This window comes from Haliaeetus leucocephalus, unplaced genomic scaffold (assembly GCF_000737465.1).
Source record: "Haliaeetus leucocephalus isolate CR32 unplaced genomic scaffold, Haliaeetus_leucocephalus-4.0 Scaffold173, whole genome shotgun sequence".
NCBI classification, from domain to species: domain Eukaryota; kingdom Metazoa; phylum Chordata; class Aves; order Accipitriformes; family Accipitridae; genus Haliaeetus; species Haliaeetus leucocephalus.
Window position 1 is genome coordinate 15,371,059 of NW_010972609.1, and position 66,783 is coordinate 15,437,841.

Consider the following 66,783-nt stretch of genomic DNA (forward strand, 5'->3'; position numbering starts at 1 on the left):
GACTGACTTCATAAAAAGACTAATCAGTGTCAAAAAAACCACACTTTTAAAACATGTTGATGCAGTCTGCTCTTCTGTCCATCTCTTTCAAGACAAATGGAGCAGACAGAAAACAGCAGGTAACTTCCTATTCAGAAAGTTTAAACTGGCTTTTAATTCTACCCCCCACCCCCACCTTTGTTGTTGGGTCGTTTTTAACTGTGGATGCAGTAAGTTTAGGAATATGGTCAGTAGACAGAAGTAACCTTGCAGAAGATAGTAGCATGCACCAGATCTCTGGAGTTTGGAGGCTATCCAGTCCAGCAGCTGACAATCCTGATTAACATTATCTGTTTGAATGCTATTTTACTGCATGGTTACATCTACATTTATAATCTCTTTTTACATTGTTTTATAGGTTTTTAAAGCATATTGGTGCTGTTCTGAGAAAGAATGTTATTGTCTGCCAATGCTCAGGTTTTAAGTCCTAAAGCAAAGTTCCAAGAAGGTTCTGAGCATTTATTTAGACTTACAGCACACAAACCATTTTTTTGTTTTGTTTTCATGTGTTCAAAGTTACGCATATGTATAAATGCTTAACTGCTCTGCAACCTATATTTGAACCTGGCGGGGGCGGGGGGGGGGGGCAGGTATTTGCTATTTGTCCATAGGATTAGTCCTGCTATTTACAACAATATTTCTATTCTTTGTCTTCAACAAAAAAGTAAATAAAAGTAAAAACCCTTCCAAGTAAGACTTAACAAGCATATATCTGCAACAATACTTAGTAGACTCTTAATTTTTTTGTTAATGAACATGAACATTCATTTATATGAAAGGCCAGTGCCAGCCAACTGGAACTTTGGTTTATGTCAATAAAGATCCAAATTTTTTCTACAACATTAGCCCGTTCTATTTGCTATTATCGCGGGTTGACCAAAAAGCTTCCAGGTATAAGTGATTCTGATAGATTCAGATCCTAAATGTTTACTTGTTTAGGAGCAGGACTTCACGGCAGAGCCCCTGAAGGGCTCACTGGCAGTAAGAAGAAAATAGCAGAGCTAAAAACGTAGCTGAACTTTGGTGCATTACCTCTTGTAAACGTCCCTCTCAACACTTTTTTCCTGCTCCCAACCTCCTTGCACATCTTGAATAAAGTGTCAGTAGGAAAAATAAAAAACTAAAACTTGTGAAAGCCTGATAAGAGGGGATACCTTTAGGAAATCTCAGTTATGATGTCTGACAGCCAGACACTTGTGCACACATGCATATGTATTCTCTCCAGTCTGTTTCAGCAGTTGCCCATGTTCTCCAGTCCTCCCCAGTTCTTTCATGTGGTTAATCATTCAGCAGCTTTCATAATTGAAAGAGGATTCTTCTGAGTATCACACCAAAAGAGAAAACTAAAGAGGCTGACAAAATGCTGCAACATTCATTTTCAGCATTACGGCAGATGTGGTATATTTTAATCTCAGAAGCATGTGAGACAACAGGCATTTGATTACTCACATAACACCCTACAGGATACCGTATGCATATTCTTACACATGCAAAGGTATCTGAGGGCAGAGTGACTAATGACATTCTTCAAATGAAGAGATCATTATATCATCTTCTTTCATCAAAAGAAAATTCTCCTCCTTGTATTAGTCACAAACCCTCTCTTAGACTAAAATCAGTATCAAATGACAGTGCTGAATAAGCTCCAAATAAATTAACTGAACTTTTGAAATTCTAAAATCCCCTCAAATTTTTACTCCATAGGTATTTATGGAGGGGACTGTGCTTAATAAAAAGGTGTTCTGGTATTTCAGGAAGGGTTTCACTCTCAGCAGCTGAGAAAGAAATCACTAGTTATCACTAAATCTCTTCCTGGTCAAGGAACACTTCCGGCCTGTGACCGTGTTAATCTGTAACATATAATATCCTACTTCACACTTATGGAATGACATGGGATAGGTAATCATTCTTCCTCAGCAGGGCCCACTTGGCAACCCACTTTTGATGTCAGGAGTCATCAATCTGCCAGTTAAGCGTAACTGTGGTTGAATGTGTGTTTTAATTGCAGGTAATTCACTAGAAAACTTCAGTGGGAGGTTATACACGTGCAAGGCAAGGAATATAATGCTAACTCTGTGGCAGAAGCAAAGATTTTTCAAACAATAATTCATCAAAGAGCTTTCTAATGCCCCAAACAAAAAGCAACAAAGAATAATAGAAAAGATACTAGCAATGTCTCCTCCCCTGCCACTACACCTTTTCTTAGCAAGTAGCCTCTCAGTGCAAACAAAATAGAAACTATAAAACTCAGTGGATAGACCACAGGAGACCTGTGCAACAATCAGCTCTGCCAAACTGGAATTTCAGGTTGCTTTCATCTCACAAAGTAACAGTTTTCATTTTGTTAGTACCATTCTAACAGGTAAAGCTAAACAATACAATGTAATTTATGGTCTTGCAAAAATTCTTTTAACCTGTTCCATAATTGTGATTTAATGCCAAATTCTAGTCCCATCCCTGACCTTTTGCTAATTGGGTTAATTGCAGTTCTTGTCTTTGTGTCCCCATCTTCAGTGTCTCAGAAGCACAGTCACTTATATTAGCAAGATTTCATGTTTTACAGTAGCTGTGCTAAAGCTAAAGCTTGCTGAATTTGTGCTCTGCAGAGCCCCAAAACTTTGTGTGTGAAGAATACCACAACTTCTACAATATTGCATAAGTATAAAACGGAACATTAAAGCACTCTTGTCATCTCCCTGATTGATTGCTAATTACAAATCCAGTGATCCAAGTGGTAGCATAGCTACTTTTTAGAAAGCACTTGCATACATGGTGAGGCACTAACATTTGTTAGTTGAGCTGTTAAAATTTGACATAAGTTGAGGGCTCTGCTAAAGTACCATTCAGTGAGAAACTAAGTTTATTGATTTCAGACTGTCTGCACCACAACAAAATCCTATTCTTCTCAGAAACTCTGAAAGAGAATAACTGTATTTGCTTTGTACTCCTCAATAGAGTAACACATAACCTTACCGCTCAATTACAAGTCTCTTGAAAGTGGCTATGCTAACCTCACTAATTCAGTGAGGAGGAAACAACCTTCCAAACTCACATCCTACCAAGAGAAAATAAGTTGCTTTTTCTTGACAAGATCTATGAGATAATTAGTTAATTCTTATTTCCTATTGTTTCAGAGCTCATTATAAACAAATGACAATTCCTTTGACCTGCAAAGCTTTTTTTGTTTTTCTTTAAAGACACCTAATACTTCAAAATAGCCTTTGCAAATGTTTTTGTATATTCTATTCCTGGAGGTCCCTCTAGTGGCGAAAGTATCAAGTTTATCTGGTCTGGCTTAGGCTACAGGTGCTTTGTCTCTTTTTTTTGTAGATATTTCTCATAATAGACATAAATACTTTCTTAACATTGCTAATTCCTCCTTCTAAATAAACTGAAAGTGAAAGAAAAAGATTTGTCACATTAAAAAAAAGAAAAATAATTGGCACTTTAAGAATAAGGAATCTATTTCATACAGTTAGAAAATTATGTGTTACTGCTTGCAAGCCTGCTCAACTTTGCCATTCAACCACAGTCACAGTTGTGTTTGTTTCTTTCTTTTACAGGTATATTTTAAGACAAGGAGACATCTTAACATATTATCAGAATGTCCTCTGATACAGTAAGTCTTATACTTAAGAAGTCTGTCTTGTTCAGGTGTGACAATTAAATAATCTGATGAGTAAACCTCTTTTTAGGGTACATATCTTTTTAAAGAGAAGTTGATACTCTCCGAGGAGTAAGCTTGCATTTAAAATTCAGAGTTTTTTATAACCCAACAACTGTGGTTCTAAATTATAGGCTATGGAAAGACAAAGTTTGTAGACAACAGTCATTTGTTGCTACTTCTTTAAACTGTAGATACCTATGTGACTAACAGGCAAATTTCCATGTGAGCTCTAGGCTAGAATATATCATGCTAGTTAAAATGCTTAGACAGATGACTAGAAGTGTAGACATACTAAAAATACAGTTGTACAGAGATGACATCTTAAGCAACGCTGGTTCTCACTTCTCTCCCAATTCCTCTCATTCTGCTGTAATAAGAGCGAGGACTGTTTATCTCAAAAACCCAGAAGCATCAGCAAACACTGAAAACTTAGTATCATCTGCTTGCTGTTATCTTCTCTCCACCCCTGGTACAGGAACACTGTCCCTGAAGGGTACTTCCCTAGACCTCCCCTTCACTGCTCAGAGAAGTCTCTAGCTCCTTTTTCTTTTTTCCTCTTTCACCGAAGGAGCTCTGCTTACTGTTCTGTTGTCCCCACTTTCAGCTGCACGCATTTAATATTAATTGGCCACAGACATGTATGCCTGTTTCTAGTGCAGAGCTAGCTGGTCACAGCCTAACTGGTCCTCAGTGGGACAAGCTGCCTTATTACAATCACATAAATAGCAACAACAGAATTGTTCATTGAAGTGTTACATTTTAAGCTAGGGAAGAAATAAGACAAAGTGGCTTATAGAAATTATCTTATTTTTGAATACAGGAGACCTGATACTCTAAAGGGAGGGTGATTCAGTGACTTCTTTTGATGTAACAAAACCCAAAATACAACTCATTTACTTATCTGCTATAAACTGAATCATAATATGGTAATTTGATGCAGCTGGGGATCTGACCCTAACATCTTTTCAGTACTGATTTACATGGTCTTTGCAGGGTCTTTTCAATATAGAGGGCCCTCCTGTCCAGTTTTTACATGGTGTTGTAGATTATGCTTAACAGCAGATTAATCTCTTTACACTACTTGTAAAACTAGAGTCTCCCCTGCACTAGTAGTTTAGGACTCCCAAAATGCTGGTGATGGAGTAGAGAACATGAGAGTATTTTCTAAGAAAAAGGCTGATGGCTTAGCCCATGTTTCCCATTGAAAACATGTCTGTGATTTGACTTCTGTTAATAATCTACACAAATACTTGAAAGAGAATAGCATAACATTTTACATTTACCATTATAAACAATGATACATGAAAATTAAACCCTAATAAATGTAGTAGTTTGATGGGTAGCTGCCAATGCAAAAGGAAAAAAAGAAAACAAAAATAGGCTGGACTTTAACTTGATACATTACCCAGATTTGCATAATAAATAGTAAGAAGCTATCAAAAAGAGCACCAAATCCCTGTAAGTATATTGAATTTAAGAAGGTATTTTCAGTCCTCTATCAAAGAGGAAATTTCCAGTCTCTAACCTCGGACTTGAATGACCGGAGTTCAGCTCCCAGTTGTCCCACAGACTTCCTGTGTGACCTCTGGTGTGTCATTGTTCTTATTTGCGCCTCAGGTTCTTAATTTGTAAATGGGATAATAGCACTGTCCTCCTTTGTAGCTGTGATGATAAATGCAGTTGCATGTTAAGCACTCAGATTTGCTGGGGAAGAGGAGAAACAGGATTAGTCAGTATAAAGGTAGGGATGCTTTGGAACACCATACAAAGTTCTAGTGTGCAGACAGAACTAATAAACATTGGGATTTAAAATCAAGACATTGTGTTTTGAATGGAAACACAAACTTGAATGAATGCTTTAACTGCTGCTAATACTATACAGAGATTCTTCCTCTTCCTTGCATTTGCCATTGCTGTGAAACTTCACCATGTGAACAAACACAGAAATGGACATAACCTGGCTTATCAGCCACATAGTAACAGACATAGTTGTCACCAATAATGCTGATCATTTAAGTTATGGGCCAACCATTGTACAAAGAAAAAACAAACACAGCCCATCACCACATCAATGGCTGGGGTTAATTATTGAAGGAGGAGAAATGGGAATTTCTTGAAGATGCAGCAACTCAGATGTTATGTTAGAAGACACAGTTCAACTCAATGAACCTTCAAATGAAAGTTTCACCTTATAAGACAAAGGAATTAAGGAATAAGTCATTGCACGTACACTGGCAGTGTGAGCAAGACAGTAGGAAGAGCTGAATAAACAGTGTCATGAATCTGCACTATAGCAGGTGCATTCAACAGCTTACAAAACTTTTAATCTCAAACATTGGTAAGATAGTAATCAATTATGAATCTTCATACTCAAGCATTATTTCCCTCTTAGCAGGTTGATATGAAGGCTGGAAAGCTACCAGGAAGGGAGACAGATACACAGGTGTGATGACTGGTCCGAGTGGCCAGCAAGCCTTATTAGAACTCTCCAGAAAAGGTAATGAAACTATCTAGGAAATGGGTTACTAATAAACACATCTGCTTTAAGCAGAAAGGAGGAAAAAAAAAAAAGTTTACCTGACAGAATACCGCAGTTTAAATAGTACTTAGAAAAATAAAAACACACAAAATTTCAATAAAGAAGACACTTACAGAAGAATAGTCCAGGAGGGATTGAGATGGTCTTCCTCAGGGTCTGGTACATGAAGAGTTTAGCCTCAGACCCAGTATTGCTCCTTAACTGTAGATTAACCTAAGCAATCCACTCAGTTCTGCATTAGGGAAGAACTTCTGCTTGGGCTATGACCTTCACAGTCTCAGCACCTAGTGCTTTCTGACAAAACCATTAGTCAAATCTGGACAAAACTAGCCACTGGCTTCAACATCATACGTTACAATCCAGTCCAGCTTTCAGAAAACATTTCTTAATTAAGGACCTGCTTAATTTCAGGTTTTTATACTTCAAGTGACTGTAACTGTTGTAACAAAGATCAAAGATAACAGACTTTTTATGACTGTGATGTAATGGAATTTAACACAATTCTATTTCTAGAAATATAAGCACTAACAGAAACATGGTTACTTAAAAATAGTGACATATGGACATATAAGGGAAATTTTAAAGCAATCCAGAATAATTACACAGGTCATCATGAGAGAAACAAAATCCACTGTTCTCTTGAACAGTTAGAATTTGGATATCTGACTGGTTTATGTCACTTTATTTTCTAATCAAAGGGATGTGTCAGAAATACATTTTCTAAAAGTTTTAGAAACAAAGCACAAAGGAATCCAGACTTGCAGAAAAAAGGCAAATATAAAGCCTATGAAAATAGCAAATTCTGTATTGAGGACACTGAATATTTATGGCATACATGAAATTGTGCCAAAAAAAACCAAAGCCCCAGTACAAACATATAGGAATCATACCACTTATTCTGATAGTGAAGGACAAAAACATTTGAAGAAAACACATTACTATGATCATGCGAAAGTTGAAAAGCTTGGGCATATCATTGGCTGCTTCAAAGTAGCTTTGATTCACAGCAGCTAACTGAACTGAGATAATTTATACCAAATGAGGTCTGTTACATATCAAGAAAGCCCCACAGGCAAGTTACCTAAGGAAGTATGGTGATGCAACATTTGCACTCTAAATACAGAATAAATCCCTTAAATGAATTAACTTTTAGGGCTGACATGCTGTGCACCAAAATTTGAAGTTATCTGTGGAGATAAGTGGACAGTTTGTTTGGAAACCTAATCATTAAGAGAGCACTTAGAATACATGCATGTGCTCTGGAAAATTTATTAAAGATTTCTGTAGCTGGGGAAAGCATGTAACTCTTCTCAAAGGGAATGAAGGATTAGTTACTGATGCAGTTACTCAACATCCAAGTTATTGCAATAATTTGAAAAGGTAATTTAGAAAATACATTCACAGCTAAAGTCCATTCCTGCTGGTTGACTCTTTCTGATAACTCTATGCTTCACTACTGCTGCAGAGAAATGCCTATTATTTGCATCTCCATCTGTTTCACAGGGCTTATTTTCATCCCAGAGAAGAGCTATCGATACCATTATACACTAGCAATGTTTACTTTTATTGTCATAGGGACTGGCATGCCAAGTAATCTGGTAACATCTTCCTCTTCCCAAACAGGAAAAGGGAGCAGCAGCAAATAGCACTGGTAACAACAGCCACCTCAATGCAACTTCAGCCCTGCAGATGGATGGTCATGCCTGTTGCAAAGGACAGCCAGCAGGTAGGATCACTAACTATACTACGTATATTAAGAGATGATTGTGATTCAACCAAGAAGAGATCACTACTTACTCCTCATTTTATTTCCCCTTCATCATCTGTGAGTAATCAGCAGCAATGTAAAACAGTCATTGCTATTCTTTCTTCCTTTTTAATAATTAAGTATATGTAAAACTTCCAGATTTTCTGTATCAGGAATTTCACAAGCTATTTGTTGCTGTCCTTTGTCTATGTTCTAGATTGCTTTCTGTGGTGTTTCTTCTGTTCAGTACTTTGGCTTTCTTACATTAACAGTAGCTAACTTACTGTATTTGTCCCATTCTGCAATTAGACGTCAGCAATGTTCCACTATTTTGCTCTCCACTGTTTAGACAACCTTTTAGCTTGCACTAGGAATAATCCTTTGAAACTTCATAGACTCTTGTATCTAGCTGATCCTTGGCTACTGTTTTGGCCTGATATTAGCAGACTGCAGAACTATTACAGTCAGGCAGTTGCCTACTATACAGCTCTTTCTGAGACAACAAAGTACAGACGTGGACCCATGACTTATACTCTCCTGCACTGTAGGTTTCTACTCCAAGGAATTCTTCTACCAGTCCCATGAGTTAAGGACATGAGCATGCACTAACACACCTGTACACTGTGCTAGTCCATTTTCCTCTTGCATGTGTTCACTGTTGTCTCATCCTCAGGCCTTGAAGACAATTCCCAACAGTATCTTGGGGCACAGATGATGTCTTCAGCTCTATGTCTATTTTAATATTTGCTTTTCTAAACTTTTCATGTAATTTTTTATTTTACGAGATCGCATTCAGAACAGCAGATTATCTGAATGTTAGGTCACAGAGTTAAGGTAGAAAAAAACCTCTTTATTTGAAGGTTTCTGATAAAAGGCAGTCGGCTGCCTGGAAAGACTCTACATTTAGATGGGATCACGGGGAACACAGCCAGAAATTCTGACAAGCCAGAATTTGGCTAATTTGATTGTTCATTAACTTTTCATCTTCATCTGGGAAAGCATCTTCTCCTAGTGAGTTGAAAAAAATAAAATCAATAAATAATAAAGGTGAAAGTCATCCTTGTCTTTGGTAAATTCTTTGAACTTTGTATAATTCTTTTTATTCTAACGGATAGCTCAAGGGAACTGCTCATGTAAATAAAATTAGGTACATGCATTCTCAAAGCCCCAGGTCTATTATCTTCAAAACAGGCTTTTTAAGACCTTCATAGAAGTAAACTGAAGGTCTGCTAATCATTATCACCCCAGATGAGCATGTAGCCTGCTTCAGTTTTATATTTAATATTATTCAGCATTTTACGCTACCTATGTTTTTATTTCATTAATATTATAATCATAGCCAATGTGGAATAGGACACAGCATACTGATAGTAATAGTAGAAGTTATGCATTTCTGTAGCTACATTTTAACTTTGCACTTCTGTAGCCAATAATTCTATAGAGTTCTAGTTTTTAGCTGTTTTCATGAGACTTGTGGCAGGTGAGAAAGTGGCTTTTTAATCTTTTCTAGACTTGCATTGTGTAATTAGCTAGAAGTTACATGTTCATCTACATGTGGTTTATTCTTTTTTTAAACAAATGTAAATAGCACTGTTATATCCTCAATACATAGCTCCACACTCTCGTAATTGTAAAAGCTTTACCCCAGCTATGTTATGATTCAACGTTTTAACAGAAATATGAATAGGAATTCTGTTAAATTTCAAACATAAGCACCTCTGACAACGTAGTAATTACTGAAGTGCTATTCTCAGCTCTTGCCTCCTGCATAGCGCTACACCATGATATAACTTATGAGGAGATGGCTCATGAATCTAGCATCAACTGTGAAACTTTTTAACTTCCTGGAACAAAAAGCTTACTTGTCAGGGTAGCTGATTTAAGCTTCTATTTGTTCATCTGAGGAAATCTGTGACAGCACCATGAAGTGTAAGCATATTTCTAGTTTTATTTAACTACTAAGGGCATCTTGATTGTATGGGTTACTTGGAGTAATTGGGACTTTTTAAAATCTCTTTTTGTGACAGATAAAAATTCATCACCTCTTTCATATATTAAGTATTCCATTTTCTAGAGAAGAGCCTTGTCTGTGTCGCAAGTATAACAGTAAGGCATCTCATTAAAGTTGTGGTATATTAGAGCACTACAAAACTTTACCCTGCATAGCATCATGTATTCGAGACCTGTAGCTACATTGCTCCCATGATAAAACAGGACCTTGCACTTTCTTTACTGAAACTGTGCATCTATCCACCTCCCTGTAGAGTTCCATCTATAGAAACTGGATTGATATAGTGGGGTTTTGTTTGGTTTTTTTCTCTCATCACAGCACCTTGGATCTACAGGTATTGAACCCCCTCCAAAACCCCAAACCACCCAACATTGTATTACACACTGTAGAAATGAAGGGGGGGAAGCATCCCTTGCAATAGCAAGTTTGCTCTGTAATTGCTTTTTTCAGGACCAAATTATGCTGGGTGAGGCAGAAGCCAGTTTAACACAACTCAGAAAGTTCAGTTGTTGAAGAGGAAGAGGTATTTCTAGAGTAGTCAGGAGGCATATAAGGCTTAATGGTTTTGTTGGCTGGTTTGACTGTAAACTTAAAGAAGCCATGATGAAATACAAACAACAACAACAAAATCGCTGTCTAAGAGAGGAAATCTTTTGCTGCATATAGCTTCCTTACAGCCATCTGAGAAGAGTAAAATTAATCTATGATTTACAAATCAGTTTCGTCAGTTATGGAGCAAATCTTTAGAGATGACAGGGAATTATTATAAATGTTCTTGTTCATTCCTGCACCTCCAAGTTTCATCTCAATAAAAAGCAGAGGTTGCAAGCAGGAAAAAAACTGACCAGGGTAATACTTGAATGTGTATAAACATCAAGTGAAGGAAAGCATCTGTTATTCTATTTCTCTCCTACAGCATGTTAACCTCTGTCAAGCACAGAATTAATCATGTTTGAAGATTTACCTCCTGCTTATAACTGGTTATTGCCATGAGTACACCTGCCAGCAGAACTGTTAAAGATATAGGGAAAGCATGTGTCTATGGGGAAGCAACAGAGGCTTTTAGCACACAGTGAATTTGACAGACTTGGAATCCCTGTGCCAGCACATGCCTCTTGTCTATCTGCAGGTAGACATGTTCTTGAGTTTCGCAAACATATAAGAATAAGTGAGGTCCCTTTCTCCTATACACTGAAGCAGTTCTTAACAACCTTAGGTCAATCATTTCATCTATATGCCACGTTCAGACACTTTCTTCTGTGCCTTGCAGTTTTATAGTCTCCTCATTCATTTGGATCTGATCCGAACCTGTCTTATAAGTAACCTGAGGAAGACCGCCAAAGAGCAAATTGACTATGATTTGCTGCAACTGTGAGTTAAAAATCAATACTATCCAGAGGAAAAAAGAAAGGGCAGGCTTCCCTGTAGTGGGCAATAGGCATATATTTAAAATCTAGGGTTGTGTCGTGGTTTAACCCCAGCCAGCAACTAAGCACCACGCAGCCGCTCACTCACTCCCCCCCATCCAGTGGGAGGGGGGAGAAAATCAGGAAAAGAAGTAAAACTCCTGGGTTGAGATAAGAACGATTTAATAGAACAGAAAAGAAGAAACTAATAATGATAATGATAACACTAATAAAATGACAACAGTAGTAATAAAGGATTGGAATGTACAAATGATGCGCAGGGCAATTGCTCACCACCCGCCGACCGACACCCAGCCAGTCCCCGAGCGGTGATTCCCTGCCCCCCCCCTTCCCAGTTCCTAAACGAGACGGGACGTCACATGGTATGGAATACACTGTTGGCCAGTTTGGGTCAGGTGCCCTGGCTGGGCATGAGAAGCTGAAAAATCCTTGACTCTAGTCTAAACACTACTGAGCAACAACTGAAAACATCAGTGTTATCAACATTCTTCACATACCGAACTCAAAACATAGCACTGTACCAGCTACTAGGAAGACAGTTAACTACATCCCAGCTGAAACCAGGACAGGTTGTCAGGGCTTGCAATATGCAAGAGATACAAATTTCTGAAAAAAAAGATTTAAAAAATACATCATAGTGCATTTAGTGGGTCTGATTTCTAAGTGTGCAACACGGCCCAGTGAACTCGGGTGCTTAAGCCCAAGACTTGCTGAAATTCACAATCACATCCAAATGCAACTTCAGTTCTGTAGTTAATGGAAAAGACAGAGAAAAGATTCATGTCTTATCAAGGGAAAAAAACTTAGAACAGTTGATGAACAATTTTGCCGTTACCATTTCTGCACAATGCACTAAGTGCAAAATTGTGTCTGCAGTTTTGTTGTACTTAAGAAACAAAACAGACTAAATTATTGTTCTAAGGTTTGGAATTCTCAAAGTACACCTTGTATATGGTTTATGCAAAAGAGATTCTTGGTTTTGAATATACTTCCCCTTCGAGCTCACAAAATTTGCCTAAAGCACGGAACAAGCTCTTATAAATAGGAGGTGATGAAAGCAGTCCCACAACGAAACACAGTGAAGGGGTTTTTTCCCTGTAAAAATTGCTCTTGTCTATAAAAGAATGCATGGCTACAGGCATGAAATTGAACAAAAAAACCCCAAAACCAAAAAAAAACTGTACACATGACAAACTTGAAAAGAGGTAAAGATTATTTTAGCATAGCTTGTAAAGTGGAGTTTGTAAATATTTGTACTTAGCTTAATGCTAAGGGCTAACTTTGTGAAGTCAGCTGTTGGCATCAAGAAAAACATTTGTGAATTTTTGCAGATTCTACAAGTATGATATATTAAGATCTTAACAAATGAAAAATACTAGTTGACCTGGGCAAAGCCACACTAGATTATTTCAAGCCTTTCCAGTTCCCACATGGTGGTCCTTTTTATTTTCTAATACTTCTGCTTTCAGTAGTATTCATCATGCCCTTTGCTTTCAATAGTACTCATTTGCCAGCGTCCATGTACAATCCAGCTTCAACTAAAATTTTCAGGTAAGGTTTTGTCTGCCTTATCTGAACATTGCCCTTCCTGAAGCACTTGTTCTGCATTGGAACTATTCCCACATTCTTGTATTTTCTTTCAGCATGAACTATAGCTGTGGTTTTGCAATACATTATTTTCAGGAGTTTGCGTGTCATGCTGTATACCACATCAGTGAACTGATTTTGCTGAAAAATGACCTGGCAAAAATGAGTTCTTTTTAAGTGCACTCAATCTGATTCACTGTGAGGCCACACAAAGAGTTGTGTTGGCACAGCTTCAAAGTGGCATGCCATGCTGTGAGAACAGAGCAGTGAAGGTCCAGGAGTATTTGAAGCTAGTGTCAGCCTCCCCCCACACACCATGTACAATATGCTATGTAAGCACAGCCAATTTCTTTATTTTAATCGAGCAGTGTTGCTGTGTGTTTTCTCTCATCTGTTCCACCTGCTCCTTCCATTGTTTACTTCCCTGGTGTCTACATTTCCCTTTTATCACCTCTCCACCCCCTGCAGTTTTCTCCCCAGAATAAATTCACTTCTATGAAATTCACTGGCTGACATCCGTATGCAAATTTCTGCAAACTCAGTAGAAGTACATTATTCAAATAGCCTCTGCTGCTCTTTACTGTGTTAAGCAGATGAAGACAGAAACAAAAAAGACAAAGTACCTATATTTGCATTAGCATTTTGCACATTCATTTGTTAAAGGCTTGGTGCTAACCCTATCCAAACCAAAGTGTAATCCACTGTCCTAGAAACTAGTGGGAAGACTCCTGTGAATACCTGATTTGCTCTGCATCCTTGTGTCCTGGCTCCAGAGGCATACCCTGGAAACGTTAAAACAAAGCCTACAGTGGTTCAGTAACAAGGCTGTCTTCCCACGCATCTTTTTATAGCTTGCTGTTGTTGATGGGGTTTTTAAAACAATTTTTTCCTCCTCTGACATTTTTTTCTGATTATTGACTATGCACAGATACAGTAAGGAAGAATTACTTGAAAAAAACATTCTATAACATCTGCTGTTCTAGAAAGGAAACTGACAACACTGATATTTTTGAAAGCTTTGAGTGGGGCCAATTCACATACCTGGAAAAGTAACCCAAACTTCTATTTTACTAGGCCACTCCTATGCTTCACTTCTTCGCGTGATTTTGCTTCAAGTTCCTTGTTTCTATTAATGTTTGCCCCTATCTGGGTCTGTGTCTGCAAACTCATAAAATCTCTGGTTAGCAAATGCATTCCCAAGGTTGCTGTCAACCTCAACTAGCCTCTCTCTCTCTGTCCTAGTCAAAGTACGGAGAAACCTTCCCATTGGTTATTTGCTGTGTACTTGTTGCATCCCTCCAGCTCTTATCTCTGGCAGTTAATAACTTTTCTTAGCCCTCCTGTCCGAACACGAGAGAAGTGTAGTGTACTACAGTTCAAGCTGCACTTGTCGTGATGGTCAAATTTCTTTTGTCCCCTTTTTCTATTTGTGCAATTCTCAAAGATTTATTTGCTACAGCATGACAAAGCCCTATGCAGGACAGCTGGTCATAATTTCTCCTGGTGTATTTCACCACCCCTAGGTCTTTATGCTTTATTTAGCAATTCCTTGGCAATCATGGCAGATGATTCTGCTTTGTCATTAGGCTGTGATGCAGAAACATTTCATGCATCATTACCAGAATTTGAATGTGCTAATTCCTGACAAACATTTTCCAAAGCTGCAACATAAATATAAGCAAGATAACATGTATAATTGCACATAGATGTATATACATGAGTCTCTCACACAGATACATATGCATTTCTTTTCCCTAACAAATACTTGTTTTTTTCTCACATCATATATTTATATTCCCATAGCAGGTTTAGATATTTTTCCCTTCCTAGATTCTAGTTAATGCCTTTTCAGACCTCCCCTTCTCTGTTGCATTTACCCTTGATTAAAATACTGGGTTTGTTTCTTCACACTTAAACATACACACCAGTTAGAGTCCATCCAATTAATCTTTGGAACACATGCTGAAACTGAATATGAATTTTACAGTCTTTACTCTGCCCTTCACTTCTCTGGTTTTCTTTATTCTGATCCCCTGCATCTGCTTTGTTCTTCATATTTATTATGTTTTAATTCAAAATAGGAATGAAAATGTGGCTACTACTGAAAGCAAGTAATTCCATTACATTATTGCTGGCACTGGCCCAGTAAACTCACTGATGCAATTTTCCTTGAGTGAGTACTTGCACTAAAGTCAGTAGGAACATTTCCATTAGTAAAGTTACATAAGCATATGTGTATCTTGAGGATCTGAGCTGCAGATGCATCTCCAGTTCTTAGGGTTGCAATAACATGCAGGTTAAGGTCAAGTTCTTTGGGTCACGATATACAGACTCCATCACAATTAAGGACTGTAGCCTGGCTGCTTTACTTGCTCCTTAACCAGTGGCAGAAGGGTTTCATTCTTTCCAAGAAAGTATTCCTCCAAGTGTGGTTACTATTGTATCCCCAGGCAGCCTTGTTACCATTCTTTCTTTGAGCCTGTTGCTGTTCTAGCCACAAATATAAAGAACACATCTTTCCTATACTCCTTTTGCACTGGTAGGCTATTACATTCTTCCTTTTCCCTTCCTGCAGTCTTATCTGCTTTTGCTTACACAATTCTAATTTGCTCAAGCTTTCCTTCTCTTTTAGTGCAAGATCTCTGTCCTTCTTGTTTCTCCTGCTCAAACCTTCTCCAGCTGGTCTGTAATTCCCTTGAAACCTGGCACCCAAACCCAAACAGAATATTGCAGCTAAAGCTCTTCTGATGAACAGCTGAGTGACTTCACACAGGCTATCCGGTTTATACTGTCCTATATGGCATTTCTCTCTTGCAAGAACAGCATAGCATTGCTCACTTACGTTTGCCCTGTTTGTAACCCTTAGATCCTTTCCAACAGAACTGCAATTCAGCCAGTGGTATCCCATTATGTGTGTTGGAAGCCAATTGTTCCTGCTCAAGCGAAGTTCATTGTCTCCACTACAGTTTCCCCCTTACTATTCACTTCACCATTACTGTGAGCCTTCTCTTTTTCTGACCAATAGTTAAGGCTCACTTTTCGTTAGGATTGCTAGCTCACCCTGCACTAGTAAGGGCATAGTAATTGCTGTAGTTTTCTTTTGCTCCACATGAAAGCTTCCTTTGAAGTTTATAAACCAATGGATTTGCTCCATCTGCCGCTGAAGCTAAGGGGGAGCTTTGTGACCGATTTAACATCAACAATACTGGGCCTACTGTATTACTATATTTAATCATTTCACCCACATATTCAAATGTACTCCTTCAGTGGGTGGAAGAATTTGATAGTGATTAAAAGCCAGGGTGTGTCCCAGCCTGCTGATCAGCGTGCTAGTATGAAGGAGAATTCTTACTGCTGCTAAGTCCTGAGAGGTAATGACTACCATACGCCTACTCTCTTAGTCAAACCATTACCCCTGAAGACAACAATTGAGGTCAAGCCATCCCTTGACTGGGCCCATTTTCACAAGATATGTTTGAAAGGCTCAAATTTGACCTCTCTTCCTTCCATGCATACAGCCTAACCCTGGTTAAAGTGTAAAGGAAGGATGAAACAGACCCATATTCTTGTCACCCATCTGGAGGTGAACCATCTGTCATTTGTTACCACACAAGGAAGAAGAGCTGCACATCCACAGCGGGCTAAGCAGCAGTGACAATAGCTAGAAAGAACCTATGGAAAGCTGGGGGAAACAGCAAGAGAAGTTGTAAGGGAAAAGGAGGCTGAGGAGAGAAGGCATGGCAGAGGAGGGGTGAAGAAGCAGAGACAGGAGGGAGAACAGTACAGAAAGGGATGTACGTAGGTGTCAAAATGTTTCTCTGTGGCTCTGATCTCATCACTTTTTCTGGATAAATCCTTCAGGAAAGAATCTCTGCAGGCATCCCCCTTGTAGAGCTTCCCTACAGCCATCACAACTGTCCCCCTGAAATTACACCTCCCTGCCAATTTGCTACATCCTAGCAATCTAGAATGCCCAAATGAGAAGTTAGGACCACCCAAAATGAAGGACTAAACAGCATTAGGACCTGAAAACTCCAGCAGCACAAGCACTGGCTGTACAATGGTAAAATTCTAACAGCTTCCATTTATGAGGTTAAAGAAATAATGATTCATTAGACTGGCTGACACCTGGAATGATTTAATCAGGCCATCCCTAATGTAAATGACATTGACTCACATTTCCAGATGTAGGTGGAACTGGCAATTTTCTTTTCCTCATAATTGTCTTAACTTGCTTTGCTAGTTAGAAATAGTTTTCTAGGTTATATTTCAAATCTGGTAATCATTAAAGGTACATTCTTTCCATAGATGTTTGTATTTATAGTCAATGGGAACATCTAGGACAGAATTTGGCCTACAAACTCAAACATGTAGCAGCAGCCTAGATAGAAAAATCTGTACTGAAGTCTGAACCAGAACTAAGATTGCTTGATATATACATATGTACACAAAATATAAAATATGAACGCACACATTGGGGCAGGCAAGATTTCTGTGGCTTGCCCCCCCACCCCTTAAGTATTTCTGATTGCTTGCCTTTAAGCAATCTTTTCATCAAATTTAATACAATGGCATTCTCAGAGATAATGGAGGGGGAAAAACTTTAAGTATTAGGATAAAAGTGGGAATTTTCTAAAAAGTTTAACAGAAAATAGTATATGGAAAGGGAGAAAATTAAGAAGTACTGGTCATCCGCCACCAGTTTTTTATCCAGCTGTGTTTATAGCCTTTATGTCTTCTTTGCTTTCCTCCCTACCTTTCCTCTCATCCAAAAAGTGCTTAGACCATACTCCTCTTTCTGCCTATCAGCCTATTCTTTTGCAAGGCATGGACCTATTCCAGACCCTTGCAATTAAACAATACTCTGTGATGTTATAGTGATGCAAGCTGACCATAGTTAAGCTGACGGCAGTGGAATGTCATGACTTCGACCACAAAGATTTGACCCAATTACTGTGACCTGACACACTTGCAATCTAGTACAGCCTGAAGTCTCAAAGCAATAGCCCCTGAAACCACTAGAGACTTACATGAAAGCTGGAACCAAGCAGAACAAGGCTGAATTAAACCCAGGAGAAAGGCACTCCAAAAAACTGTAATTATATTACATAGTGTGTTAATACATGCTTACTTTGCCTGTTAGAGGACACTGGGTGAAATGTCCACATGCTTTTTAAGAACAGAAGCCTTAACAATCCAGGAGGAAATGACAGAGCTGACTATATCCTCTTTTGAATATATATTCAAATATTAGAGACATAATGCAGTCTGTATGCTGACTGATCAGTATGTAGTGAAGCTCCACTGCAGTGCAAAGCAGTGGTAAGGCAACGTGCAGTACTTGAAGAGATCCATTCAGTGTTCTGTGCTTCTGCCCATAACAGCAAGGGGTTACACTGCAGTAGCTGAGACAGCTATAGAGGAAGGTAAGGAAATATTTAATGTGGTCAGCCTTTCTGCTTAAGAACCACATCTGCAAATCTTATGCAGCAGGGTTTTTTCTGGTGATTTTGCAACATTCATAATATAAAGGAACTCCTGGTTTTATTTTTTCCCTCTTGTACAGTATCTATAGGGCAGCCTTTAAAATCTTCTTCCCCACACCTTTAAATATCAAAGCAACATTTCCTTGCTCCATTAGCACCATTGGGTGGAACATTGCACTGACATGGAACATTTGCACCTGTACATTACTGCAATCATACTGAAAGTCACAGTATTTATTCCTTGGAAGTCAAACAACAGGTAGAAGATAAATCAAGAAAAACTGTCAAAGTGTCAAATCTCACTAAACCCAAAACCAAACCAAACCACACAAAACAAAAAACCCAGCAAACAAAACCAAAAAGCAGCAATCTACTTGGCACTGCTCATTGGCTTTGCCTGTAAAAGCTCCTGAAAGCTGCATGCAGAAACTTAGGAAATACCACTCCATAACAGTCCAGGATCTCATCTAGTGTAGATTCTCAGCTCCATATAGGGCTACATTATATTCTTGCATTGATACTATTCAGAATCCTGCATAATTTTTGGACTTGTTTTGCCATTCTGTCACTACCACTTTTCTGCTCTTGACACTGGAAGTCTTCCTGGCTTGGAATATTGAACACAAGAACAGCTGTAGAAGATCATAACAAATTCCATTTAGCTCTGTATCCCATTACAGACAGCAGCCTGCAGGAATGCTGAAGAAGTGGTGTAAGAACAGGATGGAAAGATGGAGTAATACTTCCCCAAAACAAGCTCTGGTATCTAATGTCATGGTTCAGAGACTGATTTAAAAAAAAAAAAAAAAGGAAAAAAGTTGTGCCCTGTGCAGTGCCAGTTACCAGCTGCCTTCCTCACTTTCCAGTCTTATAAAAGCTTGTGAACAAACCTTCTGTTTCTGCATCTTATCTATTTTTGTCTCCTTCACTATTGTTCACTACCATTGAAAACCAGAATTCCTAAACTGAAAATCAAGTAACGTGCTATTTCTGGAAAAAAATAATTATCCAAATGCAAGAATATTCCTTATAAATCTCAGCAGCTCAATGTCTTTATTCCAAAAGAGAAGTCACGGATAACCACATGATCAAATTTTGCAAGCTAGGATCTAGAAATAGACAAAATTAACCACTTGGGGCCTATCTATGGAGGCCAAATTAACCATTAGATTACTCTCTAAATTGCTATCTATTCCAAGTTCATTGCTTGTGTGTAGATATAAATAAATGCGTACTATCTAGGACAGTGATGAATGGTGACTAAATGTACCCTGGAAATTCAGTCCTGAATACCTTTTTTTAATCAAATCCTTTGTTCTGTCAGCAAGTTCCAGGAAGGCATTTCTGTGCTTTAGAATAGTCAAAATGTGTTGTTATGACTCTGTATTAACTATTTTTTCCCAGAATACTGTCTTCTATGCTCTTAGGAGATAAAGCTACATCTTCAGTGGAAAAGTGGACTCAAACAAAAAGGTGGGCTTTGCTGTGACTACCATTATTGATAATCCAAAAGAAGTTCTTTTATGTAAGACTTTTAACGAAACTGGTCTGATATCCTAGTGTTCAGAATAAACAATTCTCTCCAGAAGTGACTAGCATGCAGGCAGGGAGAAGAATGAGAACTGCATCTTTAAAGCAGTGATCTCTGATAGAAGTTTAGGGGGTAGATACAGAGGTGTAGAATAGCTGTAGGGGAAACAAATCATGAGAGAGTCCATAACCACTTTTCAGACGCAGATGAGAGAAAAGGCAACTCCAAACAACGTTTCCACAGAAAACAGAAGAAAATACAGAGGCAGTAGTGGTGAAGCAGCCATGATACAGGCTCCCAAGAAACGTCCCAGCCCAAGGGAACAGCTGGAGGGCTTGCTCCCTCTACTGGAGCATCCTAATAGACACACAAGAGTCTTGCTACTTTGACCCACTTTTAAGTCCGCAGCAAATCTCTTGGACTAGGAAATAAAGGTTAATGCAGGGTTAATTACCATTGCTGGCTTACTATCACAAGGATTTTTTAAAGGACTGACTGTGTACTTGAATATGCAGATGAAGGCAGAGGGGAGAGAGTGATTTCATTGCTTTTGTTCTGAAAAGAAACAAAATAAAGCATACAAGTTGAAATCTGTATTTTTCAAATCATAGTTATATCGGTTCAGTCAAACTGGAATGTAGGAAAAGCAAGTAGACCTTGTAGTGCAGAAGAACAACTCTTGTTGTATGACCTTTACTCCAGGACAGATTACTCACCATCATTCCTGTAGCCACGTGTAGAGAAAACCACCTGCCTTTTTGAACTGTATGTTCTTGTTGAGTACAGCCTGGCCTTAAATACTTTGGCTTATGAATAAATAACCTATTCCTACAGCAAACAGAGAATAAACCTCTCCCAAAGTATCTTCAGACGAACACAATGTCATCACTTATTTAGTGTTCATGTTGGATAAGTCACAGTAGCATGATGCACAACGACATCAAGAAACCATGACTCAGACACTCACTGACACAGCTCTATTCTTGCTTGCAATAGTTTGTGGCTGAGGCTCCTCCTTCTCTCTTGCAGAATTAGGGTCACCTTTGGGCTCTGAGACACCCCACGTGACTTTGGCCAGATGGCAGGATCTTGCACCTTGCAACTCAGCTTTCTGTCTGCTAAATGAGAGTTGAGAGAACCTTACTCCTTCCTGCCTTTTTATAACTTAAGTTACATAGTTTTGGTGTGGAATCTGCCTCCTCCTGTATATAACATCTAACATTTGGTACAAACACCTGCAATTTTAGCTGAACCTTATAAGCATATAGTAAAAGGGTTAAATATTTGACTAAAAACTCAGCTAGATGTAAACTAATGGATTTTTTGCAGCCTCTCCAGTTTAAACAGCTTCTCATTTTCCAGTTTTCTGTCATCTCAGTGAACACTTTGGTCTACTGGTGATCACCTTACAAATTCAATGGAGGAAATGGAAATCAAGCTCTGCAGCACTAACAAAGAGGAAGCTTTCAAAAGAGAACTACCATACTGCATAGGAGAAATAGATTTCACAGCTTCTGGGAAGAAACGTGGAAAGGTACAGCACTGAGTTCAGCTGTTACTTCTTAGCTTTAAACGTAGAGACTGTAATAGTGAGGGTCAATGTGGCACAGTGTGAAGCACCACGTTGTACTCAAAGTAGGGACCATACCTTCCTGAACATAAATGTGATTTAAAATAAGGCCTACTAATATATAGAAATCAATTACTTGACTTGCACTGACACACTACAAGTACAGTTAATCACTTTTTCCTTTAAAAAAAAAATTTAAAAAATCATGTGCCCAGCTTCATTCAGTTTGCATCATTTCCATGTTTTAACATCTTTTTGCCAAATTAATCACGATGGATTTCAACATTTTAAACATACTTTTGAGCCATTTCAAGACTCTCCTTAAAGTTCTCTCTCTCTGTTCTGCTACTATGCAGAGTAGGATGTACGTGGACAGACCCACCTCCTCACTAGTCCCTTGCATACATTAGTGCTAGAGCAGAAGGAATTCCTAGGACCAGAAATCTGCCTTAAGATTTTGTTTCATCATAAAGTCTTAAGCACAAAGCCAAAATTTATACAGCACAGGAAGAAGCAATGGATTCATGTAACATGTCCTTAAAAAACAGACATGAAATCAGGCAAATATTTCAGCTAGTGCAGAAACAAGAAACGCCTAAGAAATTTTTTTGGCTTTGCTAGACTGTCATGAAACTGAAGGCAGTTCAAGAAGAATAGCAGCATTAAAGGAGAGAGCAATATGTCAGTCTGCAACACAGAATTAACCCATGGAACTGACACAACTAGTGAGATGACAATTATACAGAAGCCTGCTAAATTCATCCTAGTATTTAGTTCTGTCAGGTCTTGCTCAAATAAGTTTTTCATAAATAACCAAGTTGATGATAAATTTCCCTCTGCATTCACCATGAACAATTTCTCTACTGTATCCTACTGTCCCATTGTCATTCAGCGTTTTTGTTTTATTTGTTGAAGTTTATTAAGGTCCCAAGTACCACTCATCCTGGAATTATATTTGAAGTTATGCTCAACAAATGGAAGCTACCGGCTCCCAATTTGGTTGTCTCTTTAGTGGGGGAAGAAGAAAATTTCCAGATGAAGCCTTGGCTACGGGACACCTTAAAAAAAGGACTTATAAAGGCAGCTCAAAGCACAGGTTAGTGCTTTAGGCTTTAAAGAAGGAATTTATATTCCTACTGGATTCTCACACCTAGTATCCAGTGATCTTTTAATGTCAATGGGCCTGCGCACGTGATTATTTTTGGAAGTTCAAGGCTTTGCTGAATGCAACCTGTATTTAAATGGCTTTGAAAATGGAAGTTCGTGTATTTGAAATAGCAAAAATAAGTTATTTCAAACCAAATTACTCTAGGCAACCATTCCTGAAGTGTAAAATCACCTGACATTGTTCCATCAGAGATGACACTAGAAAGATAGCACAGGATAGGACCAAATACATTTCCTTCTTTGGTGCCGTAGCAAAATAATTCTTAAGAGAGCATAGCAATTTGACTTCAACAAGAGTGAATTTAGGTCAAGAATAAGAATTCTTGGTTTCTCCATTCTCACTTTTTAGCTACCAGTCAAAATCATGTTACAATAGTTTTTATGTTTTTAATATTGTTTTCTTCTAATCTAAGAGCTGAACAGACTTTGTTAGTAAAACAGCCTATGATTAGACTCAAGTTTAAACAAAAAGACTGATAACATATAACACAAAATAAGTCAGCCCACTTTCTCCCTGGCTGTTCACACAAATGACAAGAGTAGTGAAAAGCATTTAAAAACAAAACCAAATCAATCAATGTCTGGGAATATGCATGGAAGCGGCTTTCATTTAAGATGACTTTTTTTCCCTGTAACTTTATGAAAATACCTGCAAAATGAAGTGAAAATATCTGTAAGCATTTCACAGCAAGCTCTTCGTTTAGCTTCACTGGTCTAGACAAGATTGCAACAGTTTTGCTTTTTTAATGAAGCAGCCCAGTACCCAAGATCTTTTTGGTACTTCTGTACCACACAGACATTCTCTTGTCTCCAGCTGCCTTCTATACTTAAGACTGGATAGCATCATGATCTCCAGTTCCTTTATGTTACATATTTGAAAAAGGTTGATTAGCTGTTTACCTAGGGTTCTCCAAATTCTTTGTTACCAAATTCTTTGTTAGTAAATCTTACTTTCCTGAAGAATTCACTCTCCAACACACACAAGAACAAGAGAAAGAGAACACCAGATTAGGCAGGTCATGCCCAAGCTCTTCTGCTACCAGGTGATTGCATGGGACTGTTTAGTCCTCGGTTCAAGCCAACAACTTCCTCCACACCATCCCTTTGCTCTTCCTCATGCAACAATCAGACCTGCTTGGTATAGTGATGTTTCTGCTCATATTTAGACAGTGACTCTAGACTGGACACAGCATTCTTGATGAGCGTATGACATCAGAGTAAATATAGCAACATTGCATCACATGATATGTGAAGCACATTTGCTTGGGCATATAATTTCTTCTTGTTTTCCTTATTAGAGTCTTACGTACTTTGTATGTATTTTAATTCTAAAAGTTACAGTCCATCAAGACCTGTCTACAGTTTATCTATCTAAAAAACCCCTTAAATCCAGTACTGTAAGTAATGTTACTTGACACACAAACATGTTCAATTATAAAGAAATTATCTAACTATTTTTAAAAAATAATTTCAGGTGCCTGGATTTTTACCAGTGCTTTACGTGTAGGAATAACAAGACACTTAGTGCAAGCAGTCCGAGATCATGCACTGGCTAGTACTTCATCCAAAGTAAGAGTGATTGCCATAGGAATAACTTCACTCAGAAAAATCCAGCACAGAGAAATTCTGGACAACACAAAGGTATTTTTCACTTATTCTATTTGTGAGACAAGATTGTTCAGAAGCTGCACCTTTACAAAATTTGGAAGTAGTAGGCAGAACAACGTTGATCTAAGTTAAAAACAAAAGCGGAGTTTAAAGTGTGCTTTGAGGGAAAACAGAAATAAAGAGCAGGAAGAAGTATTAGACCCTAATGATTCTGTGCCCTGTGCACTCAGTATACTTGGCAGCAATTCTGCAAATATCCAGCAGGTGACAGTATTAGACATTAGCTCAGCGACCAGAGTTAGGACGAATGTCAGGGAAAAAAACCCATACATTATAAGGTCCCTTTAATATTTTTTTCCCTTGTCCACTTACTGCAGAAGCACTTACTCCAAGCTATTTCATAAATACTGTAAAAAGTATATTTTCTAGTCTGGAACACAAGCTAAAAATATTCAAGACCAAGTTTTCTTAAATAGTCATTGAATTGGTGTCTAATATACAAAAACTTGCTCAACACACCAGGCCAAAAATGCTAGCCATGTAGGATTTCGTCTAGTTATTGGGAGCTCTAGGGACTTCACAATTCAGGTCAAAGCAATCAAAGTTCTTTCGGGGGGTGGGGGGGTGGTCAGGTAAAAAAACCTCACCCAACAAAACAGTTGCTGAAAATGTCAAGACAAGTTGATGCTGAATTGACCTGGAGGTAGAGAAAAAAAAATAATGGCATGACTTTCTTGTCACTGGATATACAGTCTGTACTAAGCAGAATATTATAACAATAAGTAGGTGTGTAATGACAATGAATGACAGTTCCTCTGTGCTATCTCTATAGAAGCTAAGAAACAAATGACAAACACAGCCGTTTGAAGTCGCACCTAGTTCTTCTCTCAGACAAACTGCCAAGTACCAGCTAGTAGCTGGAAGACTGCCAGACCATATCAACAATTTATTGTCATGGGGCTTCCCTTTTTCCACCCTTTTTGCCAAGGACAGCTACCTGTGTGCTCTACCAGGTGGGACTCTTCATCTGGAAGACTTTAACCTATTTGTGTGGCTGAACTGGTCCAAAAGGACCTCAGAGGTTCATCACATTTGTGAATTTTGTTCAGGAAAGTTGCTTTGGCAAACGCAAACTATTCCACTTCCCTCCCAGGCTAAGTGATCAATATACATCTGGATCTTTCCCAACCAGCAGCTACAAAACAAGTGCGCTGGTCTTTTTGTTGCCTTACATTTTCTCCCCCTTAACTAAAGCCCAAATTCTTTGTCAAGGAATATTTTGTGTAGAGCATTCCTGACCCTATGACTTCTGGCACTGCTTCCACCCAAAGACATTCTGGATTTTAGTCAGTAACTTTAAGACAAAGGAACTATAGACAGGGATGTTGATCTAAACCCAGTTCTCTTTATACTTGGCACTAATACAAGCAGATTGTTGTATAAAAAAGAGCTAACAGTCCACACTAGCAAGGAGATAAACAAGCCCTGAAATCAGTGGATCCCTCCCACCTCTTCTGTGCTAATGGTATGCTTTAAACATCATTGAAAGATCACTTCCACATTTTCAGAGAATAAATAGGAAAATCCCCAAGGGCCTTTTTCAGTTGGTTGTTGTGCCCCTGGCTCCTAATCAAAGCTCACATCTTTGGTGAGTAGGCTTCACATTACATGGCAGCAGAATATAGGCCCACCCTCAAAACAAAATTTGAAGGCAAATTAGTTGTGTCAAGAAGCTTTCCCCAAAAAATGAGAGGCAGAGAGAAGGAGGTAGAAGAAATTTGTGGCACTTGCTCTCTGTAAAGGACATGCAAATTTACTGGTTTTCCTGGAACAGCCTCTGATGTTCCTACTCTTCCCAGAGCTGCTGACAGAGAAAGAAGCCATAGGAACATGCCTGATTATAGCCTTTTTCACCTTGCTTTGAAGGAGATTTCTCTTCTTCAGTTTGACTGTATGCAGCTTCATTTCAGAAAGCCACTTATAGGCATGCTATGCAGCATGCTCGACTCTTCTACCTGCAGCATGAAGGAGCTTGTCCTCTGGGTGACTTAATGTTTTTATGCATTAGTAGTGCTGCTATGAGCTCCAGGTGATATGTTTGCTGCCTCTCCAACATCAGCCTTAGCCTTGGCTGTGGAGAAGAACCTGGACAGCCCCAGGATTGGGCTTCCCCCAGGATTCAACTGGGCACCTGCACTTCCTAGCAGATGCTGCCAAAAGCTGAGATTAAGAAAGGCTCTACATAAGATCTGGCTCTTAAAAAACAGAACATAAATCTCTCTGGCATACCTTAATGACAACTAGGCTACTTGCATAGTTACACTGCTATGTCTAGAAAGGCTTTAACACCTGTCTGTCCACAAAATTAGTGGGAGGGAAATGCAACACACAGGCAGAATAGCCAAGCTGACAGTCTGAGTTTTGTTCATCAACTCAAAGGCTGCAGGAGTTGGAAAAGATGCACAATAGAAATAAATGCAGATTTTAAACAATTGCTTTAATCTGGTTTACTTGCAATAGGACAGCAATTATGAAGATGAAAAAGAAGAATAACCAGGCATTTATAGCCTGGCTTGCAGCTAGGAATGATATATCAAAGTGGATGTGCAACAGTGGGAAAGAAAGATTTATTAAGGAAGTAAGGGGGGCTTGAAAAAGCGTGTGTATGGAAGACCACACGTAGCACGATCCTTAGAACAAAAGTCTGTAACAGGGGTTCTGATTTACCCAGTGATTTTATGCAAAAATTAATTAATAAATAATTTCAAGATATAACACCCCTCATGCAAAATAAAAGTTAGTAAGATGGCACTTTCTAAAGTCTGCCTGTCACTTTTTTAGAATGCAGTTTCCAAACTGAGAATAACCATTAGACCTCATATAACCCTGTCAAATAAAGCTGCATTTAAATTGATATGGACATATAGCAGGCTAACTTACCTATGAGGCTAACCATGGACAAAATGCTACTGAAGTGAATAGGTTTGCCCCTGTTTACACCAGCTGAGACTTTAGCCCTCTGAGACATTACAGCTCCAACCACAATTATTGGGTCTCATGGCCCCTTTCTATTTGTCCAACAAACATTTCCAAAACCTCTGAATGAATGCCTACATTCCAGAGATGATGACTGATGTCACTGTATTTTGCAGACCCCAAGAGGGAAACCTCAGAGCCTTCAGATTTCAGTACTGTCAAATCTGGCACCTTTCAAAAGGAACACATTCTCCTTTTCTACTCTTTTCAAAGAGTCTATTCAAGTGTCTGAAAGGTGGTGTGCTGTGTCATGGTGCAGACACCACAAAAATGGAGATGAAGCACATAAAAACCATGGACTGTGTTTTGCAGAGAACACTAACATCTCTCCTTCTCTCTCTAGAATGAAAGTCTTGTACATTACCAATCAGATGATAACATCCAAGGCCCGCTGTATTCCCTGGACCACAACCATTCCCATTTTATTTTGGTGGATCACATAATGCCAGATGAGCCAGATGGAACCACTAAGCTACGTCTCACCTTGGAAAAGCATATTTCAGAACAGCGTACTGGATATGGTGGTAAGTTGACTCTATATAGGCATGCTAACTTGAATAATACTGATATTACAGTGATACTTGTGGGCCCCTGGCCTTATCAAAGGCAAGTCCAATTCTCAAATTGGACAGCCATCTACATAGGCAAGATCAAGTAAGCACATTTGTCATTATGCAAGAGCCAGAACTAAGGTGACTCCTGAAGTTGAGAAAGCTGCTCTTTGAACCAAAAATCCCGACTTTTATCATATCTCCTTAAACATAGCTCAAAGCTGATCTTCAAAGCATTGTTCAAATTGCCTTAAAATGCAATAAATGGAAAATAAATCCAGCTTTATGTGCCTTAACCAGTGGTTCTAAGAGATGGATGTTCATTGTTGTATACTTTTATCCCCTCTTGCACACAGGGTCTTGAATTGCTCCCACACTGGAAGAAAAGACTTGTTCCAAAGCCCTCTGAAATATTTTGAGCCATATTTATTTCAGGATAAAATCTTATCCTGGGTAAACAATGTAGCATCTAATGGCCATCTAAATCTATGTGACCCTTGTTTATAATGAGAACTGAGTATTGGGCAGGTCTGCTACTGCTATTTGTGGAAAGAATTCAGTTGTAGTGCTAGTACAATTACTTTTACCTTTCCTTTGTTTCTGCAATACCTGTAGTGCTAGCACAGCTGAAACAGAAGGGACAGCTCACTTATTTGCACTGGTATGCATCAATGGAATATTTTATTACGTAGCCCATAGTATTGTTGCATAGATGTACCTGAGAGCATGAAGGCACCTGAAGAATGCTTATCTGGTGACTCAAATAGGAAAGACCACAGGTGGACTGTAATGGTAGGCTGAGATTACAGTGCTGAGAATTAGAAAGTAGCCTCTTTCTGCTTGCAAACGAAATCTGATTGAACAAATCTCAGTGGAACAATTTTCTGTCAAAAAATGCTGATTCATTTGACAAATATTTCACTGGAACATACTGAATTCAGTACTATCTTCTATAAACAAAACCAATGTTCATTTAAGCTCATTTATATCCAAGCTGAGCAAAGCTATGTGACTTTACTGAAGTAAAACACTTTAATAAGGTCATGCAGAATTTCCCTGTTTTAAAAAGTACCTAGAAGTCATTCTGAGGAAATTTTTGATATGCTGAATATTCTTTGCAGTTAAGGACTTCCCACCTTCCAAGCATAAAATCAGAATCCTCCCCCCCTGCCCCTCACCCAACTAAATTTTATCTAAATCTATGGTAAATTAAGAACTTTTGAAGCCATAAACATATCTGAGGAACCTGTAGTCACAGAGGTTACTCTTCAAACTAGAGCATCACCTTATAGATGTATGGCAATGCTATGCCATCCACTAAAACAAATGAAGCTACTTGCCAATCATGTGCTCGCTACAGTTTAGTTCTACCTTATCTCTGTAGTCATCCCACAACAGATCCAACAAGTAGTAAGTGGTGATCTGTACACTGCTGTGGGAGACCTAGAAAGGGAAACAGCAAAAAATTGTTTGAACCAAATGCCTTTTATTTTCCAACTGAAAGGCATTCATCTCATGGTGCTACTGTTCTGATTGAATTGAGCTCTTACAGTATAAAAAGTGGGCCCCTGTGGGGGGATGGCTAAGGACAGGGACGCCTACATTGTTTCTTCCCCTGCTGCCATGACATGTTAAATATTTCATTAGCATTTCTTTTAAATGTATAAGATTATGTTATTAATCACCACATCAGATTGTGCTGAATGAAATTTTAAGCTGTTGAAGCACAGTAATAAAGAGTATATGGTTCCTATCAACTCATATCTGACCCCTCTCACCCTAGCTGGTCTACATAGTTGGCCTCTTCATATACTATAATCCTCCTTTTATCAAGCTTTTCTCCTGGATTCCACAACACCTTCCTGCACATGCTTAGGCATGTGCGTAACACCTGGTACAAACTGTCAGCTTTTCACTTCTAACTGTATCTTAATATAAATAATGGTAGCTGCCTCTCTGAAAACCTAACAGTCTTGTCGTGCACCCTAACGCAGCTCCATTACTCCACTATCTGATCACCTTGCAGTAAATAAATAAGTTAAAAAGTCAACAGTGCTATGACATACAAAAGTGCCAACATCCATATTTTTCAGCTGAGGTGTACTGAGGTGAGAACAGATTGGACTGCTTACCAGGATCATGCAAGATGTCTGAGGCAAAAGTGTCTTTGTCCTGAATCTTAGACTAGGACCCTTTCTCCTAGGTCACAGCGTTATTCTCTTCCTTTACCACTTGCTTCCGCAGTTGCCTGCCTTCAGCAGGCTCACATTCTGGTAGGTACCAAAACAGCACATAGCAAGAGAAGTATTTTCAAGGAGTTGGCAAAAACACAACAGTTTTGTGAAAGCTGTTAACTTCTAAAAATTAAACCATCTATTTCACAGGAACAGGTAGCATTGAGATCCCTGTGCTGTGCTTACTGGTAAATGGAGGACCAGGCACACTTGAGGTAAGAAGCTGTTTGCAACTTTACAAAAACGAATTTTAACTGGTGCCAAGTAATTAACAGAAAATTTGGCTGGATGGCAAATACATGTATTGGCACCTTACATAAAGTCAAAATTCATTTCTATACATCATTAAGAACTGAATTCTGTTAATATTAAGTTTGCCAGTATTTGTTTGGGAGAAATATTTCCTTTTGAATAGGCACCAGCTGATCATTAAAGCTTCCATTGCCAGCTTGTACAGTGAGAAGAAGAAATCCAAAACCAAAACAAACCCACAGAAGCCAGCTCCAGATCTAGCAAAATAGAAATACTGTGCTTTTACTCAAGATCACATACAAAAAAAGATTAATCCTTCAGTGCTGTCCAGCAACAGCGAGACAACTGTCTCTGTCACAGAGCTCAGAGGAAGTACAAGACCAGGTTTGCTAGATACATCATTTAAAAATATGGTGTCCTAGTTCCGCTGAGCAAAAATACATTGTAGGATATAAGACTGGAGATTTGTCTGCTAACAATGCCATATCTCTTTCAGCAAAGGATCAGTTTTGATTTTTTTCTTGAGTAGTTCTACAACTTAACCTGTTAACTAGGAGATACTCTTTGATTTCCATTTTACTTTTACTGGTATTTCATTTTGCTACTTTGTAGCAGCCTGTATGTCCACATGGCATTTTTTTTTAATAATACTCTCAGATGAAAAGGAATACTCTACAGTACCTTTAGAGACACATTTAACCATAATTTAAAGTTTCCAAGTGATGAGACTCTGCCACGCAAACTGGTAAACTCTTTCAGAATAATGACTCATTTATGGTGACATTTTCTAATTTCAGTTTCCAGTTCCTGTATCTTGTCATATCTTTGTCAACTGGACTAAAACACACACTGGTATTGGAAATCTCACTGTTTAAACTAGGATTATGTCACCTCTTGAGCTTTCCTTCTAGAAGCTAAATATGGCAGTGTTTTCTATATCTTGGGTGTTGAAAAATCACATATCACAGCCTGTAAATCCCCTTTTCAAAGTTTTAGAGAACAAAGTGACTTGGAGACCAAAGGTGACTGGCTGGAGCCTGATTATGCTTTTTTAGAATATCAATTTCTTAAATACAAATTGGATAATACACACCAAGGACTACAACAGTTGTTAAAACAAAACAAAACAAAACCATCACTAAACTAAAAACAAAACAAAAAACCAAACCCCTACACAACAAGTGAATCAATAGTTAGATTCTTAGAGTTTCATTAGCTTCTTGCGTAACTCCAGAGCAAGAAATAGATTGGCAGCAAATAGTCATTGGTGCAATTATGATGCCATGGCCTCCGCTTTCCTCTCTCAACAACCTGCCTGACTCATTCTAATTGCACAAGTAATAGAATTATTAGCCTTTAACCCTTGTAGTTGCTATGTTTCAGCAGTTTTTTTTCTGTAGCCCAATGCTGTATTCCCACAGGCAAATTCCTGATTTTCAGAACTTATCACCAGGTTTAGCAGCCAGAAGAGCCTGATAAGAATTTCTGTATAGTGCTCCTCTTGCACTTGACCATGCTAAAACACAAACTGCAGGGGAAAAAATAAAAGTCAGGGACAAAGAAGTTTTACACATTGTTTGTCCAAATCAGTTAGCTTAGCTACTCAGCAGACATGTCATGAAAAGAAGTATAGTCAGGGGTCTATACATGGAAGACCTGCTACCAAATCAGGAAAATCCTAATAGTTTAGAGGAGTCTGGACTGACTCCATAGTGAATCTGGTTTAGGTACACATTTATTCCTATAGTCTGCAAGAAATACTTCTTCTGAATAACATTTTATTTCCGTATATGAATTCTAAAATGTACTTTTTAAACTACAGAGAATTTGCAGCGGTTTGGAAAATTCTGCTCCCTGGCTTATCTTAGCAGGGTCTGGAGGTACAGCTGACATCTTAGCTGCATTCATGAATGACCCACAGCTTGTCATGCCAGAAGCTGTTGAAAAGCAATTTAAGGAGAAATTCCCTGCAGAAAGCTTCTTGTGGAAGGACATTCTCCAATGGACAGCAACAGTGAGCTCATACGTTTGATAGTTACATGTAACATGTTCACAATCTCTCTCCCACCATTTCTAGCTTCGGTAGTCCATTCAGTACAGGTTTGACAAGAAGCTGCCCAGAAGTTTGGGGTACTTCAGTGCTCCTAGTATCATAGAATACCTCTCTAACATTAAAATCAAGTGCTCAGTTGATCATACAAACTACTTTGTCCTAGTGATTCAGCTGAACACTTAGGGCTCTGTCCTTCCTGAATTACTTCCTCAAGTAACAGCCAGCACCCAGGAACCCCACCATCCTTCTGGAGTACATGAAGCATTATTTATACTCCACAGCTGTGGAGCCTGTGCAGCTGTGACAGAAGAGACCTAATTCATGATCTACAGCTGTTAAATGGAAACCTAATTGTGGGCAAGCACAAATAAATTAAAAAGAATGAAGGGTGTTTAGAAATTATCCTATCTATTGTCAGTTATGTGTGGTCTTAAAAAAGAAAGACAAAACAGATTCACAGATTTTCCTTACTCTTTGTCTTGATGCACAATTGCTGGACTTAAACCATTATGCATAAGTGTCTAAGAAACAAAAAAAACACTTTGAGATTGTCTTTATGTGAAGATTGAAGAGCACTGTGTGCCTCCGAGATAATCCAAGTCCACTCAACCTGACTCACTACTTACTCTTTGCAGCCCCTGCCGTAATCCTTAGCTTTAAAAGTTCTACATATTAATTCCATTAGGGAGAACTTTGCCAGATCACTAACACAAGGGGATGGAAGGGCATCTAGAAGCAATATTGCCAGATGGTCACAAAGTCTCGGTGCAGCTGCACTGCGAGAAAGAAAACTCAATAAATAGAGAAGCAGAAGGAAAGAGTACTGTATGTATCAATATTTGATGACTTTTACTCAAAGGAGACTTAGAGACTATGCTTTTAAGTAAACAACTGTGAGAGCAAAACTTAAATGTCAGAGCAGGAAAAGGTAAAACAAAACTAGTGGTATGCTGGCCACAGCATGACTATGAGTCAAGTAAGAACGTGAGTTAAGGAAGAATCTTTTAATTAAAGCACTGCTCTCATTCTCAGGATATCCAAGTTCTGTTCCTCCTATCCTGATGGGTTATTTTGGAAAAGGCAGTAACTCCCTCCTTGCCTTAGGACTTATTTACATATGGGAAACTAATAATGTTTGTGTTCTTGACAAACCTCAGCTTTACAATTAGAACACAAGTCTTTGGGAAATACTGTATGGGTGATCTCCACTGGGCTCTTAAGCATTAATATATAGCAGTAGGACAAGTCATAAAATTATTTTTATTTCAACTCCCAATAGATTCAGAACATTATTTCACACCAACATCTTCTAACTCTGCACAACTTTGAGCAAGATGGTTCAGAAGAACTAGACACAGTCATTTTAAAAGCTTTAGTAAAAGGTAAGAACAACAAACACAGCACAGTGTAGTATTTACCTTATTTGACGACTTCTATGCTATACATGTATTTCATTCTTATCCAGAGCAAGTTCAGTTGGCTGTTGGATCAGATTGCATTTCTGATGCAGAGTTCTCCTGTTTACTTATTGACAAATTAACTGTGGCAGTTACCATAGCTCTTGTAACCTTGCTTTAAAATAGTGTTTGCTTTTTTATCTCATGCTATCTTATAGTACTATTTTAATCGCTCCTTTATTTCAGTATTTGCTTCTCTTAGTAGTAGAGATTATAGAAGAACTGAAATATATTGAGGCAGTTATTCCGATTACAAGTCATTAAAAAAACCAAAAAAACAACAAAACCCCCACACACAAGACAACCAAAACCCACAAGTAGACCTGAACTGCCTTAGTTCCAGACACAATCCATTTCTCTTACAAGAAATCTTCGCTGTATCTTCTGAAAGAAGACATTACTTGCTCTGCCAGTTTGTGTTAACTTAATTGTTTGTGTTAGCCTAAATTTAGCATGGGGATAAAAAGGGCATTCTATTCTTAATGTGCTAATTGAAACAAGACAAAAACAATAGCCAGTCCTATCCCCCCCTTTCTGGAGGCCAGGGTCTTACAGACATTTAAACGTAATATTTTAATAGAGAATTCAACTAGCAAAAATTATTATTAATATTTCTTACGTTAGGGGAAAAAAAACGCTGTGAAGGGTTCCTGGTTAAGCAACCCATGGGTCTGTGATAGCTGAAGGAGAGCTTGAATCACTAATCAAATTACCAATACTATATTAAATTAAACATAACAAGTGTAAAGTACTGAGTTTATTTGCATTTCCTATTTTTGCCAGCCTGTAAAAGTCACAGTCAGGAGGCTCAGGAATATCTGGATGAACTGAAGCTGGCAGTGGCCTGGAATAGAGTGGACATAGCTAAAAGTGAAATATTCAATGGTGACGTGGAGTGGAAGGTACCAGGTTTTATTGCCTTAGAGGACAATCAGTGTATAATTCAATGTGTACAGGACACTGAAACATCCTGATAGAAGGCTCCAGTTTTTAACACTCCCTACATTCTCCACTAAGAGATTGGGCAGTGGTAGTATGCTTCCTTAGGCTATTTGTCTTTCTGGTCCCCTATATCATAATGGCTAAAGACAGAGGAATAATTCAGTGGTCATGGTCTCTTTCTTGAGCCCTTTGGGGGCAACAATCTCCCCCTCCCTTCTGTACAGACTTTAAAGCAAGCAAACCTGAGCTTACAAAGTGAAAGAAGCATGCAGATATTCCTGTTAGAAGATGGTAGGAAGAATGTCACTGTTTCCAACTAAATACCCAGTACGGTGGGTACCTACCCACATCACCACAACTCCTACAGCATGCTATTTGTGTTGATGTTTTAATATTAATGCTTACACAGACATTTTGTCACAGAGAAATGAAGAGTTCTACCTCTCTTTCTCATTGCGCCCACTGTTGACCTGGTGGAAGAGAAAATGTGCATGTTCTCATGTTAAATCTTACCTCCCTCCTCATCCATCCATGATTACCCCTAAAAACTTCCTTTTTTTTTTTTTTTCCCCCCCTTCCTCAATCTAGTCCTGTGACCTGGAGGAAGTGATGATGGATGCTCTGATCAATGACAAACCAGAATTTGTAAAATTATTTATTGACAATGGGGCTAACATATCCGAATTCCTGACATATAGTCGTCTGCAGAGACTCTACTGTTCCATTTCTCAGAAATGTCTCCTCTATGAACTTCTACTGAAGAAACATGAAGAAAGCAAGCTGACCTTGGCAGGGCTCACTGGTCAACAGCATAAGGAACAGAAGGAGATCTGCCCACTCTTCACTCTCAGTGAGGTCTCCAGAGTTCTCAAGGATTTTCTCCATGATGCATGTAAAGGTTTCTATCAAGACCTCAGATATGGAGGCAAGAAGAAATCTGTGAGTTACAGCTTTCCATCATAGTCCTGCTCCTCTCCAATTTAGAATTTGAAAAATTTTAACTACATCTGGCCTTTGGGGTTGGGGCAAGGAAGGAAAGGGAATATGAGAGAAACGGTTGCTTCAGCTTCTCATTCTTTTTTTCAGCTCATTATTATTACAGCTAAAATGGTTTGGTCTTTTTAATTTCAAAATTAAAAAGGAAAAGAAAGGAGTTTCTAGGGTAGGTTGTGATTCTTCTTTCTCCCCTTCTGCATGTGGGATTTTATGCAAGGTTTTACTGTACCTTGAACTAGTGCCAAGATATGGCCTCTGTTTCATGATCTGCAGAGGCCCCTGTATCTCACGCTTGTCTAGCGCAACTCCCACAGACCATTCCTCATTCTAGCACCTTGCACGTGGAGAACACTCTGTTGATCTTACTAGTCTCACATGTATAAGAACAGATTCAATGAAAGATATATGGGGAATATGAAGAGATGGTTTTACATTTACTAAGCAGTAACTAGACATAAAAATAGCAGTCTGCATTTCTCATACAGAACTTCAAGCAGAAGTACTTGAAAGACAGAATTTTCTAGGAGAAAGACAAGCAGGCAATGACCATTTTCAATCCCAGGTCTGAAAATGGTAATCTTTGTACATAAAACTATTCCCAGATTTATACTGTGTAGGAGTAGATTGTATATTCAATAATGTGCTGTACACGATATTTGCCTTTAGATCATTATAGTCTTGTTACTGAGTGTCATAACACACAGCAAGAAATAAGAACGATTGTGTGAAGTGGCCCTGGCAAGCACCTTGGCCCACACATGACAAGGATAACATGTGATGGGTACCACTGTGGAATATCTATAGTGCACTGCCCACAGTTGTGCAATAGATACATCATCATTTTTGCATTTTGACAGTGTGTTTAACATTGAAACTCAAAAGTACTAAAGTTCTTGCAAGAGCATTGGAGACAAGTTTGGACATATAATTTCAAGTCAGAGAGGTATAGAGAAATTTCATTAAGATCAGAGTTTTAGACAAACTAAACAGTTAAACCTTTTGATATTTGCAAAGTTCTAGTTTCATTTTAAAACTGTTTAAACTAAAAAATAACAACAAAAAATTCTCCCTCAAGAGCTTCAATCACTTTTGCTTTGATAAAGCCTAGCTAAAGTAATTAGTAGTATGAAAAGGTAAGTTTTAATCTAGTCAGAATTTCTTTGTTTAAAAGGACAGACATTTTGGGGCAATACCTTTAAAGTCATTAAGCAGACTCCTTTGTGGGATTTGGCACTAAGTGAGCTAAAGCCAAGTGCTGTAAATAAGGCCCGATTCAGATACCACATCACACTGCCTACTAGCTTTTTTCCTTTAAAAGCTTTTTCCCATGGCTGCCGCCAGTGGCTTGATCCCATTATCACTGGCAACAGAAAGAGCATCACTATACTGGGATACCAGTGTCACTGTTGCTAAATCGTGTGTCTTATTTCAAGCTAGGAACTGGTGGTTACAAAGACTGATGAGACTTTTGGGATATCTTTGTTTCCTGCAAGGTTTTCAGTGCAATTCAGTTGATTAAATAGCTCACTACAAACTGAAGGAAAAAAAAAAAACAAAAAAACCCAAACAACACCAACACCCCCCAAAAATGCCATGAAAATAAATTTTAACAGAATCCCATAGTTTAAAGTGCTGAAAAAATAGATCCTCACAAAAACTTCTTTTATTAAAAAAAAAATAAATCCACTCTGGCTGCTTCTAATTAACACAATAGATATAAAGGCAGTTTTTAAATATACTTACAACTCAGGACTTGACCTAAGTTGCCACACTTCCTCTGGAGAGTTTTTTATCAAATGCTAAAGGAATAAGCACTGTTCTACTTAAAATACTCCCTGCATGAGGGAGAGGTTTCTCAAAGGAAAGACTAAAAAGAGGGTATTGACGTACTCTATTCTTGTCCTGTACTGGGTGTTGGTGAGATTTATTTCTGTTGAAATAAAATGCCTTTTGTTCCTTTTTCTCTGAAACCATGTCCTCTGTGGCAGTTGAGCAGAATCCAATATAAGTGAAGGCAAGCTCAGATTAGTTAATCACAGGTTTGTCTTGTATGATATTACATACCAGCAGTGAAACCCTGGCCTTAATAAAGTCAATGAAAGCTTTACCATTGACTTCAATGGAGTCACGGTTTCATCCAGAATGTTCTCACACATATTGAGTTATACTGGGGACACAAGGGTCCTTTGATTCAGTACAGAATGAACTAATTACCTCTCAGTCCTACAGAAAAGAAAAAGAAAAATCAAAAGAATATGAAATAGCTGGCAAGGCCAAGAGCAGCTTAGATCATGTCATTTGCATGGTATGAGAATGTAAAGCAGGTTTTAATTTCTACAAACCATATTTCAGGATAAAATGAATACAAAGCGATTACCTGGGCCTTTGGATATGAACCAGAAAAGTGAAAATCCTTGGAGGGATTTGTTTGTATGGGCAGTACTTCAAAATCGGCACAAGATGGCAAACTATTTCTGGGCTATGGTAAGCTTTGTGCTGTAGCAGCTTCAGGTGAAATATTGGCATATTTCAAGTATATGAGATGCTTTTTGCTCAGCCTTGCAGCGCAGATGACAGATAGGTTTGTTTCTAAAAAACGAGATGCGGCATTTATAAGGCTTTTCATCTCCATGTGGCTCGTGCCAGCAGGGGCCAGAGGGCCTGACAGAGAGGGAGGGTAGAGCAGCAGCAGATGTAAATCAGCACAGCCTGAAACACTGCTGATGAACTTCAGCTGCAGAGTTGGCCCTCCTCTTCCTTGCTGCTGATGACTCACCACTCTCAGTCTCAGGTTTTGTTCCTTCTACAATAGGTCAGTTGTTTGGGTTTTAGCAGGACCGAGAGGGAAGACTGTGCAATCGAGCATCTTTAGCTTACGTGCTGTATGCATAGGGAACAACAGCACCACGCTCTCAAAGGGTGAGCTTCAAGCTGGCATAATTGGCTCCTGTTTTACAACCCTCCACAACCCAGGCCCTGTCTTGTGCCTCTGGAGTGCAATGCCAGAGCTTCCCTCCCCCCACAGAGCCAGACACAGCTATCGGGCCCCATCTCTGAGCTTCCAGACAGCTGCATCTGGCAATGGGGGAATTCACAAGGAGGGTCAAACTGCAGCACAGCTCTTCAGCTAGTGTATGTGCATGCAGACACATCTGCACCTTGCAGGGCCTTGTGTTTGTGGAGCCCTATTACCAGAAGGCACGTTTCTTTGCTCTGTGCCACTTTTGTGCCTCTGCCAGCTGTACTCCCTCCTTTCCCATATGTCTTTATGCACGATCTCAGCACAGTCGTGTTTGAGGCACTGTGAGACTGTTTTGCTCTCTTTCCATAACATGTTCTTCTCCTCTCAGTCTTTGACTGCTACCCAAATCAGGCCCATCTAAGGTCAATCAAACCCAGAAGTCTCCAGCCTTATAAGTCACAAGAACTACTGCTATGTGGTTTTCACTTCTCAGATATTACGAAAACTGCCATTTCAATCGACATTTTGGACTTTCAAGTTCGTATTTGAGGCAGCACCCCTTTCAATTCCACAGGGATCAGAGGGTGTAGCTTCAGCTCTGGCAGCCTGCAAGATCCTTAAAGAGATGTCCCGCCTGGAGACAGAGACTGAAGTAGCACGTATAATGAAAGAAGCCAATTACGAGCAGCTCGCTGTTGGTAAGTAAGGGCACCTTTTTAACAGCATCAAAAATTTAAGAAGTAACTGCCATTGGAAGGCAAGCAAGTGAAAAAAATACTGTTTCAGTTGTAAAAGGTCAACTGTCATGAATAATTTAACAGCCTTGCAGCACAGGCAGTCCCAAACATTCAAATACCACTGAAGAACGACTTAAAACGCAATCATTTTGGAAAAAATCAGTCTTCCAGGACTGACCCCTGGGATGTATGGAAGAAATTACTCTCCTGCTGCACCTGAGTTGGTGTTTTAAGTGTCTGATCTTAGTACAAGGTGTGTTACAGGGATGGGCAAGATAGAATAACCAACACGCTTCCAGGCTTGCAACAGCCTGGTTTTCCTGCAATATCAAGCTTGCTCTGTAAGGGACAGTAGAGCAACAAGTTTTGAGGTTTGTCTTCGCTGCTAAAAATAATTTGAGATTACCTCACCCAGAAGAGGGCTAACTGCACTGCAAAACTGCAGCAAGGCTCAGACTGGTTTCACAGCGGACAAGCTGTCCCTCCCTACAGCAGTACGAATTCAGGCATCTGCAATGCTGGAATGCCAAGGCCTCTCCCCTTTGCCTGGTTTAAAAACAGATGTCTGCACACAAGCTTTTCTGCTGATCTGACTTCAAGCTAATCCATACTGAAGGTAGCACCACTGTGAACAGAGGGCTTTAAAGTATGCCACACGTGGAAACACAAAGGCTCTTTCTCTCCCCTTAGAGCTAGTGCATCAAGCAGCTGAAGGCTCATGCAGACTTTGCTACATTATTTATACACAGATCACATTTTTCCCCTCTTCTCACAGGGCCATTATTATTTACAAAAAATAAGAGTCAGGCTCTATAAAATCACAGGGCTCAAGTAATTTAGACATGGAATTACAGGGCCTAATCCAATACACAGAAGTCTACTCCTTGGCTTTGGTAAGTATTAGATCTGCAATTTTAATTTCTGGCCTGGATAACACTGTCAGTATTAAGTAGAACAAACATTCTTTAAGAATGATAAATACCACATCAACTGCGAAATAAGTCTGTGTATCAGGTTATTTTAAGAGAACTTGATTCCTTCCCCAGCCCTCACAGTGTAACAACAAGGTGTAGGCTGGCCTAGGAGAGGTATGGAGATAATCAAGTGAATCAGCAGAATGAAACAGACACAAGAAGTCAGATCTTGTCTAATGAGAAAACCTTGACTTTTTAGACTGTCCTAGTTTCTGAGCTCCAGGACCGTCTTCTCTGGAAACAGAACTATGCCACAACACTCTACCAAGTCTAATATTATTTGTCAAATAGCTATGTCTTAAAACCAAGGATTTGTTGGCTATAAGCCAAAGCTGAGCTGTTCCTTTTGTCTATTCAGGAGAGTGGGGGCAGCATGGCAACTCATCCTTCAAAGTGTAAGAGGATCATCCAAGAGATACAGTTTTGCTTGATACTGCCTAAAGCTCCACTTGATGCACCTACAAATGAGGGACTATAACAAATACTGACATGTTTCCAAGAAGTTTCTTATGCTATTTGTAGAAGAACTGAGAAAGAAAATTTTCTTCTCAGGTCAAACAACAATAGGAAAAAAAACCACAAAACCCAAACCCGTTAGAGGCCCCAGGCTGAGAAGGGAGCATGCAGATAGAAAGAGGTGAGAGGGGGGGTACTGACAGATTTACTCTATACCTTTCTGCAACAGTGAGAATTTTAAAATTACAGTGACTTTTTTTTACCAAGGCAAATTATTTCATCAGCCCTCTGCCCCAACACATGTACACCCATGCATAAAGCCATAGTGAGTTATTCTTGTGTCCAGGATCATTCCTCTCTCCCACTTCCTCTTAGCTCTCTCAGGGTCCTTTTCAACTACTTCAGCCTTGCAGAAGTTTGGTGCAGCACGGAGCATCTGGTAGCGCTCAGGCTTTGCTGCCATCATGCTGTACCCTACACACATCGCTCTCTTGCCTTACATTCATTTTGTAATTTTTTTCTTTTAAATTACAAGACCTGTTTGTCTATGTTTCCTTCATTTGGCAGAACTGTTTAGTGAATGCTACCACAACAGTGAGGAGAGAGCATTTGCTCTGTTGGTGAGGAAAAATCAGTACTGGAGCAAAACCACCTGCCTTCAGCTGGCTACAGAGGCAGATGCAAAGTCTTTCTTTGCACATGATGGTGTCCAGGTAAGTTTTACAGACCCTTCCCTCACCACCTCTACCCCCAGGGCCTTTAAGCATGATGTTGTACACAGAAGAGGACAGCACAGCAACTGAAGAACCCCACAAAACATATTCCCCTAAGAGATATTCTTCGGAGAGGGGACTCTTCCCTCCCCTAGCACCATATGAAGAGGATGTTATACCCCATCCTTGACAAAGCAACACAGTTCCCCCTTTCCCCTCCCTTTCATCCAGTTGGCCCATGGACCAGCACACTGAGGAGGTGGTTTAGCCCTTATTCCATCCTGTGCTTTTTCTTCCTTCCTTGCTCACAGAGAAGCATCAGGAAAGCACTCTAAATCTGCCTGAGGCATAATGAAACTGCTCTAAGATGTGAGGTAACTCCTTGTTCAGATTCAAAGAAGAGCTTGCTGATAAAAGTTAAATCAAATTACTATTCAGCTTTGCCCTCACAACCTGAGTTCTCTCCACGTACACAAAACCAAATTAAGAGTGGTGGTACTTTTAGCTCCCAGTGCCTGACTTGCACATTCTTAGCACTACAGATGTTGCTTAATTCCACTTGACTTGCTGTTCTTTCCACTGTCCTCTTCATTATTCTTTGCATACTCAACATCTGCAGAAGGACGCACAGAGCACCTGTTTGCTCTGAAGGTGTGCCTGCTCTTCAGGTTTCCAGAGCATTCCCTGTTTTAGGAGCCACAGAACATAGGTGCATTTCATCTGCATGTATGTTTTTGTGATGTTAAAGCCATCTCTTGTTTTCTTGACTTTCAGGCCTTCCTGACAAAGATATGGTGGGGAGACATGTCTACAAGCACACAGATCCTGAAGTTAATCTGCGGATTCTGGTGTCCTTTCCTAATCTACACAAATTTAATAGCATTCAGGTGCAAACATAACTATTTGGGTGCAAGAGAGGGGATGAAAAGCCATAAAAAATATCCAGACTCAAAATCTCTCACCTAAGTGATAAAAACAGTAATACCGCCTCAGGGTGTCAACCGGGCCGCACCACTGGTAACCAAATCAGTTTTCTATAGGACTGATTTGTGTGTCCTGTGCTAGAATAGTGTCTATTCTAATACTTAAAAGATCAATGCCGTGATTTCACATAGATCACTTCTATTTTGCACAGCCCACAGAAAAGCCTGTTGGAATTCTGTCAGCTCCAGATTCTACACAGTAATGTGTGGAATATCTCCAGGTGTAGCACCGTCTATTTCTAGATTGGAGATGCCTGGTTCAAACCTCAGTATCTTATCTAGAAAAACAGCCATCACAAAGCAGTATTGTCAGCTACAAGCCTTGATAACCACAAGTCAAGCTTAAAAACACAGGGCCGACATGAAATCAATTTCAAATTCAATGTCTTATGAGATCTCTTTGTTAGTCTTCTGCAGGCATAGCTTTGGAGTTCGTAGTTTTCAGCTTTTTGTCACAGTGAAGATGGCTAGAATCTTAGGTTTTCTTAAAACAAACAAACAAAAAACCAACAAACAGAAAAGAAAAAAAAAGCAGCCAAGATACTCCAGCAGTCATAAGAATCCAGGAACTGAAACTTTAAGAAAACCTCCTAGTACTGTAAGAATCACATTCAAATCATCAGAATAGGCATTATGGAATGACAGGCTATTAAGACATATATGTTTCTTAACTGTTAAACTACTTAAAAAGCAAGAGGAAAACTTGTTTGGAACTGCTAACTTAAGACTTTTCTTCTGCCAGTATCACTAAAGATGACCTTCTTGTCATGGTGGCTGCCAGATTCACAAATTCAAGTAATTTAATGTGAAATTTTGGCAAAGTTTTCACGAGAAGGTTTAAATTATCATTCATAATCAAAGTAAGCCTTTCCAAATTTGTTCTGTTGAGGACATTTTTTGCCTCCTTTCCCTGGAAATGCAGGAGTTGACACCGTGTTCCCTACTGCTTCTGGCATTTCCTCACTTAAGTGCTACTAAGAGTAACCAGGAACAGAGCATTGGGGTACTGTCTTCTAGGACTGACTGAGGGGTTTAGTTCTGCTCAAATCCCAAGTAATTTGAGGAAACTGAGCATCCTGCTCCATTTTTGTGAAGCATGCCAATTATCACTTCTCTGAATCTTGTGGGTGACTTCAGCCTTCTTCTTGCAAATAAACAGAATTTACAGAGGTAAGGATTACACATTATTTGATAGCTTCTCAGTGGAGCAAGTTGAAGATAAGTACATGCTAGCAGTTCTGTATGAATGCCAATTTCATAGTAAAAAATTGCTAACCATCACCTTTCAACTAATGAGTTTGTTTCCTTACAGTGAGGAAAAACAGTCAAAGATTGAGCCAGAGCCATTCAGAGAGCTGGACAGTTTAGATACAGAGAGGACTCTGTTTTTTTCCAAGGAAGAAGATAGGTAAGTTTAAAACCATTAGTTAATATAACTTTTGTGACACCAGTCAAAGAACAGGACAATTCTTGTGGATTAGTGACCAACTAATGATGTAAGGAACAGCTGAAGGACCAAGAAAGTCATTACTCCTCAGAAAGTGCTGTGCCCTCTGATTACTGCTGTGTTGCTCTCTAAAAGGAATATAGAAAATAAACATGGATATATCACTGTTTTAAGGAGACACAACTTTACTTGTTCTGAGCAGGTAATTTCTACAGAACAAGGAATCTGCTTAATACCTGGGGAATCAGAAAGCATCTCCTGAGATTCCCTTCAGCTCATGATGGCTGATATACATTGGATTTAGAAACTAAGCCCCTATCAGATTACCGAGCTGAGCAGAAAGAAGGTTCTCAGCAAAACCTTACGTTATTTGAGCGCATCACTACGTACTTTCCTACAAAGGCAGCAACAGAAGTACTTGCAAACATCAGTACTTGACAATTTTATATTAAGTCAGCTTCCCACCATACCAGTGTTCTTCATTTATATTTTAAAAGATGGGCAGGCCTGAGGAACCCAAGGTACAACAACAAACTTATGAGTTAGAGGGACCATTACACAAATGGGTAACTGAACACAAAGATTGTCAGTTGCTCATGGCCATTCATAGATCTGTGATTCAGAACTTCTGTATCCCACCCTATACCTCTGCCACAGACTCATCGCCAAAACCTGGGAGACCACAAGGACTTCAGTCAGGATGGGAAGACTTTTGATTAGCACAATGTCATCTCAATGGCTAAATAGTGCTAAATAGGCACTTGTATTAAGCATGTGCTTTTCAATGATTTAAAGAGAACTTCAGAAATATGTGAACAACGGTAGTGAGGAAGCATCATCCACGGTATGAAGTGCTGGACCAAGTCAGAGTTATTAGGTTCTATTTTTACCTCTGGCATTTAACTGCCAGTATATTGGAGAAAATCATTAGTTCTTCTCTCTCCCTAACCTATAAAATAGGTGTAAAAGCATCTGCCTCTTGGGAGCTATTTGTAAGCAATGTCATAAAGCACTTCCATATCCCTAGTGAAGTGTGGTTTGGTCATTACATTGTGCGTTCCAATTGCTATTATCTTAGCAATTTATTTTAACAAAGAGGCTCTCTCCATCCCAGACCTATTTCAATGTCTTACAGTAAAGCTGCAATTATCTGTTTATTATATTAGCCTGTTACCATGGGAATGTATCTTATGATGTCATAAATTGAGAGGTAGTACAGAATTGGGCACATAGAAAAGACTGGCTGTGAGGAGAAACTTTTCCTTGTAACAAATGTATTTAATAATTAGCAAGAACATCAGGGGAAATTAAAAACCAATGAAGAGTCATTGTTTATTTTTTGTGAGGTAAATTGAAACCATACTCTAGTGTGCACATCCTTTGTTAGAGATCACACCTCTCCGAGTCAGAATCACAAAATTAAAGATCCAATAACATCCCTAGCTTACACAGGAGAGCAATTTACGTGGAAACAAAACCTCACACTAAGATCAGATTGCTATCAAATACAGGGAACTTGCATTTTCTGCGCATGATAATTTCCATTGGCTATAGATCACACTTAATGTTCCAAAACACAGCAAAAGCAACTGTAGACACACAGGTCAAATTTCCCTTCAGTTTCCGAAATACTTGTGTAATTCCACTATAGTCAAAGACTACCTTAATAAATAATTTACAAGGTCAACTTTTTTTGCTAAAAGGCTTCTGTATTAATTTTTCTGCAATTTACTCTAATTTAATTGTAAAGGGCAAGATGCCAGCGCTTACAGTTGTGTAAAGGACTGAAGTATTCCTTCACTAGTTCTCTCAGTCTTCAGCGAAGACAGTCAAGAAACACATGCTTAGTATGATCCAGCACTTTTGAGACTTGGTCAAAAAGAAAAATTGCTTCAAGTCACAGCAACAACAAGAACTTCTGCATGCAAACAGTGCAAGAAATTTTTAGAGCCAAAATAATTAAGAACTGACTCACAAAGTACATTGGCCATTTGCTCTTCTTTCCTATTAAGTAGGATGATGAAGAGCAATTAGCCCACTTCCCCCTCTCCTTGTGTATTTGCACAGTGTTTGTGCTACATGCAGGAACACAATGAAGTTGCAAATCAAATTAACACAACAAAACTGCAATAGCAAAAGCATGCATTTAAGTCTGATGTGACTTTGTTTTTCAAAACTTTCTTTTTGACTTGAAATATTTCTGCTATGGTAATGTGATTGCTCTGCCTTCTACAGCCTTCCTCCTTGCCACCCCCAGTGTCTGCCTGTTACTTTCTTACAAGAAGCTTTATATAAAGTAATACTGAGCCTATTCCCATGAACTAATTTTAGGAAATCGTCACCAAGCCTATATTCTTTTTGTTTTGCAGAGGAAATAGTAAATTGGAAAAGCAGAACCCTTCTGAAAACACAGCGTGGGCGACATTCATGTTTACTCGGTGGAGAAAATTCTGGAGTGCCCCTGTAACTGTATTTATGGGGAATGTTATAATGTACTTTGCTTTTCTGTTTCTATTTACGTATGTCCTTTTACTGGACTTTAAGCCACCTCCACCTGAGGGTCCATCTGCTAAAGAAATTATACTTTACTTCTGGGTTTTTACCCTAGTCTTGGAAGAAATCCGGCAGGTCAGTAACATACAACATCTTAGCAGTAACACAGTAAAACTTGAAGCAATATTTTGAATAGATTTATGATCGTATAACTGTACAAGCGTGACGATTTCAAGTGTCAGGTGCAGTTTTGCACAGAAGAGCGATACAGAACTTACCTTATCCAAAACACTCCACCTCTCTCTCCCAGAGCAAGCTCTTCCTCCACCATACAAACCTGTAGCTCCACCTCTGTTTTTCCATCCTGCTCCAGCCATAGCCAAGTCAAGTGGGCTGCTAATATTCAGGTGTCCTTCACTTTGCAAAGTTTCTCTCTGATTTCATTCCCCAGAACTAGGTCGTCCCACCACCAATAATTGAAGTTACATTCTACAGCTGGAAACACAGCAGGCAACTGTAATCCTTTTAAGAGATTCTTCCCCACTGGGGACTATTTTTAAAAAAAAAAACAAATAAATGAATTCAGATTATTTGTATATTTCCTAAGATAATTCTCAACTCAAAACATTAGCAGATCTCTTTTGGGGTTGCTTTTCTAAAAAAAAAAACAAACAAAAAAAACACAACAACAAAAACCAAAACAAAAAAAACAACCAAACAAACAAAAAAACCCCAACCCCTTCTCCATTACTCTGCCAGTTACTGGTTTTGGAATGTCCTCAGCTCAACAATCAAAATAATGTGTGAACAATGGTGCTAGTGTGTTGCCAACTGTGGGTGCATAAAGCTGTCCTCTTTAGACACAAAAAAGCAGTTATAAACATTTACTCTGGAAGAACAAGTAGGTGTTCATTATTTAGGCAATAGGCACAGTGAAAGGGATCCCAATTTTTTACAATGTATTTGAAATTATGCAGCAAGGCCATAATCAGAGAAGGACATGGAAAAATATTTGGATCAAAGAACACTTCATTATAAACCTGTAAAACATGGAAGAGTGCCAGGCTAAAACCCAGTTAAGAAACCCAGCTCTGTGCCTAGATAACCAAACGTGCACTCACTGACAATTCCAATATACAAATGCCAAATCTGTTCATGCTGTTTAGATAGCAATGTCTAGAAACTGAACTTTGACTGGAAGTTGTTGTATTGTGTAACAGTCCAAATGCTGACAAAATCTTAAATCAGGCCTCAAAAATTCTGAAGGCTAATATCACAAGAATAAAAAGACTTGAATTTTTTTCTTTTTCATCCAACTTTTGTGTTTTAAGACAGTAAACCAAGCTTATGTTTTCAAATTTTTTTCCTGTTACACTAGCAATTCATTTTTGCTCTTTGCAATGAAAGAGAAAAAGGAAATAGGTATTACATTAAAACTCACAATGAAATAATGAAACTAGAAACAGATCAATACCAATGATTATTTCTCTTTTTCAGAGTTTCTATACAGATGAAGACACAAATTTAATGAAAAAATTTAAACTGTATGTGGAGGATAACTGGAATAAATGTGATATGGTGACCATCTTCCTCTTCGTAATTGGGGTAATCTGCAGGTATATATCTGTTCCATGCGATGTGCTCAGCATCAGTAGCAAGGGCTATGTATGTCAACTGACAGGAGAGTCATGTGCACATGAGGACAGACTGTGACATTTACTTCTACAAGCTTTGAGACAAGTTTCTGCAATAAAAGCCTCTAAAATTCTGTGGAATCATAGAAGTTGCTCAAGAGACCACAGAAAGACGTATCAGTATATTCAAACTCACGTACAGAAAAGCTCTGCTTTTTTTTTTTTTTTTGACGATCACTTTTATTCAATGTATAATATCTTTCTTTTTTTTTTTTTTTAAATAAATCTCATTGAAGCCAAGACAGAGAATACAGTGTCCCTCCATCTTCTGGCTATTTCTCATCAATGTACAGACATTATATCACATTCCTTTTATAGGCTTATGCAACCACAGCCCTGAAGCACTTGCTTTTTCCTAACTAGGCTGTGCCTGGAAACTGAGTGTAATATTTGAGAAAATACTTCTCAGCAGTACTTGCTGAGATCTGATATTTCATTTCATGTGTTCTGCAGGATGCTGAATTCGACTTTTCAAGCTGGCCGTACAATACTTGCCATTGACTTTATGGTGTTTACACTTAGACTTATACATATTTTTGCAATTCATAAACAACTTGGACCAAAGATCATAATTGTGGAAAGGATGGTAAGTGTGCAGTCTCTCTCAGATAAATACTTGTGCTTTCTCAAAAATGGAGAGTAGGAAATCTTCTCTTTACAAAAGAAATCAGTGTATAATCAATCTTTTTATTTTTAAGGCTTGTCATTCTGCATATATTCCCTTATTTATCATGAATATTAGATGCAATAAGTTTGAAATAGATCCTTCCAAGCTGGTCCCAATTTACTAATCTATGTACCTTACCTAATCGTTTATCCTCAGATCTGACAAATGAAGAGTAGAGTGTCTTTGACTTACTGCTGTTCCTCCTACTTCATAAGCTGTGCGCATTCCAAGCAAAGACCTCAAACAGAGGACAGGCCATTTATAGAAGGACAGGACATTTACTAAATGACTCTGCTCTGCTTGGGGAAATAGATTATGTTGTCTGCAAAAAGTGTGAAAAAAAAAAAAATCTGTGAAAAAGGATAGTTGCAAGTTTCCCACAGGAGTTATTCTTACTTGTACTTTGTAGCTCCAAGTTACAATGAAAACATATATTAGTACTTTGTGAGCTTATGTTGGAAGATGTTGATAAAAGATTTTTATTTATTACCACTCTCCTGCAGGAAATGAGACAGTAGGACTGCAGTTACTCTGCTTGGGTATGCATTGATATGTTAAAGTAGTTTTTTATTTAGGCATGTTAATCCTCTAGGCCAATTAACTCATGGTAACTGATTAATAGGAGTTCATCTAATTGTAAGTGCTATTATAGAATCTACAAATACTTGATTTGTGACTCACAGCAGAGCTCAGTAAAAGCCCTACAGTCTAAACACGCCTATACATTGAATAAACAAAACTACCAAGCTATTTGGATTTGTCTACAAATGCAATAACTGGAACTCTAACATGACATTTGCTTGGAGTAGCAAAAGGGCAAATGGCAAATAAATATTTGTTCTTGAACATTATCTAGCTTACAGCATTAGCAGCCTTTTATTGTAAGAGAACAAGTCAGATCTACAGCTCCTAACCCTTCCTTGCTGTATACCAAGTTAAACCAGGGCCTTGAACAAATATGGTGATGGGTCTACTATGTTGGCATCTAAAGTCCTATAACACACAGATAAAGAAAATGCAAATAAGAACATAAACAGCAGCCTAGACAAAGCCATAAAATGGGACCTTTCATCTTCCCCCCCATCCAAGCCAACACAATGCCTTAGCTTTGGTAGCTCAATGTTGAACCTTACATCAAATGAAAGAACAGTGGAAGTTACTTCAGCAAATGATAACTTCTCAGAAGGTTCATCAAGTGGGTTCTGGCAAGTTCATTTCCCTTACTTAAACAGAGAAGCAATCCAAGATTGCCTCTTATTGTCTTTCTCCTTTTTAACCTCACTACAGAATTGCTGAAACATGCTGAAACATGTAGCTGCTAAAATGGCAGTTCAATGCCAGAACAATGCCCGTTCACAGAGAGACTGCAGATTGGTAAAAAATATTTCCAGACTTGCCACTGCTCTCTTTTAACTATGACACTGTTACAGTCCTGCAGCATTGCTAAATTTTTAATCATCCAGAAAACAAAATAGATTGATGAAAGTCAGAGAGACATCAACTATGTCTTGCCTCGCTTAGATACCATGGTTCTTAATAGAACTCCTAGTAACATCCTGGAGGTCTGAAATGCCTATGCTTTTGGGTAACTGCACAATCCAATAATCTAATTGAAATGAATCTACAGTCCCTAATGAACTCTGTCAGATTAGATGGGAAGTGGATGAAGTGTTCCTCGTCCACCAGGGAAAAAATAGATTTTTTTTTTTTTTTTTTTTTAAGTGTTTTAGGATTCAATTACTTCTGCGTCTGTAGAGAAACACTATGTTTAAAAGCAGGAACTCCTGAAAACAATCCCTCAGATGAATTACTTAGCTTGAAAACCCAAGACAGAAGCTACCTGATCCTTGCAGCCTTCAATGTCTGCTGTATCAGTGGTTCAGTATTCATCAATGAGCACCGTTACCAGGATTCACTGCTGCAGCAGAAGTCTTGTAATTCACAGTATAGCAGTCAATGGTACTATGAGATCTCACAGAAAACCTGCATTTAAAAGGTACAATGAGATTCACTTAAAAGATAAAATGTGTTTCATTTAAAAACGTTAGATGATTGAAAAGCAAGATTTTAATTTAAAACATGCCTTTATCTAAATGAGCTATCAAAGAAAAATACTGATTACAGGTGAAGAACAATGTAACAACAGCAAGGTCAAGAGAGGAATTCTGTGCATAGAACTGTATCCTATTCTACCTTCTTTAATCTAAACAAGCTTGTAAAGAAACAGAATTATTTGAGCCATTTTCATATAGAAAGACTACCGTTCTTTGACTATGCTATTACAGTCACCTCTCCTTTTCTCCCCCCCCCCCCCCTTTTTTAGATGAAGGATGTTTTCTTCTTTCTGTTTTTCTTGAGTGTGTGGCTCATTGCCTATGGTGTGACAACTCAAGCTCTACTTCATCCCAATGACAGCCGAGTGGAATGGATATTCAGAAGGGTGCTTTATCGTCCCTACCTTCAGATATTTGGCCAGATTCCACTGGATGAAATAGACAGTGAGGAAATTTCTTTCACCCCTAACTTGGCCGTTTTTGAATGCACACTTCTGATTAGAGCATGGAATTCCTTCCCAGTATTGTCTTTTTTTGTTCATCTTTGTCCTGCAGGCCAAAGCTTTCACATTACTATGATATAAATAGTATACTTGCAAAGAGATAATGTGCATTGTGGAATTACATTGGAGTATAAGAGTTGGCGCTATTTAGACAAGCTGTCTGAAATATTCACACAAGGATTTGCAGTTTTAAAGGGTGGCATAGCTTCTTTCACTTCAGTCCATTTCTGTTCAGTTTAACCTAGACCAGATAACCTTGTGTAAATTGAAATAATAGCATCTCCATACATTTTGGCAGTAGTTTAACATGACAGTGTTAAAGCAGTACAGCTCTGCCCATAAGCAAACACTTACATTTTAGAATAAATATTCCTCTAGAGCATTTATTGACTCTGGAGGTAAAGCTGCCCAAATCAAATAAAGCTAGTAATTGCCTATGTGCAACATTTCAAACAAAACAACATAAAAATAATCACAAGACACGGAAATACTTCACATAATAGTTCAAAGGCAACATTTCTGATAGGTAAGCAGCTAAAATACAGAATAGGTCATCTTCCAAAGAAGTCTAAAGTAATGCCACAGTATTTGGCCAGAATAACAGTGCTAAATGTCAGTGGCAATATTGAAGTAGAATTCAAACTTGAGGTCATATAGATGGAACCAAAAAACTCCCATAGACAGAAGCAAACCAGTAAGCATTCTTTCATGTTCACTCTGCTTAATAAGAAAAAGCGTATGTCTTAGAAAAGCCAAAAGAGTCTGAATGAGACGAGAGAGCAGGGGTGTGATTAATCTTACTTAACTTTAAATGCCTATGGTGTAAGCATGCCCAGCACAACCAATCACTCTTATTTCCATTAAAGTAATTGGAGAGAAACAAATATTTCTGGAATAGGAGTAATCTCATTCAGAAATAGGTCAGATGTAGCATTCCCTAGAAATGTGTGTTTCTCTCCATTGAGACTCCAAAGGGTGTCTTCACCTGGATAAATAACTGGTTAAAAGACAGAAAAAAAGAATTAATTACATGGGCAACTTCCAGAAGGGAGTAATTTGTCCTGGGGCCCTCTGGGGCTTATTCTGTCTAACATCTTTATGAAACATACAGAAAAGCAGATAGGTAATGAGGGGAACAAAATTTGCTGATGAAACTACATCACTGGGTAGTAAAGACTAAAGCTGACATATAAGAGTTGCAGAGGACCCTCATGAGTGCTACATCATCAAATGAAATTCAGTGTAGATAAATATAAGGTAATGCACTTGGTGAAAGCAGTCCCAGCTGTGGTGAGCTTTGATATAACTGCATGCTCTAAGGAATATGATCGTGGCGTTATCCATGGCAGTGGGGAAAAGAATTATTAGTGAAAAAATGGAGAACAAAAAAGTAAATATCATTATGCTACTCTATATTTGTGGATTTAATTCATACCTGGACACAGGATACAGGGCTAGACCTCTAGTCTGATGCAGTAGGATTCTTACCAATCTCGACTCCAAGCTCGAATTTACAAAGTAGTTTAAATTTAGAATAAGGAACCCCATTCCCAGCTGTTACTGAGTTTTCTCCTCTAACACGCGTACCAGCACGAGGACTGCAAAGACACAAGTATGTGGGGGAACACAACTGCTAAATACTCAAAGCGAGTTTGACTTTGGGAACTCAAAACTAGTCTAAAAAGGATACAGCCTTTTCAATACAATGCCCCTTTTCTGAATGTTACAAAAGGCCAGTTACAGCCTTGTCAATACAACCCCCCTTTGCTAAACATTACTAAAAAGCCAGCTGTGACAGCCATCTTGCCACTGAATGAGCAGCCAAGTTCTGGAGGTCTGCATTGTCCTAGGGTTGCAAACCTCCTCTTGCACATTAAAGCAATGTCTCTTCTTGTACACGACATGATTACATTTTCACAAAATTAAAAACATTGGATATTAGTTCACATAAATGATCTTTCAACTGCAAGAATTAGTTCAGTAGCTCAAGCAGCCAAAGAACTGTCCTTTTAAGGTTAAAAGAGTCTTGTATTTACGGTCCTGCTAGTAGTCAACAAGGGCAGTACAAAAATACTACCACAATATTGGGTTTAAGCTTTCAATGATTGTAAAATATTCAGAACAAAATTATGCTACTGTTTATATGCAGCCAAGATTAAATCTCATTTTAGTAATCAATATCATCATTGTCCTTGATTTGTATCTTAACAGTAAAGGTACTAAATATACACATCCATCCATGTCACTAGCTCTTAAAAAAGACATGTTTAGAGATATTAATTCCGTTTTTATTTGCATTGAAATACCTATGAAATATATTACTTCAAACCTCAAGAACAATTTATAATTCTTGCCATTCTTTGTTGAAAGTCAGAGATTTTGCTCACCAAAATACAAACCTTTTGTCTCCACTCCAAGAAATACATGTGGCAGTAGGATTTGTCAAAACTATTCTTTTATTTCTCTATCTTCCTTTGCAGCATCACGAATGTATCCCAGGAACTGTACATTTAATCCACTGCAGATTATGCAGGAGAACTTGCCATCATGCCCTAATAGCTATGCCAACTGGCTCATCATACTTCTGTTGGTCATCTTCCTACTAGTCACAAATGTTCTCCTTATGAATCTTCTGATTGCTATGTTCAGGTAAGAGCGATTTCAGCAAGTATCAAGACAGAGGCTGCAAAGGTTTAACTGCACACCCACATTTACTACATTGCTGTTAGCTGTTCATTTTGGAATGCACTAGTGATAATAGTAATGAATATTATTTGGGGATTGATAGGTAGACTTTTGTGATCATATAGTTCTTAAGTTATCATCGTCCTTACTCCAGTCACATTAAAGACAAGAAGAAAAGAAGCCTCTTTTACTGCTAAAAATTCAATTAAACATGCATAGAAGGGTCTGGATCCCTGGCTGTGCTGCAGCCCAAGTCTGCAGGTGCAAAGCAGCTGTAAACTTGGCAGACTTAACAGTGGATAATTTGCACATAGGGGAAATGCTTGTCATCATGGCTAATAATGATTCATTTGGTTGAAGAACTGATGTGGCATGTTTGCTGATCTTGCCTGAGTGAAGTGGAATTACCTTTCTTTTAAAAAAAAAGAATGTATTTTTTAACATTTGAAGACTGCAACTGCAATTATTTTAATATCTAATAATTTGCACAAAATTTAGATTAAATTAACACTACTTGCTCAGCTTGCTGTTCCTTTTTTAAAGTAAAGGTGGGACTAAATTTTGTAATAATAAGCTTTAGCTTGTTGCACTAAAAACAGTTATATACTTTTTTTCCCCCACTTACAGTTACACTTTTCAAGTTGTTCAGGGCAATGCAGACATCTTCTGGAAAATTCAGCGCTACAACCTGATAGTTGAATATCATGGCCGGCCTGCCTTAGCACCACCATTTATCATTATTAACCACATAATTCTGGTTCTCAGAAGAATCTTCAACAAAACAGAACATAAAAAAGAACATCTGGGTGAGTCGTTAACAAACACCTAGCAACTGGAGACCCTGACACTCTCCTACAACATGCTGCATAGCCAAAACAGAAGAGCACTTAAGATATCCTTAAGCCAAGAGTCACAATTTATTTTTAACAAAGAGTGCCAGGGGAGTACAAATGAATAATTAAGGCTTATAATGTACCTCAACCATAAACAGTTTCCCACAATGCATTTCTTTATGCACCATAGTTATTACAACAAAGGTGTTGACATAAAACTGGTTAAAGGGATTTGGTTTCTGAAGATATAACAATGGATAGGTTTAACGAATAGTTATTTCATTTGGTCCTGAATTTTAGTAAATATTAAGTACAGACAAACCTAAAAACTTATACCAAGTCTAAAAATCTACTAGGATTAGTGGAATTTCCCAATACAGAGACATGGAGAGAGACCAAGCACGCTTAGAGAAACGGTGGGCCCTTAAAAGTTATAATTAAAAAGGCAGATGAAGTTCAGCTAATTACAGAAGGCGTTTGGGGGCTTTCTATAGTGATGGCAAACTTGGCCCATCTAGTTTAATAGTGTCTGATACTAAGCCTATTTACTCCTCATGGGCAGAGTGATAATGGGCTTTGGAGCAGAACTGTTGTCAGACTGGACCAATTCAGAGCCCTATGACTAGCCTCCCTTTCAGGGACACTCCTTCTGGCTTTCAAACCATGCTGCTGAAGATCCTTCAAACAAAAAAATTTCTCCCCCCCTCCCCCCAAGAAAGCATGTACCTGACTGCTCATGTTATAGATTCAGTAGTGTTTGGAGCACGCAGCAAGTGTGCCCTTACCAATCTTTAGGAAGACACAAAACTAGTATGGTACCTTCAAAATATGTCTGTGAAATTGAGGTCTGTTGTTGGCTGGGACACTTGACAACAACAGGCTTTATACTTCAAGGTGGAAGGATTTATTCACAGTTTGTCCTTCCTATTTATAATTGTTCTAATAAAAAAGCTTAGATGACAAAGTGCACCTAAACATAAAGATCTGCTCATTAAATACTTTGAGGCTAAAATATGTCAGAAGTCCAGTAAGGTTGTAAATGAGTTTAAATGGAACCACAGAAATTGGTCCATGCTGTTCTTTAGAAAACTCAGGAGTCACATCCAACTGCAAAAAGGTCTATTGCCTTCCATCACAAGAAAAAAAAAAAAGTAGAAAATACTTATTTTACACTGCATTTTCATAACATGACACTGCTGCAATGGCAAAGGACCTGCAATGGCAAGACTTCATTTTTCTTTAGCACAGCAGCCTTCCATTACTAGTATAAGAGAAAAGGGAGTAAAATATAATTCTTAAATTTTCTTTCCTACAGAAAGAGATCTTCCAGTTGGCCTAGATCAAAAAATCATAACATGGGAGCTGGTGCAAAAAGAAAATTATCTTGTAAAGGTTGAACAAGAAAGGAAAGAAAGCAATGAAGAAAGGCTGAAGACCACATCTAATAAGTATGTTATTCTGACCCACAATAAGTGTACCTTGCAAGTCTCCAGCTTTGAATGAGATAAATATTCAGGTGCTTGTAAAGTTTATAGAGAGTCCAACTAGAATGCAGTTAGGAAATATGCAGTCCATGAAAAAATATGAGAAGCCAGCATTGGTACAATATTAGAATGTTTTTTGGCACTCTTGAAGTATGTACAAGTACAGACATGTAAGCTCCAGCCAAATCTGCAGTCAAGCTCAATGAAAATCATATTGATGAAGAAATGGTGGAAGAATAGTTCCTTTGCTATACTGCAGTGCATATACTTCCATCCTCTGTAGGAATACAGTATTGACTTTTGAATGAGACTTTTGAATGGAAGTTTAAGATATCTTGAATTACCCCCAGCCCACACATGAAGAATAAGAACTATTTACAGCTTTATGGCATGAGACTACAGTTTTCCACAAGAAATTAATTATATTGGCTCTAAAATTGTATTTAATTAACTGACTTTCCATTTAAATACTTCTCTAAAATATCTCCCCACTAGGAATATAACTTAAATTGGTATAGTATTCTAAAGAGAAAGTCCTAAATTATTATTCAGATGTTTACTCCTTTAAGTGAGACACAAAGTGAAGGATGCAGAAAGCATGTGGACGATACAGTGATTTGGAGGCACTATGTGGAAGTTGTCTATACAGCCCCTGTGGACTGCATGGAAGAAGGGATTTGACTGTCAAGCCAGCTTCCAAAAATGAAACCTCCTATAAATTTTAAGTGGCTCATCTCCCCTGAGTTGATGGAAAATATTGTGGCCTCAGTTCTCACAGCAGGATCAGTTTACATTTGGTACAGGTGAGACCTAAGTGGCTGGAGAGACAGAGCTGGACCTAAGGCTCCTTTCTGCTGTCCTTGATTTCCACAGCAGCTGGGGCTAAGTGACCCTCACCAGAAGCTGAAGGGGTGCTGTAATCTGTGTGAGTTTATGAGTCTCTGGGCAACAGGTCCATGAGTGTTCCAGAAATGCTGCTCTGTTCAATAAATACTTGCAGGAACACCTCAAAAGGACAAAACTTTTAGGGGGCTCTGGGATGTCTCAGCAGCACAGAACTGCCAGCGAGGGGCCATGGCTCTAGTAAGTTACATGGGTTTTGTGTTTTAGGATTTCTTCTGAGGCCTTTCCTTTTTGCTCAGCACGTCTGCTTTGTTTCCACAGGGTGGATAATTTGTCTAAATATTTTAGTGGATTGAAAGAACAAGAAAAGCGGTTTAAAGTTATGGAAGCCCAGGTAAGCAATAGTTTTATAGGCATTTATATCAGCTTTAGGATTTCACCATGTTTGTCTCATTTAATGGTGGTTTGGCAGACCCTATTTAGGGATAAAGGGAAGGAGAAATGCATCTGTATTATGGTTTCACTTTCATAATTGCTTTCTCTCTGGTGATATACATATGTAAACAAACATTTCTGACCTCTAGTAGAAAGGAGAAAGGGAAATACAGCATTTCTTGCTCTCTTTGCTAGTCTGCTTGAGAAGTGTTTCCTTCCTTAAGGATGCTTCTGGAAGCAAACACTTAAACTTCCCTCCTCCGTTCTCTTCCTCCTCCGAACCTTTTCTTTCTTTAAAACTGCCAGCTTTGAAAATACCTGTATTCTGTCTGATCTGACCTAGACTAATCTTCTTGGACATCAGTTTTTCTAATTTTCTTAGACACCAGGTACCAGCATCTCAAAGGGAAGTGTCTAACACACAAATGTGAAACACAAATAATAGAAGGAAACCCTATCTTAAGCTTTTAATGACAAACCCTTGAAATATAAAAAAAATTTTTTAACCAGTCTGAAAATGCTCAGCATTACCATGTGCTACGTAGCACAACTGTTATTGTTTTCTTTGTCCCTAGAACTCTCCAGTGTAATTTTGGCCTCACTGAAAGTTCCTTATCTTAATACTCCCATTGCAGTTTCCCTCCCCCTTCTTATCCATTTTATGGCTTCCTGGAAAAAGTCATGCTATTCAATGAACAATGTTGACACGAAATACAGGTCCAACAGGAACACACAAGAAATGCTCTAGTAAGTTTGTGCCAACCTGAGATAATGCAATATACTCACAAAAAAGGGAAGGCATTTAATACAAATCTTCACCCAAGACAGTTCAACCATTTCTTTAAAATAAAATAAAATGTGGTATCTCTGATGCTGCTTCAGTCTGCTGCCTAGATTATTGTTCTTGTAAATTTAAGAATCGATAAAGTACTACAAAAATTAGCTGACATAGAAATCACTACCTATTTTGTAGATTTGCTACTGTACAGCTGTTATCTCCTCAATGGCAGAGGTTTTAACCAAAACCAACCTCTTGTGCAACCAACCAGCTCCAAACTATACATGTAAGTATTGAAAACAATCATGGAAAAGCTAATTAATACAGCTGAACAATTTAGTTAAAAAATGCAAGAAAAAAAAAGATTGGAAAAGAACCTCATAAGGAGGTACCTAGACATTAATGGTAATATAAACAAGTAACAGAATATTCATACCTCAGAATGAAAAAATTACTTTTTGCAAAATCTATTTAAAAGCTTTGGTGAAATGACTGTCGCTTAGTGCGAGTTAGAATGATCTCACCCAACTTTAAGCATGTAAATAAGTATCTATTTGCCACAGGGTTTCTTGAGAGGATTGTCTTGGGAGTTTCTTGAGTCAATGAGATAGTACTACCAAAGTATTACCAAAACATTTAATATGGATAACAATAATGATTAAAAATACAAATTGAGCAAGCGCCCTACTTTGTTTTAATCATGCACAGCTTGTTTGCCTTCAGAGCTGCAACTATTTCTGTCAGTTAAGAATCTTGTCCTGTGTTCCAGGGCTCCACTGTTTGGAGTTCAAAACATCAGAGACAGAAACAGACTATTTCTCAGCCACCGCAGGATATCCAACACAATAAAGATTTTGGATATTCTTCTTAATGATCTATTTCAATATCTACCTACCACTATCTGTAACACAAAAAGCCCTCCAAAAACCATAAACTGAACATATATATACTACATGGGAAAAAAAAGCAGCTGGAAACTCAGCAGTCATGACATGACTAGACCTCGAGTCAGTCAGACTCAAACTAACCTCAGACTTGACTTAATTCTGCTAGAAGCTTGTAAAACACATATGTAAATTGCTTCATTATCAACATTCCAGTAAAAAAAACCCATCCTGTAGCATGTTCACCAGACATTGTAATACTGTAACTGCATAAAAGTCAGAAACTTAAATAGCCACAAAATAAAGAAGAAACCTGTTTCTGTCATTTACGGAGCAAATGCAAAGTAATAGAATCTACAATATCTTTTTGTTGTGGATTAGTTTCAACATTTTAAAGTTCCTTAAGCAATTACTATTATGGGCCCCTTGTCCTAAGGCTTTTAAACAAGCACATGGCTTTTGCAATCCTATTAGGTGTGAAGAATGCCAACACAGAGGTGCCTTCGCCAGGAAGAAGGGAAAGAGAAGAGCGTGCAATTCAGTCTGAGACTGACATCACATACGTCGATAATTAAATTTTATTCTCATTTCTTCAGATTAAACCTTTTGTCCTACTGAACTACTATAGAATTAAAATCCTAATCTCATCAAGGCCTAAGGCCCAGCTCTCAAATCCTTTATGCTGAGCACTGTCAATGTTTGACACTACTGACAATTTCTTGGTCTTCCTCCTTCAATTTCTTGGGCTTTCTTCCCTGCTGCTCCTGTATCACTTGGAAACTCCATTCCACAGATCACACTGAAAACTTTCTCTTCCAGGACGACTCTACCACCTTATTTTCTAAATACGATCTGCCTTCTGTTCTCCAAATACACACCCTCAATCCATTGTCATCATCACTCATTTTCACATTTTTCTGTTCAAGGGAGTCTGCCTTTGGAAGGGTGATCATTTACGCACTAAAAAACAAGCCACATCCTTGGCCAAGAAAGCAAGCTCGTATTTCTGAGTTGCTTAGAAAGGAAATCAAGAAATAGTTTCCACAGGAAAGGGCCTGGGATACTGAACTATTAAAATCCATACAGTTCCTGGAGTTCTTACAACCCTCAAATGATCTCACTCACCATCTTCTCTTCCCACGCTGGCTTCTGTGAGGTATTCCTTTGCTGGTATTCCTTAGAGGGCTCCTCGCTCATCCCAGAAACTGGAATCTCATCATGCAGTCCTCAAGAATGCGGTGGCTTGCAGTCACTTTCCAAACACAAAGCAGGTGACCCTCCTGCAGTCAGACCCCCAGCCTCTGCTGCTTGCTTTTTTGTTTCAATGCCAGATCATAGCTGCTGTCAGCTTGCTGCTGTTACCATACCACATGGAACACTGCATCTACACTTAAGCAGTTTTCTGATTTCATTTTAGTTTTCTCTCTCAAAGGTCAGGAAAAAAAAAATAAAATCATTTGGAGACTTTAAAGCAAGAATGTGTAGCAAGAATCTCCCTACAGACCAGGAATTTACATTGTTTGTCATTTTTATCATTACTTAAACTGGCATGTACATTTTTAGCATACAAAAGCCAGCTGGCTTTATTAGAATTTTGTGTGAAAAGACACACCAATAAAATGGATATTACTACTGTCCTCTAAAGGGAAATTTCTTTGGAATAATATAAACAGCATCAGAAGGGGGAAGTATTGGGTTGTTGTCTTTCTTACACCGATAAGCTTCAACTGAACTTAATTTCTTCATGCATACAGCACTGCTTCTATGCAACATAAACATAGGTTGTGCAAAAGCTTTCTCTGTTGCCAGAGGTGGAAAAAAAAAATCTCATCTGATAAAAATACCTTTCCGGCACAAGTCTTTTATTAATAGATACAAATCTTGTTATGATGTCTTCATAAAATAGGCATTTGTCCAGTTTATTCAGCTATGCCCCAGACCTCAGTGACCCCATTAACAGTGATGGAATTTTGGAACTGTCCTACCTGTTCTTCACCCTAGGCAAGCAGGAGTTATAAAACCAGTTAAGTTTGTACTGAGCTACACTTTCTGTTAGGAAATAATGCGTATCTTACAACCAGCACACCCTCCTCTTGCAAGCAGCTTCCATTCTGAAATGGCTACTGCTTTAATTGTGATCAGCACATTAATTATCCACTGGAAACCAAAAATCTATCTTTTTGGAATTGTTGTCATGTCCCACTCATGTGCACTAGAACAACTGATGTATTTAGCAATGACTCATTAATTAACGTGCATCAAACTGTATACTCATGAGAAAATACATTCTGCTTTTAAAATTAAAAGGTGAATTTCAAAGATGGAGCAATATTACTCATTTTACATTGTTTTCTGCTTCTGCTGCCAAATGATGCCATCTGTTCAAACACAAAGACCCAAATGATTTGGGCCTACCAGTCAATTATTTGTAAGATGTTGACACCTCCCCAGAGGAAGTAACCTCCTCAAATATCCTTCAGAGTTTGAGCAAGCACAGTCTAGCAAGAAAGATCACAAATCCTGAAAAAGTAATCTTTCACTACACGGTTATAAATACTAACATTGGGGCTCATTAATTTAGAATACTGGCAAAAAAATGTCAGTCCAAACTGACCTGAACTAATTTGAGTTTCAAATCATATAACCTTTCAAAGAATTTAATCTTTCAACCTTATTTATAAAATTCATTGACATTCTGTGTGAAAAACTACTATATTTGACATTCATTACAATGTGATTCATTGTATGAGGCGATTCATCCTATGAGGTGATTCTCTATATATTGTAAAATGATTGAAAATGTTAAATATGTGAATTTTAGAATCTAAAATATAAGACTTGAGGGAGAAGTTACAAGATGGTAAGCGTAGAGTAACATTCTAGATGTTCAAGACAATTCTCAAATCAAATAAACAGTATTTGTTAAAACTCCTATAGCTGCATTAATCAGCATCGTTCAAAGAGATTAAGAAATCAAGCTACAATTGAAAGTTTATTGAATCCCAAAGAACAAAAAAGTATCCAGTTCTGGTATAAATACCTCATTCCCACCAAATCCACACAGAGAATCCATGTGGAAGCAGTGCCACTTGGAAAGGACGTACAAACGTGCAGGCCAAGAATCATCACATCATATCCTACCAGTAAGAGGAAAAGTTGCTGCCCAATTTAACAACCAAAGCAAATTCTGACCTACACTCAATGTGGTGAGACTTTGCTAAAGCCACCCTGAGCACGTCTTCACCAGGATGTATCCAGAGTTGTACCTCTCCACAGGAAACACTACGTTTTTTAAAATCGTGTACCATGTAACACTAAATAAGGTAAATATTAAGCCAACTTTAAAAAAAGTTGGCCCCCCACCTGGGCCCTCCAAATTCATGATTGGCCACCATTGTGCTTTCACTCTCAATGGCAATGAGAAAAGGATGTATTAAAAAACCCAAAAGTGTTAAAAAAAAAAAAAGTTTTTCTCCCTCGGACAGGGCCAGGAGAAATCACATCTAGTGGAAGACTTGGTTTTATTTTCATTGTTTAAAAATCTCTATACAATGAGCTCAGCATCATTGTTCCAGGATTCTACAGGATTTGGGAACAGCTCTAACCTGGGGGTTAGCAGGAAGCCTTACAGCCTTTTAGCTAACACATCTTCTTCTTTGGCTACTTCAGCTCTAGAGCAAGACCCAGAGAGCTGCTCAAGCAAACAAAGCATATCTTATTGCCTCCTGCTAGGGTGCAACTTTTCACGAACAAAAGTCTGCAGAGTATTTTAAGTAGCTTAATTTCTAACAATATATAATGTTCTTGGTGGCTACGATGCAAACCATTAGACAAAAAGGTATTATATGGTTTCCAGACCAGAAAAAAAAAAGTCAGAGAAAAAACCAAACACACCCAAAGGCAATACAAGTCCTTGGATGTCTCCAATGTCCTCCATCCTTCAGGACTCTTCCTCCTCCCCTTCATCGTCTACTTTAGGCCGGAAATTTTTCCTATTCTTCTTCTTACTGCAATGGAATCCAACTGTTTCAGCTGACGGCTCTTCACCTGCACCACTAAACCTTGCACTAAGCTTACCCTCTGTGTTCAGGTCCCCCACCATCATGCACTCCTCCTCCTCTGTTGCCTTTCCACTTCCACTGTCTAAATGCCCCAGCTCTACCTTATCTTCCTCCCTCAAGTCATCAGTCTTCTTAAGAGATTTTCCTTTCAGATCCATTTTCATATGTTTCTTACCATCCTCCCCTGCTGACGTTTTCTTTTTCAGTCCATCAACACCCCTTTTTGCTGGTTTGGTGAAGACAATCCTCCCAGCTCCACAGCTAGAAGGGTCCTGGTTGAAGTATGGGGTATAGCTATCTTGGATAGCTGAGCTTTGTTCCTCCCCTCTTTTCTTCAAACCCTCTAGAAATTCCATGGCCACTGCCCTGTTAGTCTTGTCACTAGCCTCTGAAACTCCATCTAGGCTGTATTTGGTCCAGCGCTCTGGGTGTGCCACATAGTCAGGCACTGCAGGAGAGGCTTTGGGAGCCTGCACTGGTTTGGCTTGCTTTCCCAGGCTTTCTGGAACCATGTTACCTGAAACTGTGGTTGGAGGCAATGGACGCTTAAACCTCCCATCAACAACATTATCTTCAGGCATCAAGGGCACAGACGACTTGGCTGCTTCTTCCAGGCAATCAAAAATGCTCTGGCTACGGAGAGAGAATGTAGAACTCATGCCCCTCAGATGGAATGGCTGGACAGGAGATCTACGACTGCTGTTTGAAGAGTCGGGGGTCTCCCTGGATCTGTAATCCCCATCATCTGCAGATGGCTCCTCAGGAGATATTGTATCAACTTCTGCTTCATCCGCTAACCCCAAATCATCGGAATCAGAATCGCTGAGTGACACTGTGTCTGAGGGCAGAGCTCCTTCGTAGTCTGTGGCACCATCAGCCACTATTCCCAGAAAGGGTTCACCTGCATCCTGATCCCCCATCTTCGAGCTGTCACTCCACTGGGGTCTTTGACGTAGGCCCAGGAACAGCTGCAAATACAGTTTTCCAAATGCCCACCAAGTTCAGTGCCTAGAATACAAAGGAGCATAAAAATTCAACCGTGAAATGAGAACCAAATATGAGACTATCATTCTGTGCTGTGCAAAATAATTACTACTGCAATATAACAGGCAGCTATACTTCAGGGATTGCTAAGCAATTTTGCTTGAAATAAAAACATTACTTAAGGAATGAATGCACATTAAAATTAAAGACACAAGACTCAATACAAGAATATGAAATAATTAAAAATAGTGTTGCACACCAAATTTCATTAAAGGTTACAGCAGGTCCAATTACTAAAAGATGAGCATAAATTTTTTGAGCAAATGTGTCTTACACATCTTCCAAGAGACAGCAGTGACCTCTCCAAATTACACCCTGCCTTTATCATACTGTATAAATCCGCAAAACCACATTCTAATCTCTCACACTTTCTTTTGGCCATTACGATCCTTTACTGCATTAGCCACTCTACCTCCCATCCCAATAATCACCACATTCTGGCTATTATAAAGGACAGTGTCCCTGTTCGAGGTCAGTGGCAGAGAAGCCACAAAAGTACCAGGGCTACAGTTTCAGGATTGCTTTAAAGTGACATGAAGTACAAGCTCCACTCCTTCCTTGCGTTTAAACTCTTATGTCATTATTAGATTCCTGGAATCAGAAAACAAGCCAGCTCAAGAAACCAATCCAACTGGATTAAGAAAACTAATTGCACATGCCATGCTTGAGCATGGAAACAAGGGGAGGGTGCAATCAAGAGTCTGCAAGAGCTGGCCCTTCAATCAGTAAAAAGACAGTGTGATTTGAAGCCTGACTTCCAGCAACGGCTGGAACACCTGATTCACTCTGCCACCTGCTTGAAGGGAACCCTGCAGAACCGAGGTGGTTGATGATCACACTACCACTTGCCGGGCAATCAGAAACAAGAGTTGGCAAACACATACCTCTGTTCAGCTCACAAAAATGTGAATTATAGAGACAGTTCTAATATATTATTAGAATAAGCTCAACTACCTAATTTTAGGTCCTTCTGAAACGATGCAGTAAACAGACATGGAAAGTCTGTTAGTCACTCACTTTCTCTTGAGACTGAGTCAGCTTCCCCTCCTGAGGGTCAGTTAAAGCCACCAAAGATCTCAGCACTTCCACCCTAGAAAACAAACATTTCCATCAAGATACTGGAAATGTAGTTTTAAAAATAATTCCTTCCCCCTGAATCATCCAAGGCTGCAGAACCGAGTTCTAAATCTGACACAAACTCATGGTGGTATAAAAGTCTGCCGATATTCCTGGATTTTTGGCAAAAGAACACCGCACAGCCTAATAAGGCAGGCACCACTATATTTACTCAGCCTCCACATTCACATTGCCAATCTTGCTCTGTAGAAGAGAAGAGAGGTTTTAAACAAAAAACCCCCCCAACTGTAATTTGCATGTGCAGTAAACCATTACTAAATGAACAGTATTAAATGCAGCTAAGAAAATATAAAAATAATAGTTATGCATTGCAAGTACTAAGTGCTGCTAAGTACTAAGACCATGGATACCAGAGAGTTCTGTTTTCAAAGAAAGGTCATATTCACAGTTAGGGCCAGATCTTCACAAGGCATTAAAACATTGAGAAACTTCTGAAGAATTCAACAGACTGACTGCTGTGTTCCATGTGAAGTCTGGCTGTCTTTGACAAAAAGGATCCGATGACTGCTTTGGAAAACACTGCCCTTGGTGTAACCCATAAACGTGAAACAATAATCTGAAAATTACACACTCTTCTGCATAGTTTTATAACACACAAAAAGTAACAACCACAGCCCAAGAGAGACATTGAAGCGTGCCACTGACTAAAAGAGCTGTTTTCAGATGGCAGTAGAAGTATTCATCACAGGCTGTGAATCAGGGTACCTCTTGTCTGAGGGAAGCTACACAGAAAGGAAGAATTTTGCTCCTAAGGCAATGTTTCAGCCTTAACAACATAAGCAGCCAAACATACTGACCCTTACAGCACACCAGACTCACAGGTTTGTTACGGTGACGTGACCACAGCACAACTTGGATAGGATGGTGTCTCTCTGGGTGCGAAAGCCCCCATTGGACTCTTCCATCCTGGTCTTACTCACACGGGCCCTGTGCGTCTTTGTGCAGCCTGTGAGGAAAACAGAGACCCCAGTCACCCCAAACCACGGCCACGAGCGTGCTCCCACGGCAGAGACACC

The 66,783-nt window shown here is 38.8% G+C and overlaps 2 protein-coding genes across 5 annotated transcripts in view; one reads left to right on the forward strand and one right to left on the reverse strand.

Moving 5' to 3' along the window:
- The first annotated feature begins 21,451 nt into the window (after positions 1-21,451).
- Positions 21,452-60,100, forward strand: TRPM5 (transient receptor potential cation channel, subfamily M, member 5). Its single transcript, XM_010563881.1, has 24 exons — positions 21,452-21,568; positions 22,520-22,700; positions 24,246-24,412; positions 27,759-27,939; positions 30,351-30,415; positions 32,275-32,466; positions 33,785-33,887; positions 34,746-34,864; positions 35,493-35,843; positions 38,253-38,384; positions 39,437-39,560; positions 41,597-41,742; positions 42,517-42,629; positions 44,038-44,133; positions 46,542-46,800; positions 48,163-48,281; positions 48,813-48,945; positions 51,350-51,524; positions 54,064-54,232; positions 54,896-55,074; positions 56,417-56,549; positions 57,750-57,822; positions 58,837-58,927; positions 60,000-60,100. Exons 1-24 carry the CDS (start codon positions 21,452-21,454, stop codon positions 60,098-60,100), a joined length of 3,519 nt encoding a protein of 1,172 aa, XP_010562183.1.
- A 1,746-nt stretch (positions 60,101-61,846) lies between these two features.
- TSSC4 (tumor suppressing subtransferable candidate 4) overlaps positions 61,847-66,783 on the reverse strand; it is a 5,378-nt gene continuing 441 nt past the window's right edge. The window contains exons 2-4 of one of the 4 annotated variants that reach the window (XM_010563882.1): positions 66,587-66,713; positions 65,648-65,720; positions 61,847-64,594 (exon numbers count right to left, since the gene is read on the reverse strand). In XM_010563882.1, the coding sequence (XP_010562184.1) occupies positions 63,466-64,506 (1,041 nt within the window). In that variant the 5' untranslated portion in view covers positions 64,507-64,594; positions 65,648-65,720; positions 66,587-66,713 and the 3' untranslated portion in view covers positions 61,847-63,465. Of the gene's footprint in view, positions 64,595-65,647; positions 65,721-66,564; positions 66,714-66,783 lie in introns of all 4 variants that reach the window. The other 3 variants (XM_010563883.1, XM_010563884.1, XM_010563885.1) reach the window with 3 other exon arrangements.

Excerpts from the sequence above, each read along its gene's own strand:
- TRPM5 (XM_010563881.1), top strand. The coding sequence starts at position 21,452 with ATGGAGGAAATGGAAATCAAGCTCTGCAGCACTAACAAAGAGGAAGCT. Across the intron at positions 46,801-48,162 it reads TCTTGGAAGAAATCCGGCAG|AGTTTCTATACAGATGAAGA; the intron begins GTCAGTAACATA and ends TCTCTTTTTCAG. Across the intron at positions 58,928-59,999 it reads ACCAGCTCCAAACTATACAT|GTGTGAAGAATGCCAACACA; the intron begins GTAAGTATTGAA and ends CAATCCTATTAG.